Raw genomic sequence first — 72,089 nt, 5'->3', positions numbered from 1 at the left:
CCCTTTCGATCCTTTACCTCGACCTGGTTGGCGATGCGCCAAATGTCCATTCTTCTCGCCTTTTTGGATGGCATTTTCACCATTCATCCTTGTCATGCCCCGAGGCTACCCCCTTGACATAAACACGGGACCTAGGATCACGAGTGATCCCTAGATAACCCTGAGTTGTCATATCATAAGCATACAAACATTTTCTGAAATAAGAGATGTTGTACGAAAGCTAAAAAATGAGATAAACTAAAAATGTGGGGAATACCCAATACTAGTTTGAATATAAATACTGGATAAGAGTTAAAAACACTGGACTATAACTTAAAATACTAAAGTTGAATCTGTTTATATCTGAAATAAGCCTCTAACTAACTAGAGATGCTGTGACATACCCCTAGCTAACTCTAGTAAAACTGAAACTAAAATGAAAGACTGAAATATAAAACATATATATTGTCCTGGAAGTATGAGGACTCACCACTGATACTACTAAATATGAATCGGGAACGGATCTACACTTGATATGAATGTTGAGGACCTGAACTTACATCACGAAAAGATGTAGCGCAGAGTATGCGTTAGAACTTGGAAGGTACTGAGCATGTAGGATAGGATAAAGCTGAACAAATATATAACTGAACAAAGCATACTGAGATATAATATAACCTGAACATGATAAAGATACTGAGACATACTGAAAATGAACTAAACTGAATGCAATGACCAAGTACATAACAAGCTGAAACTGAATACTGAAGTATATATGAAACCTGGTCAAATGCACTAGAGTCTGACCATGTGAGCTACTATTAACCGACATAAAACCATGTGAGCTAAATGTTGAGTCTGATGTATACACCCCATCGAGAGGACCCAATATACCTTGCAAGGGGTATAAAAGTATGACTGGCGTGATCACTAAAATTGTTGTCCAACAGAGGGGACTTATAAACTACGGGGGCACGTAGTTCTGGGACTTTCAGAATCTTAGCGGAAGCTCTTCCTTTGATAACTATTCTTATGTCAGCTACTACTTTGTCAGAGGCTAAGTTCCCTCTATCTTCTGGGAAGGGAGTAGAAAAAGTAGCCCTCGTGACTCGGCTGCATAAATTAGAATATCATCCGAATAGATTTACAGAGTTATGAGGGTGAATGACCCTAGTCCAACTCGGTGTTAAGCATACTCTCAACTGGAAATGTGTACAATACAACATAACTGAAATATATTGGATAGCTCAATATTCCGACATGCTAACTGAAAATGTAATATTAAGTACTGATAATGAAACATTTGAAAACAGAGGCATGAATATTTGTTTATCTGTCCTAGATAGTGTAATTCATAAACTAAATGAATCTACACCACTAGGGTTTTGAGTTTCATGCAAGAAGCTAAGCAACATTGTTACGAAAATATGATAATCTGAGTAAGAGCACTACAACATCTAAATCACAACAATTCTCTAAAGTTCAAGAAACCCTAGGTCTAACCAATATGAATGGAATCAAGAATCTGACTGAATTCTAGGGACCTAATGGCTGAAAGGAACCCACTAGTGAATTCCCACATACCTGGTGACGAATTCCACGGAGAAATCTTTCGATTTAAGGGCTGGAAATGGAGAATAATTATTGTGTTCTTGGAGAGGGCTTGGTCGATCGATTCTTCTTTTTTTGCTCTAGTTTTGGTGAATTTTGGAGAATGATCGATTAGGGTAGGTTATGTTTTAGTTACTAGGCTTAAACTCACCAAAACGACGTAGTTTAGGGGTTAAACGACGTAATTTAGGTGTCCAACGCGTAAGGGAAAAGACCAAATGACCCCTGACTTAAAAGTTGTCGAGGCCATCGATGGGCCTAACCGACGGCTTGTCTTGTTAGTCTATCATTTGGCTTCAGAGAGCTGAAAATCGGGGACCTGGACCATGGATCGTGGTCTCACCTACCGTCTGTAGGTTCTGGAGTGGTTTTGGACTTAGCTGGATTTTTTCTGGAATTCTGGGGAGGTAGTTGCAGGTGGGCAACCATGAACCCCACCTACGGTCCTCACCTGCAACTTTTGAAAATCTACGTTTTTACCTTTTTCAAATATGGGGTGTTACATTATCTCCCTCTTGGGAACATTTGTCCTCGAATGAAGTCTAAACTAGCTGAGTATGGAGGGAAAGAGCTGCAAACCCTACCACTAAGTACTGAAAACTAAAATCTGACTGAACAAAGTTCCAAGAACATGTAAATACGCTGAAAATGCAAGTATAACTGAAGGAACATATTGCTAAGACTAAATTTACGCAAGAGTAACTAAAAGACTGGAGAGGAACTATTACCTCAAGCTGGAATGGAATCGGAAGGAAAGAGATGAGGATACTTGGCCTTCACGATCAAGAATTTCTGCTGGCACCACTTCATAAGTGAGACTATCCTTCATAGCCACACTTTCTAATGATACTATAGATGCTTGATCACCCACACACTTCTTCAACAAGAAAATGTGAAAAACTGGATGGACTGCTGCTAGTTCTGCTGGAAACTCTAACTCATAAGCCACTTTACTAAACCTTTTCAAGATTATGTAAAGACCTACATATCTGGGACTGAGCTTCCCTGTCTTTCCAAATCTCATCAATCCTTTCATAGGTGACACTTTCAGGATAACCCAATCATCAATTTGGAACTCCAAGTCCCTTCTCCTTACATCTGCATAGGACTTCTGACGACTCTAGGCTATCTTAAGTCTATCTCTGATGAGCTGAACTTTTTCCATAGCATCATGAACCGAATCGGGCCCTATCAAGGCTGTTTCACCTACTTCAAACCAACCAACTGGAGATCTACATCTATGCCCATACAATGTCTCATAAGGGGCTATCTGAATACTGTAATGATAGCTATTATTGTAGGCAAACTTTATGCCCATACACACGCTCTCAACATGTCCTCTAAAGTCTGAATGGTATGCTCTTCTTGACTATCCGTCTGTGGATAAAATGTTGTGCTGAGATTTACCTGAGTACGAGGACCTTTCTGGAATGACTTCCAGAAATGAGAGGTGAACTGAGGATATCTATCTAAGATGATAGACAAAGGAACCCCATGTAACCTGACCATCTTATGAATGTACAGCTTGGCGTAGTCCTCCGTTGAATCTGTAGTATTAACAGCAAAAAAGTGAGCGGACTTAGTAACTTTGTCTACTATCACCCAAATTGAGTCATGTTATCTGCGAGTACGAGGTAAACCCACAATGAAGTCCATGTTTATCTCTTCCCACTTCCATACAAGAATGTTAATCTCTTGAGTCATACCTCATGGTTTCTGATGTTCTACCTTCACATGTTGACAATTGGGGCACTTAGCCACAAAATCTACTATATCCCTCTTCATGCCATTCCACCAAAAGACTTCCCGCAGATCATGGTACATCTTGGTGGCACCTGGGTGAATAGAATACCTGGAGTTATGGGCTTCTGTAAGAATCTGCCGTCTCAAATCACCCACCTTAGGAACACATAAACGACCCTGGTAGCGAAGCACACCATCTCCCCTTAGGAGAAAACCTCAACTTTCTGCTGATGAACTGCACCCTTCAATTGAAGCAATATAGGATCACTGTCTTGTTTTTCCTTAACCTCCGCTACCAATGAAGATTCTGACCCATTATGAACTATCACACCATCATCTGATATGTTCATAAGGCAAACTCATAAGCGAGCAAGCCGGTGAACATCTTTTGCTAATTCCTTCCTTTCTTCCTCAACATGTGTTAAACTAACCATAAATAGTCTGCTAAGAGCATCAACTACTACATTGGCCTTACCAGGATGGTAAAACACATTCATATCATAGTCCTTGAGGAATTCAAGCCATCTCCTCTGGCAAAAATTCAACTCTTTCTGGGTGAACACATACTGAAGGCTCTTATGGTTTGTAAACACATCTACGTGAACACCATACAAGTAGTGTCTCCAAATCTTTAGGTCAAATACTACGGCTGCAAGCTCGAGGTCATGAGTCAGATAGTTCTTTTCATGAACCTTAAGCTGTCTAGAAGCATAAACTATAACCTTACCTCGCTGCATCAATACACAACCTAGGGCGACTCTGGATGCATCACAAATGATCACATTACCGTCTGAACCCTCTGGTAGAGTCAAAACAAGAGCTGTAGTCAACCTAGTTTTCAGCTTAGTGAAGCTCTTCTCACACTCATCTGACCACTAAAATTTAACCTTTTTTTGAGTCACCTTAGTCAATGTAGGAGAGGTGGGTTTGGGCCATTGTTTCACTGCCTCTATTTTCTGAGAATCCACTCAAATCCTTTCGCTAGATACTATATGACCAAGGAAAGCAATTGATTGTAACCAAAACTCACATTTGCTAAACTTAGCGAATAACTGGCGATCCTTGAGAGTTTGGAGGACAACCCTCAAATAAGTCGCATGTTCTTCCTCATTCCTAGAGTAAATGAGGATATCATTAATAAAGACGATAACGAACAAGTCCAAATACTGCTTGAACACCCTGTTCATCAAATTCATGAAATCTGCAGGAGAATTGGTTAGTCCAAATAACATAACTACAAATTCATAACGACCATACCGAGTTCAAAAGGTTGTTTTGGGATGTCACTATCTCTGACTTTGATTTGATAATAACCGAATCTGAGGTCTATTTTCAAAAAATGACTAGTAACCTGAAGTTGGTCGAACAAGTCATCAATCTTGGGGATAAGTTACTTATTCTTGATTGTGACTTTGTTCAATTGCCGATAGTCAATGCACATTCTAAGAGAACAATCTTTATTTTTCACGAACATCACTGGAACACCATATAGAGAAATATTGGGTCTGATGAAGCCCATATCTAGAAGGTCTTTCAACTTTTACTTCAATTCCTTAAGCTCAGGTAAAGCCATTCTATAAGGAGGAATCGAAATAGGCTGGGTATCTGGAAGGAGATCTATTCCGAAGTCGATTTCCCTTTCAGAAAGAATTCCAGTAAGATCTTCTGGAAACACTTCTGGAAACTCATTTACTACTGAACTGACTCAAGAGTTGGGGTTTCAAAGTTTGAATCCTTAACCCGAACAAGATGATAGATGTACACCTTGGAAATCATCTTTCTGGCCTTAAGGTAGGAAATAAATTGACCTATAGGCACTGGGATACTACCCTTCCATTTTAAGACTGGTTTGCTTGGAAACTGAAAACAAACGATCTTAGTTCTACAATCGACTGAGGCAAAATATGAATGTAACCAATCCATGCATAGAATGATATCAAAATCTACCATTTCTAACTCTATAAGATCTGCTGAGGCGACTTTTTGAGAGACTGTGACATGGCAACTTTTGTATACCCATCTAGCTATAACTTGGTCACCAACTGGAGTAGAGACTAGAAGGGTTCTGAGAGAGTTTTTGGACTGACACCGAGGTTCACTGCTATATATAGAGTTACAAAGGAATGAGTAGCCCCTGGATTTAACAAAGCATAAACATCTAAATGAAAGACTCGTAACGTACCAATAACCACATTAAGAGAATCTTCCTGATCCTAGCGAGCCCGAAGACCATACAACCTGTTCTGACGCTGACCGCCACCTGTACCAGATAAAACACCCTGCTGAGTTGGGTGACCTGCTGGCGCCGCTGGAGCTGTGGACTGAGCCCTATTATTGTTACCTCATTGTCCCTGTTTTGAAGAAGGGCAGTCTCTCAACCTGTGACCAGTTTGACCACAACCAAAACATCCTTCCTTGCCTGCAAGACACTCTCTCGGATGATTTTTACCACACTTTGGACAAGTTGGATAAGTCTTGTTATATGAAACTCTCCCCTGAGACTTAGAGCCTGTTGCCTTACCTTTCTGATCATGTCGGAACCTGGGATGGAGTACTAGTTGATGAAGGTGCTGGAGCTGAAGACCTTTGCTGAAACTACGAGCGATTTCCACCACCCAATTTCTGCTGAGAGTACTCATAGTTTTATGTTCTATCCTTTTTGTTGTCATTAGCTAGTTCTCTAAGCTTATCTCTCTCAATCTGCTGAGCATGAGTCATGAGCCTAGAGATATTCATATCCTCTAAAACATAGCATTTATGCACTCTGTCTTCACCAAGTCAGATACCCAAAATAGGAACTTACTCATTTCTCCCCTGGGATCGGCACCTATATGTGGAGCATAATTGGAGAGCTGGGTGAACTTGAGTCCGTACTCCTGGACTGACATTGAACCTTCTCAAATTCATAAATTCATGTGCCTTAGCCTCCCTCAACTCTCTTGGGAAGAACCTATCTAGAAAAGCTTCGGTAAAACACTCTCAAGTCACATGAGCAACATTCTCACCCCTGTTTTCCCTCCGGTACGTGAACCAAATGTGAGCCACATCTTTAAGCTTGTAGGACGCCAACTCTACCCTATCATTTCCAGTCACTTGCATCACTCCAAAGATCTTTTTGACCTCATCAATGAAGTTCTGGGGTCTTCACCAACTTGTGACCCAGAAACTCATGTGGATTCGTCTGAACAAATCCCGAACCCTAGCTGCCACTGATCTACCACTAGTATTTGCAGGAACTGGAAGCTGTTGGTTGTTCTGGTTGGCTACGCTATGGGCCAAAAGTTGGATTACATTCAAAGACTCTGCATTTGAAACCTCATGGTCTGGGACTGGAGGAACTGCGTTAGTGTTGCGAGCATTAACATTCCTTGCGTAAGCTCTACGAGGAGTCATGATCTGAAACACATAACGTTGAATTAGAAGGGAGATCATACCCACACACGATAAGAATAACAAGAAAGTGAAGTTTTTCCTAAAAACACTTGGTAGCCTCCCCTCATAGGAACTCTACTTAGTGGGGTTTTTCAGACATCTTAGGACTCTTAAGCCTAATGCTCTGATACTAAGTTTGTCACACCCCGAGGCTACCCTCTTGACGTAAACACAAGACCTACGATCACGAGTAACCCCAAGCTAACCTTGAGCTGGCATATCATAAACATATAAATATTTTCTGAAATAAGAGATACTGTGCGGAATCTAAAACATGAGATAAACTAAAAAGGTGGGGAATACCCAATACTAGTCTGAATATAAATACTGGATAAAAGTTAATAACACTAGACTATAACTCAAAATACTAAAGTTGAATCTGTCTATGTCTGAAATAAGCCTCTAACTAACTAGAGATGCTGAGACATGCCCCCAACTAACTCTAGTAAAACTGAAACTAAAATGAAACACTGAAATAGAAAACATGTCTATTGTCCTCAAAGTACGAGGACTCACCACTAATACTATTGAATACAAATAGAGAATCAATCTACACATGATCTGAATGATGAGGACCTGAACTTACATCATTAAAAGATGTAGCGCAGAGTATGTGTTAGTACTTGGAAGGTACTGAGCATGTAGGATAGGATAAAACTGAACAAATATATAGCTGAACAAAGCATACTGAGCAATGATATAACCTAAACATGATAAAGATACTAAGATGTACGGAAAATGAACTAAACTGAATGTAATGATCAAGTACATAACATTAACATGCTGAAACTGAATACTGAAATATATCTGAAACCTGGTCAAATGCACTAGAGTTTGACTATGGGAGCTACTATTAACCGACATAAAACCATGTGAGCTAAACGTGGAGTCCGATGTATACGCCTCATCGAGAGGACCCAATATACCTTGCAAGGGGTATAAAGGCATGACTAACGTGATTACTAAAATTGATGCCCAATAAAAGGGACTTATAAACCTACGAAGGCACGTAGTTCTGGGACTACGAGGTTGACTGACCCTAGTACAACTCAGTGTTAAGCCTACTCCCAACTGGAAATGTGTACGATATAACATAATTGAAATATATTGGATAGCTTAATATTCTGACATGCTAACTGAAAATGCAACATTAAGCACCGATAATGAAACATTTGAAAACTGAGCCATGTATATCTATTTATCTGTCCTATCTAGTGTAATTCATGAACTAAATGAATCTACACCACTAGGGTTTTGAGTTTCATGCAAGAAGTTAAGCGACATTGTTACGAAAATATGATAATCTGAGTAAGAGCACTACACCAGCTAAATCACAACAATTCTCTATAGTTCAAGAAACCCTAGGTCTAAATAATATGAAGGGAATCAAGAATCTGACTGAATTCTAGGGACCTAATGGGTGAAAGGAACCCACTAGTGAAGTCCCACATACATGGTGACGAATTCCACAGAGAATTTTTTTGATTTTAGGGCTAGAACTGGAGAATACTTGTTGTGTTCTTGGAGAGGGCTTGGTCGACTGATTCTTCTCTTTTTGCTCTAGTTTTGGTGAATTTTGGAGAATGATCGATTAAGGTAAGTTCTTGTTTAGTTACTAGTCTTAAACTCACCAAAACGACGTAGTTTGGGTGTCCAACACATAGGGGAAAAGACCAAACGACCTTGACTTAAAAGCTGTTGGGGCCATCGACGGGCCTGACTGACGAACCGTGAACTGATCGACGACACGTCCTGTCAGTCCGTCGTTTGGCTGTTGAAGGATGAAGATCGGGGGTTTGAACCACGGACCTGGACCACAGACCGTGGTCCCACATACGGTCCGTAGGTCCTGGCGTAGTTCTGGACTTAACTGGATTTTTTCTGGGCTCTGGGGAGGGAGTTGCAGGTGGGTAACCACGGACCCCACCTACGGTCCGTAGGTGACCTCTCGTTGGTGGCATCTGCAACTTCTGAAAATCTGCATTTTTACTTTTTTTCAAATCTGGGGTGTTAACAATTGTGTAACTTTAGGCGGCTTGAATCTCCTTCGCCGGTCCAATCGGCGCGTCACCAACTTGTACATCTCACCACCGAGGTGCCTTTGTCCAAGGGTTGGCTTGCTGTGATTTTTGGCGAGCTGAAGAGTCACTCAGCGATTCACCGAGTGGCTTTGGCGATCATCAGTCCTTCTTTTCTTTAGCTTTTTTAGCCTCTTCGCTTCTTTTTACCTGGTAGTATCCTTGTCTTGCTCTTTTTCCTTTCTTGCTGCAATTTAGCCTTAAAACATTAGTTTAAAGCATGAAATAGGCATTGAGGACACTAAGACTCTAGATCTTAAGCCCTAAGTGAGTCAAAATCCCTGACTCATCAGTATCTTCATCCGTTAGAGTAAATATATAAAGGATTTTATAAATAAATTTGGTATTAAACAATAAGGCCTTTGAAACTCTTATGAGTCTATCGACTTGTCATGGAACTGATGCACTAAGAAATGATGTGGATGATAAAAAAACTATCATGACATAATTGAATATTTACTGTAGCAACTAAAAAATTGGTAAGTTGAATTGGAAAGAAAAAGCTGCATGTTGGCTACTAAGGCAGATTCCACGAGCCTATCTACAGGTTGTACAAGGTCCTATGGACTGTAAAAGACGGTTTTAGAAGTGGTCCGAAAAGTTGGTAAATTTTGAGTTTCTGAACTTTTCCTACGAACTAATAGGACGGTCCATAGAAGGTTATACGACCCCTATGAAGTGGTCCGTAGAAGAGGCTCTAAAACTTGATGGATTATTTTGGAAAATGGGTTCCTACGGCCCGTAGAAAGTTGTACGGACCGAAAAAGGGAATTGTGGAAGTTGATGATTTTATATCTTGTCCTACAGATGACCAGTACGACCCATAAAAATTCCTACGGACCCGTAGGTTAGTCCGTAGAGTCTTTCCTTAGTTTTTAATTAAGGGTGTTTTGGTCATTTTCTACCCTTTTTAATCCTTATACTATGTTATTTTGATCCTATAACTAAGTCCTATAACTGATTTTACCCTTCAAAATCTACTGATTCCATCTCATTCACTCAAAACCCCAAAATCCCTCAAGTTCATCTTCTCCAAATTCTCTCCCAAGGATCTTAAGAAGTTTCAAAGGTTTCATCAAGCTTTCAAGTCTCCTCTTTCAAGCTAAAGGTTAGAGTTCTTCGAATGTATGGTGGACTTCATCAATGGATTCTTTCATCCATTGAGTCCCAAGATTTCTCTATTTTTCCTCAATGATTCCAACCCCAATTTTTAGGGTTTTGCACGTTTCTTCATAGATTCAATTGTTTATGATTAATTTCATCCTATTTGATCTTATTAAGCATGATTTGATCTAAATTTCATGTTTTCAATGAATTGCCTATGAACCCATGACCTAAACCTATTTTATGATTATGAACTATGTTTGGAGATTATGCATGCATCATAAAATTGAGGAATTTATAAAGTAAGGATGCTATAGATGAAGTATCTAAGGATGCTTTAGATGAAGTATCAATATGTTTTTATGAAAAAATTTGATTCTAAATTGAAGTATTTTCAAGATGAAAGATGATCATGATTTTAATATTTTAGATAAGTGTCCTTATGAATATGTTATGAAATCATGGTTTTGAAAGTAGCTATTGTATGTTATAAAGTTATGATTGGATTGGTATACTAGATTCTTACCTTTTTCAAGTATTATGATATGATTATGCTAATATTCTATTGGGAGTTTACTTAACACCAAGAGAACTTTGAGATAGAGGCTCATCCGTTAGTAGAGGTCATGTCTTTAGCAACAATCTTCTTATCCCTTAATTACGTGCCCTTGTAGGACTAAGTCTTAACAAACTCTAGCTAGTGAATCCATCTAAACACATGAATATTATCCTTATCTTGGCAAGTAGGACAATCTCTTTTCGGTGTAGAAAAGACACCAAATTTCATATTATAGCTCACATGGTCTATTTCAGTTATTGGTAAACCTCCTACAAACTCAAAGGCTTATGTTTCAACTTATGAAAAGGGTTCTATGAAAACTTGCATTGACATTGTCTTATGACTTATGATTTTAGCTTATCATGTTTGATATCTTGTACTTGGTCATGCATTTATATGTTTTCCATATTTATCAAGTATATATATATATGTCTTTATGCATTTTTCTCATACTCGGTACATTTCATGTATTGACGTATATCAATTCTTGTGTTTATATTATATTATAATATAGGATCAGATGTTCTTCTACACACTCGAGGCTAGTGGATTGATTCAACTGAGTTGATTTGGTGAGTCCTCATTATTCGAGGGCAAGACCACATATGATATCTTTTATTTCAGTCTTTTCAATGTCAAACTTACTTTATGAGCTAAGTTTGTCACGCTCCGAGCCTACACCCTGGGCGTGACTGGCACTCGAAGACCATTGCTGGCCTCAAGCGAACCTTTGACCTGACTTACTAACTCAGCGGAAGACTATATGCATATTTATAAAGATCAATAGCACACTACTCAACTTAACTAATGAAATAACTTAGAATGTTTAATAGTCAACATTTAACTTGGCCAAAATGGCAACTCAAGTCTTAAGATATAAAATGAAAAGTAAAGACAACTGAATTCACTAATTGACTATCTGACTATCTATGAAGCCTCTAAACAATTAAGATGGATGTTGGGACAGGCCCGCGACATCCTAATGAACTAATACTAAAACTGAAAGCAATGTGAATGAGTCATCTGGAATGCAAAGAGGCTCACCAACAGACTCTGAACTGCTCACTGGATCAACGAATGTGCCGGATGCCGATCCTAGTTACCTGTGACTGTATCATAAGACGATGCAGACCAACTGACATCAGTACATTGAATGTATGCGTATGCGACTTGGAATGCTAAAACAACATAGGCTCGAAAGAGATTATGAAAGAAACACTTACCTTGGCTCTTCTCAACTCTTGAATACTTAAATAAACTCATTTTATTATAAAGCAGTTTAAAACAAGTGCAATATAAAGAAAAACTGTTGAAAACATGTTGTCAATTCATAATTATAATATCATAAAAATACAAACCATGCTCCCTCTCAAAGTCTACTTGTGCAATGTATGAATGAAGTCACATACCCCCGTTCACACTAAGCAGAACCCCTTGAGGAACCATGCTACTACTGCTGTGAGAGTTTATCTAACCGACAACCATCACTTAAGAACTATAGTTGTCACGACCCGAGAGCACCCTCTAGTCGTAACCGGCGTATTCGACCTCGAAGAGGTCAAATACAAGCCTCATGGATAATTCATTGCATACGATACAAAAAAATAATAAAAAGAATTTAAAACTTTCTTCACACACGAAGATACTTTCATTAAATAACAAGCGGAAGACTTTCTAGACTTAATCCAAGATGTCTCAAAACCATATAATACTCGAATACAACATTGGGACTAAGCCCACTCAAAATTATAACAAAACTACAAGACAAAAAGGAACATGTTGGTTATTGTCCTCGAATATATGAGGACTCACCAAGTCTTCATCTTCAAACATCTTAGAAACCTATCCATCAACCATGGAATATCAACATCTCCAAATCCCTACACTTCAGTCAAAAGGACAAAAAAAGGGTTAGCACAATTAAGTACTAAGTATGGAAACCATGCAAAAACATGCTAAAAAGGACATTTGGTTGAAAGTCATGCCTTATGCCATTTTAGTAAAACTTCATGAACATTGACAAATTATAAAACATAACCAACATATAAGACATTAACCACATTATAGACGTACTCAACATTTTCACCACGTAACTCATTTCATCATCCAAGGACCCTTATCTAAAGTTACCCTAAGACACACTTGAGTGAGACATGAAATGGCCGCCCATACAACCTCTTCACACACACCTAAGTGTTCCTCAAGGCTACTATAGACAAGAACCATCATGCTTCAAGGTAACATACCAAATAACTCACTTCATTAACATAAGCTATTCATTCAAGAAATCATTTAGACAATAAGTCAACATTCTTCTTTAAAGTCATTTAGGACACATTCATGCATTTAAGGGACTTCACACTTTAGTCATATAGAATTAGAGAACTCACTTTAGCACCTTCAAAGGCTATTCGTGTCATGTGTAGATAGCATCCCATTCTACTACCTACACGGTGTAGAACCGATCAAGTAACTAAAGTTCACATTAAGGGCATCAAGTTCTACACTTAAAGATCCAAGTGTCAAGAATGCTCATAGCACCAATTTCCAAGAGATTCAATAACAAGACTCGCCCAATATATACATCATGTCGTCACACCAAACACAAGTAAGTATCAAGAAGGGTCGATGCCCTGTATCAGGAAGGGTCAAAGCCCAATAATCAAGAGAACCAAGAACCATATTAAAAATGGCTTTCTAGTTCGTACTTAAAATGAACAACTTCCATTCATAAGACGGACTAAAAATCCAGAGTCAAGATGGCAAGTGATCCGAATCAAGAGGCATGCCAAGCGTGACAAAGTCATAGCCACAAGAAGGACAAGGTCCCAACAAGAGTGCTAGGTGATCAAACAATCCGTACAAGTGGGCGAGTTACACAAGCATCTTTAATGCCTTAAAGGATACTAACATGACAATGTCAAGTGACAAAAGTAACCAAGGTATCAAGATAACCCTTCAAATATACAAGAAAATAACAAGAGTACAAGTACAAGTTTATACACAAACCTTGGGCTTTAGCATAGAAACAGTCCGACAAAACATCAAGAATTCAAACCGTAGCCCGACCAACGTATCAAGGTTCTCAGCTTGTACACGAGTATATATAACCTTAAAAATATAATTACATAACTTATTTAACTTCTATTAGCTCATTAATGTCTACGTAAAACAGGATCATCATCGCAAGTAAGTCTAGCATGTACAAATACAACTATGCTCCCAAAACAGTGAATCTGTCCAGCCTGGTACCCCAAGTCGCAAGTTAGATTTGAACAGGAAAACGGTAAAATTAGACTTTATAACCTTCATGAAAGATGTAACTACATCTATTAAGGTTGCAAACAAACAAGAATCACCACAAAATATATTTTGTACAAAAAGATATATTCAAAACACTACAGCTGAACATGCAGGATTTCAATTTCCAAAATCTGGGCAGAACTTGCCCTATATTGCGTCCCATATTTCGTATCCATAACAGTTAAATTAGCGTTTTACATAAACATAAGAGTTGTAGGTATACGAGTTAGCTTTCCAAATCATAGTTTTTCATTGCAAAATAAGTCCTAGATCGAGAGATATGCATAAAATACCAAACACTACCCAGCTCAGAAACATATTTTGTCACTTACCAAAAAGAAGTGTGTGTCTCGAATTCCAGCCAAAAGAACCAAGTTTTCTCTTGTGATTTTGAAGAAAAATCTATTTAGATAAGTTTCTAAGGTTCTAAGGCTTAAGGAAAACGAAATTACTAAAGGAGGGGTGAAAATATATAGTCAAACAAGTGATGTTTATCCCTTGGGCATCTGTCCTTCAAAGGTGCTGCCCAAAAATTTGTGTGCTGCCCAAAATGCATACATATACACCTATATATATATCCTTCATCTCATTTTAAAGTTATACATAATTCCAATTAGAATATTACCTAAACACCTCATCACAATCCTTTGCATCACATTCACGTATATGATATTATGTCAACACTTCAATTCCTCATATAATGCCTTCAAGGCCATAATCATAATACATTCCATAAGTAGACACCTCCACCATAAGTGGATCACACATCAATCTATCACAATTCTATATCAATTCTACATTAACAATGAAGTTAGGCCAACTTACCCTTTTCCAAAGCCACAATCACCATTCCTCAACTCTCTAATAATTCACAATAGATAAGCATAGATAATAATAGAAAGCAACTATTCAACTCAATTTAAGCATAATTCTATCATCATTCAATCATAAACAATAACCCCACTTCATAAGCCAACTTTAGGAAACTTGCAAAGACATGGGTTCATGGATTTTTCTTTCTTAAAACCATCAATAAACATCAATAATAACATAAATCATCATTAAAAATCATTTAATGCAAGAACTCATGCTAGAACCGAAATTAGGACTTTGAGTTTTTTTGAACAACTTTTGAAATCTTTTGGATTGACTCTTTGATTGAAGAAGGAATCAAAGATGAAGAGTCCCCATACCTTAATCTTCAAGAACCAAACGAAATTGGAGAAGAAATCAGTAGCCACCATCCACCCTAGCTCCATCTTTCACCTTGAGCTTCCATGGGGTTCTAGAGAGAACCTTTTTGAAAGAGGGAGGGTTTCTTTTTTTCTTCCAAATTAGAGTGATTTAAATGGAAGAATTTTGGTCAAAAAGGGTTTTATAATTGCTAGGAAAGGCAAAGATTAATAGGGACTCAGCTTAGGAAAAGAATTAAGGACCCATAAAGTTAAACTTAAAAGTGTTCACTAAACCCGTCTAAACTCGTCCTTTTGGACAGTGCTTCACTATTTCGGGCATAACTTTTTACTCCAAAGTCAGAATTGGGCAAACTCGGTTGCGTTGGAAAGAGGACTCAAAGACCTTTAATTGGATAGGTAAAGGTCCACCTAATTCATTTTGAGCTAAAAGATATGACCATTTAAAGTTGACCCTTACAACTCACTAGTTTCAAATGACTAGTTTCCGGATGTCACGGTCATTTCTCATCATTTCATCAAGTTCTCAACTCCAAACTCACATGTGAGGCTCTAGTTTCACTAGTTCGTTTTTAGGGTCGTTACAATAGTGATGATACAACGCTTTACCTCACGCTGCCGAGGCCCATCCTATACCTTGCCGTGATATAGTAAGCTAACTCACTAAGTGGATCTACTAGTCTATGCGAAAAGGATTCATCTAAAAAGTATGACCCTTTTCTACCTATGATGGCTACATGGTTTATGGAGACTTGAGTTAATATGAACTCGCATCCCCATATCGGTGCTCAATACTACTCCCAAAAATATACTTAGTTCTTTATGTTTAAAAACATACTTCTTCTGTGATTTGAGATTAGTGCTCAAAAACTTAGCTCAAAGGCTATCTTGGAAATCTCAATTTCCCTTCTCGCTTCATTTAGAAAACTATTTCTCTTTTCTGAAAACTAGCCCGAAGGCTCTTTGAAAAATCATAGTTCCTTTCTTGCTCAAATGTGAAAACATTTATAAACTCCTTTGGGAATACTTAGTTCCCCAATAACTTTTGAGAAATGAACTCAACTCTTTACTCTTTGCTTAACTTGAAACTTGAGCCTTGAAACGAAGTTAAAATATTTGTTAAAGACTCTTGAAAACTTAAAGAAACTTTGCTTTGACTTGCTTCTTAACTTCTAGACTTTGACTCTTAACTTCTTTGACTTTGATCTTAACTTTCCTTGAATTGGATTTTGGATTCAAGGTTCATGAATCTCATGTTTATGGATGATTTCATGATGTTTAGATGTACCTTAGAGTATTGGAAACAACTAGAAAACATAGGTACATCGCTTAGGAACAAGTACGAAAAGGTGGGGAACGAATGGGGAGAACTGGCGTCCCTGGCGCTCTGAGAGGCGCGGGGAGCCAGCCCTCAAACTTCAGAGGACCAGCTGGGGCACGTCGCCCCAAGGGGTGAACTTCAGAGCCCCTTTTGGGGCGAGCTGACTGGCGCGACGCCCCACCCCCTTCCCCAGGTTTTTGACAATTTTTCTTCTCCATTTTTCAACTCTAAACCCTCTAAACCTCAATGGTTCTTTCCCCAAACACTTAGAATCACTTATACCTCCATTATACATAATATTCTACTCGAAAAATTCAACTAAAACATGAATCAATCTCAAGAAAACTCCAACAACTCAACCCACAAGAATTCAAACGAATATAATCAAGAACTCAAGGAATTTACTTTCAAATCAAACATATTTCGCTGAATTGAATCATGATTGGCGCGTGGGCGAAGTAACCCAATGCTATGTGATCTCACATACCTTGTAGGGATCACCCCGATGAATTCCACAAGTTAAACTTCGACGATCTTGGCGATTCTTCTTCTTTCTCCTCTTATTTTCTCTTCTATCAAAACCCTAACCCTTCTTCCAAAAGCATAAACTGATCTAATTCAGGTTAGGCCCCTAATTAATTACAAAAAAATGAATTGAAATAAAAAGGTAAGGAAAAGACCAAACTACCCTTTAAAAATCCGGATTGGACTTTCCTTATTCTAACAACCCAACTTCCAAAGGGCATAACTCACTCATACAAACTTGGATTTCCGCAAACTCGGCGGCGTTGGAAAGATCCTTCCAAGAGATTTGCAACCATATCTGGAAGTACACCTAACTCATCCTGAGCTAGGAATTATGACCGTTTGAAGTTGACCAAAACTCAACTTTTCCTTACTTGACAAATTTCCAGATTTTTAATTATTTCCAAAAATGACTATTTCCAATTATAAGCTTCTTCCTAGTTATTTCAAATTGCAAGATGTTACAAAGTTCTTGTCCTAGTCACGTACAATGATATTATAGGCTTATTGTCAGACATAGTATATTTTCCAATTATGAGTTGTACAATGTTGGTATTAAAGTGTTGATATGAGACTTATATTCTTGTTTTACTTTATTCTTAGTATATGCTTATGTCAAGTGGCTTGTTTAGAATTTCTTTGGACTCTATTCACCATGTCACGTCTAGAAGTAGCTTGGGTCGTGCCATTTGCTTTACTTGACTGCAAGTTGACCAGACATTACGTACAACATATACAAATGTGCAAGATCCAATCCACACCAAAGAAATCGCATCTCACTGCAGTCAAATGAATCATTTGTTATCTCATTAACTCATTTGAATTGATACTTTAGTACCCTCACTCATCAAATTTTGATTTAATTAATTACTCATATGCTGATATTGTAGGTGACAAAAATGATCAAATTCTAGGACAATTATTGATTTTCTAGCACAATAAAAAACAAACTTTTGTAGCTTTATCTACTACAAAATTTGAATATCTAGTTGTAAGTTATGGTATTCAACTGTTATGGATGATGCAAACTACGATTTATCTTATGAAGTTGTTTCTATTTTTTGTGATAATACTAGTGCCATTAGTTTATCTAAATATATTATACATCATTCTAGAGCAAAGCATATAGATATCAAGCATATATTTTATTAGAGATCAAGTTAAAAATGAATATTTTGTACTTGAATCAGTAGATTCTAAAAATTAATTAGTTGATATTTTTACTAAGTTTTTATTAGAAGAAAGATTTTGTTTCCTTAGAAGCATTCTTAATCTTATCACGTTTAAATCAAATTGATTTTGCGTATTTATTCTTTTTCCTTTTAATTATATTGTCTTTTTTCTTTAAATTCTTGTAATACTTGTATTTGACCCTTTAATTAAGACTCTCTTCTATTGTTTACTTTTTTGCATGACTTTTTATCTCCTATTTTTTCAATCATTCACTCTACCTTTTCTCCTTCTTTTTTCATTAATAAAACTCTTTCATAAATCCTTCATCCTTCTTCTTATTTATTTCCTCTTCTCTTTCTCCTTATTCTTCCATCTTTCGTCAATGACTAGAAAAAAATTTATGGGGTCTCTAAAAAATGTTGGTGATTGTTCCTCTGAAATTCTCGATCGGAACATTCTTTCTCTCTCCTTTGATTCTTTAAAGGACATATCCGACATTGCCTCATCTTCCTTAAGTAAGAGACCCCTCTCTATGAAGAAGTCGCGCTCTGATGTATCCAAATCTCTCTCTCCAAAAGACATGCAGAGGTTCTGGAGTGTCGAGCAAAAGAAGAGGTATGGAACCTATAAAAATCGGTCTGTTGTTCCTGGTCGAGTTACCAATCTAGGTCAGCTGAAAGACTCTCACATTTCTGTAAGTAATGTTCTCAAGACTCAAAAGTTGTTTCTATTCTTTAGCCTATGTGGAGTTAGATTTTATGAGAAACTTGTTTGTTTGTTTTATGTTAATCTCTGTATCTCTAAAGATAATGGTGTGAAAGTTGTATTATTACGAATTAATGTCTATTTGAGGATGTGTTTGATATTAAAATTTTTGATGTTGTCCCTTAATGAATGGTATCTAACATGAGGATTTTGAAGTATTCCTAGAAGCCATCAAAAAAACTGTTGCAAAATAAAGATTCGATCTTTAGATTTTGGCCCTCTATTTTTTTCTTTGAGAATCGTCTTTTGGCTCACATTATTGCCACCACTTTGGTTTCCTGAAAGGGTTCTCTAAGCAACATTTTGATTCGAAATATATTTATTCTCTACTTCCTTTTTAAGAAGTATAAGATAACTTGAACTATCTAATTTAAGGAATACATGACGAAAAGTATCGAGGATTTGAATGTGTCTATATCATTGCCCTATGATCTCTTCATCTTTTAGATTCTAGTGAACTCATTGGTCGATCTTTCTAGTTCAAACCTGTTGAAGTCTCTACAATGTATAAAATTCACATTTTCTAAATGTCTTAGTCGGTAAAAAATAGCACAAGAAGGTTTGAGTGATAGCAAAGATCGAATCCATCAAGGTGACCTAGATTTCTACTCACTTAGCTGCTCAGTTACTCAAGGACACAAAGGATATCAAGGTCTGATTGCTTGCTGCGGAAAATGAATGGAGGTGCTATAAGAAACTGTAGATAAGATTCTTCACATGCATAAGGCCAACATAGACATGGGAAAACTTTGGATTGCCATGATGAGTTAAAACTAGAAGGGGTCTCTACTGTGAACAAGCTGATTAAACAAGTAGACTCCCCCAAGACAATTTCTATATAAACTTTCTATTCCGACTTCTCAATTAACGTGAAACGTTCCTATAAGCACGCCGCCCACCTGTTGACCGGGCGAATCGAAGTTATTTTCCGGTCAACTGTCCACCCAATCAAGTGCAAAAAACACAGTAGAATCACGCAAGACACGCTGCTAGTGTGCTTCCTGCTCGCGAGGAAAGAAAGAAGAACTTCGCCATATTCTCAAGAATTAATATCATATATATATATAACATAAGTTTTGAAATTATATATTATATACATTTGAACATAGTTGAAAGAATGAGAAAATTCTCAAAAGTTGTCTCTCTCTCTATTTCTATTGCACTAATATTGTAATATTGAGACTTCTTAAATAGTTTGATTTTAGGACAAAAGCAGCAAAATAGTTAACTCCAATTCCCCGAGCAACCGGGAAAGCCTCTGAAACCCTTTCACCTTGCAAACAATTCTCTGCGATCTCCTGCAACTACCCTTGCCCCTTCACATTCTTCTTTCTTCCTTCCCCTCGGTGAATTCATAACTTTAACCCAAATTCAACACCATTTTTTCTTGTTTTTATTGAATTCGTTGTTTGTAATTTGGAATTTCTCTCGGTTTTCCTTTTTCTGTCTTTTTCAATTCAAATATGTGACATCTATCTATGCATGCATAGATGATTCACTGCGGTTGCCAATTTCCAGAAAAGCTCGGCAAATATCTACTTCAATGGGGGCCTTAACATGTAGCAGCCGAAAACGTGGTGATGATTTTTTCACCTCGAATTACAAAACCCCACTTTCAGTTTCCTCTAACGTTGACCACATATCCAAAAAACCTAGGCTTTCTCCATCTATGAATCAAATCCAAGGTGACCCTTTGTCCAGAAAATCAATAGCTGCAAGAATTTTCAAATACCCATCTAATATAACTCCCATAAAAAGAGAAATTCATGCTCCTTGTAGACGATTAAGAAGTGGGTCCAACTTAAACTCTAACAAAATGGGGAATTTTCTAACTCAACAGTATGATAGAGCTAAAAGAAGTGCATTTGAAACGCTGAGGTATGTGAAAAAAGATAAAGAAGTGATAAACATTGATGATGATGAAATTTGTGAAGAGGGTGTGTCTGAGGATTCAAGTGTTAAGGAATTGGGAACTGGGGTTGATGCAAAAAGGGGTCTTGCTAGTGGGTCGGGTCAGAGATGGAAGGAGAGTAATGGGGTTGTTGAAATCATGGATAATCCTGATGGTGTTAAGGATGTGGATAGGAACTTTCAGGTTTTGAGTCCTTCAGTTGTAACAGTGTCGGATGGTGTGAATTTGAAGGTGGAGAATGCAGAAAAGATGCTGGATACATTATCTTTGAGTAGCAATTTTGATTCTGCTTATTCTTCATCTTCAGTTCCTCCATATAAGAAATTGCTGGGTTTAGCTGAGAAAAGAAACGGTAATTTAAAGAGACTGCAGTTTGATATAGGGTATACTGAGAAGGTTCTTGAGACACAACATTTGTTAAGGCCTCAGAAGAATGAAGAGTATGTTAAGGAGGTAATAATATTGCTGGAGCCTTTATTATAATGTCTTTTGCATGCATTTATAGGCCTCGTTTAATTTGCAATTATATGAAAAAAAAAATCAAGCCGGGTATAAAAGCATTAGCTTATGTGTTATTTGTGGTTTATTAACTTGCAGGATGTGATTACAGAACCCTTTGTGCTTCTTGATGAGGAGGAAGAGGCTGAAGTTTCTCGTGCTTTATCTAAATCTTGCAGGTATAATTTATTTAAACTTCCATTTGTTTTCAGACTTATCCAATTATCAATTTTGCACTTTCTTTGTATGTTTTTAACGGACTTATTTCGCAGGAGGAAGGTTTTGGCGAAACATGAAAACTCCAATATAGATATTACTGGAGAGATATTGCAGTGTTTGAGTCCTGGGGCATGGTTGAACGATGAGGTAATACTTTATGTCAGTTACTGAGCTTGTAGTGGTTATAGAAAATGCTGGAATGGTGTAAGGGAATGAGGAAGTTTTCTTCTTTTGCAGGTCATTAATGTGTATCTTGAGTTACTAAAAGAGAGAGAAAGAAGGGAGCCCAAAAAGTTCTTGAAATGTCATTTCTTTAACACATTCTTTTACAAGGTCAGTTCTATGCCTTCGAAATCAAATTTGCATTTCAAAGTTATTCAGTTACTTGCTAGGTTGCGGTATAGCTGTGTGTTCAAGGATAAAGTATATCAGCCATTCTAGGTTTATATCACTCATCTTCTGCATGAATTTTCATGAATGAGGAGTGAATTTATTTCCTTCATCTTTTTATTTTTCCTGCTCATTTCACATTTCTTTGAATTGGAGTTTGTTTGTCCAAATTGTTATAAGCATCAGACTAGCTAGCTCGACCATCACAGTTATAAAAATAAATAAATAAATTGAGTATGGATTTACACAGCACACACACTCATAAAGTTACTCACCATGCTTCCCCAGTCTGCCCGTTACTTTATACTCAAAAAAGAAAAAAAGCTCTTTTATCGCAGATACCCGATAGATTGGCATGCTTGCTCATTAATCTTTTCCTGCCTTTATGACGAAATGTTTTTCTTTTATTTGATGAAGTAAAAAGCTTCTTAGTAGCCATCAAGGAGATGCTAAAGATTACTACGTTTGAGATTATAAAAAATATTGAGTTGGGACTCCTAAATATAGGTGGCTATTCAAAGGCCAGAGAGCTAACAAAATGCAAAAATTGTCAGGGGATATATTGTTCCAGCTGCATAAATTTAAAAGACTTCTAGCTTTAGTAGACTGGTCTGGAGTTGATAAACCATCAAAGCATCTTCTGCTCCTTTCTGCCTTAAATTCTAGCAAATGCAAGGGGGAATCATCCTCCATATGCTTCTGATGCATTCCAACTTTCCAGCTACTCCAACATTCAAAAGCCTCTTTGGTGGACTGTGGCATGACCCAACTGAGTCCAAAAATGGAGAGAAGCATACTCCACATATTAGTTGAAACTGTCCCTGCAGGAAAAGCTGATTTTTGGTTTCTATGGTCTTATAACACATAAAATATCTATTCAGAATCTGGATGCTTCTTTTGCTGAGGATGTCCTGAGTTAGTTAGGCTTCATGCAGGGCAGTCCAGCTGAAACATATGATATTTAGTGGCAGTTTTGTCTTTCATATTAATTTCCAAGGTCAGCAGGTCACCATTTCATTTTGTGCTAAAAAAGAAGCATATCCATCTTTGACAGAATTGTTCCCATTCCTGGTATTACCCCATTTTAGCCTGTCTTCTGACTGGGAATGTATAGTTTAGCCCTCCGGTTTAGAGAAAAGGTTGAGGAGTTCTTCATATTCCAGTCATGTATTCTCTTGAAAGTTCGTTCCAGGTGTTTCCTTCTCTTTTTTTGGGATGAAAGAGTATGTATCTAGAGATCTGAAACAGCTTAGGAATTCATCCTGTAGCTTACATCTGCTTAGCCATTTGTCTGTCCAGAATTTGATGTGCATTCCATTGCCTAGAGCAAAGTGGGAGTTTTGTGAGAATTTCCCCCACATTTTGCATATGCACTTCCAGGGGCCAACCCCATATGGAGCTTTAGATAATTTAGTACACCAGTGATTCTGGACACCATGTTTAGCATTTAAGACTTCCTTCCAAAGGACTTACTCTTCTTGTGTGTACCTCCATAGCAGGAGAGCTTTGTTGTGCATTTCCAGATTTTTATACCCAGCCTTCCTTGAGTTGTAGTCACTGTGACTTTGGACCACTTCACTACGTGAAATTTATTCCCTTGCTGTTACCTTGTCATAGGAAAGATCTTATGATTTTGTCAATATGTTTCAGGACCTTGCTTGACATAGAAAATAGGGACATGTTATATGTATGGATGTTGTCCAGGGCATTTTTGACTAGTGTAAGTCTTCCCCTCATTGAAACAAATTGTATTTGCCAAGTTTCAAGCCTCTTCTCACAATTCTCAATCATCCCTTCAGATGTCAGTAGCTTTGTATTTAGCACCTAATGGAAGCCCTAGGTAAGTGGTAGGTAGTGAACCAGTATTGCAGCATAAGATTCCTGTCAACTCCTCCAGAATTGGCATCTCATTTACAGTATGACACTCTTTAGCATGTTGATATGTAAGCCTTGCAAGGCTTCAAATACAAGCAGTGTAAGATTGAGATATAACATTTGGGACTTAATCTCCCTTTTAAACTTTATTCCCCTGATGACCTTTGGAACATATTTAGCACCTTCTTGGTGCTGTTGTTGATACTTAGAGATGATGAAGAAGCTGCTTGGAATGTACTAAGTTTTTTATAACTGAAAATTTTATGAGGGCTAATGGTGCGAAGTTCAGAACTCGGTGGATGATGCCCCTCCCCACGTGGACCCCTCTCCACTTAGATACCAGACTTCTGTTTGAACTTGTGACGTGCAATTGGAATGTACTAACAAGTGCCTGCTCTAAAATAAAATCTCATTTGTGTATCAATAACCATGTTTCCCTTTTACCTTGGCCTCAAAGAGAAGAAACCTTTGCAGGGTTTGTCCTCTTTATGATAGATTCCTTATCTGATCTGCAAGGATCATGATTACCAATTATTTCATCACCAACTATTTCTGTTCACAATGTGTTCATCAATATCTGATAGTTGCTATGCTGATCTCTGTAGAGAACCTTGTTTCTAATGCTGATTTGAAATTCAGAGTAATGCATGATCTGATTTGAGTTTCTGAGTAAAGCATGATCTGATGGTTGACACACTGGTTTTCTCAGTCAAGTTGGTCTTAGAATTTTCTTGGTAATAGTCCCTATAAGATGCCTATAATGCGCCCCTGAATTTATCCTTTTTATACAACATCATTGCATCTTACTTATCATCCCCTAAGTGAAATCTGTGTGTATAATTCTTATATAAAGTTTCTTACAAACAGAAGGTTATACCTGCTAATTGTTCTTGTGGACATTTTCTGCAATTTCAGTTAATCAGTGGCAAGGGAGGCTATAACTATCAATCTGTGAAAAGATGGACATCCCAAAGGAAGCTGGGGTACTGCCTCTTTGAATGTGATAAAGTAAGAGTTTTCATCATTCATCTCTCTTTTTTTACTTTATTTTGTTGTCTATTGTATATTGATTGATATGTCCTAATTTACTTAGATTTTTGTCCCTATCCACAAACAAGTACATTGGTGCTTAGCTGTCATCAACAAGAAGGAAGAAAAGTTCCAATATCTTGATTCACTTGGAGGAAGAGATCAGCAAGTACTGAAAGTGCTGGTATGTTTTGCATCTGCTTACCAGGAATTAGTTTTTCAAGAGAATGCATATGTGACATTTTGTTTTCAGTTCTTATCCCATTTACTTCCTTTCTGACTGTACCGTGTCAATAATTCATAATAGGTTCTATGCAGTCTGCTACGTAGTATCATTACTTAAATTGAAGCTTGAGTAGGCAGAAAAAACATTACCACCTGCATTAAGCCTTTTAATATGTTAGTAGTGATGATGATGGAATTTGCTGGTTAATAGTGGATGGAAATAGATGAGATGTTTTAATCTTGTTTATGTTGCCTCCTAAGCATATGGGGTTGCTCTGCGTTGAATTGTTGTTCATCTCCATTGGTGTCACATGATCCAATTGGTTAGGATTTTTACAAGACTGGTTTAGTATAGATAGGGTATCCTCTTCCTTTGTCACTATTTACTTTAATTTGTTCTTTTTGTTCTACTGTTCCAATTTGTTGTATTTTCCTTCCTGTCTTAATTCTTCCCAGCTTGGATGTAGTATACTGTCAGTTGTACTTGGATGTGAGCTTATACCTAATTCCTGTTGGATTTTGGTAGTGTCTAAAGAGTTTCTTGAAAAGAAAATGAGAGATAGTGCAAAAAGGTTGAGGGGTGGGCCCCGTTCTTCCGGGTTTCAAACTGTGCAGTGTGCAGCATCAATGCATCATCTCTCGGGGATTTCTTGGTTTCAGCTGTATTATACATATATATATATATATATATATATATATATATATATATATATATATAGGCTATTGTTCACTCCAGAATACACATTTAGTCCCTAGTTGAGACTTACCATAGTCTAGTGGACTAAAATGCCGGAAGATAATGTGATTTTCTTACTATGATACCATGGCGTTATGTCCTGCTTAATCTGGTAGCGACACTACTTGCAGAAAACTAAATGAATGAAACAGAAGATATAGAAAGCAAAATTCAAGAGCTCTTTTTAACACTGGTTGATGCAATTAGTGTTTGAAAAAAACGAATCTCATGTTTATTGAGTTTTCTTTTAGATTGAAGGATGTCATGATCTGGGAAAATTGGAAAATACATGTGCAGGCTAGGTACTTCATTGACGAGGTGAAGGACAAGAATGGGAAAGATATTGATATTAACTCATGGAAGCTAGAGTTTGTTGAGGACCTCCCAGAGCAAGAGAATGGGTACGTAGTACGTGAATATCTTTTTCTTAATTGATAAAGACGTAATACTTCAATCTTGTTGGTCTAACAAGTTCTACTGACATGCTGGAGGCTAGTTAAGTCCTAATTGTACGTGCTTTGCACGTGTGTATCGTGTTGATTAATATTAAATGTATATAAAAAAGAACAAATTGTTGTGTACGTTATATTATTAAAGTGTACTTAAAGAGAAACATGATGTATATATACTAATAAAGATGCACAAACAAAGATATGTATACTAATAGACCTTTGAGATCAAAACCAAAAACCTCTTAACCTTTCTTTGCCTTAACATGAAGTAATACCATTTGTGGCTTGAATCATTGTGTCATGAATCAACAAATCTAGGGAAAAATAAGAAAATAATTAGATCATTAATTGCACATCAATCAATTATATGTAACTGATAAATTAGGTCTTAGGCCTAACTCACACCCCAAAAGCTAGCTCTAAGGGAGGAGGATTGCCCAAGCCTTATAAGGAGTCCACCCATCTCATTAACCACCGATGTGAGACTTTTGTCATTCTTTAACACCCCACCTCACGCCTAGTGCTTAACATCTGGTGTGTGGGCAATTTTTGATTTTGGGGGCCCCAACATCGGGTGAGACGGGCCCTGCTCTGATACCATGTCATTATAATAAGTAGTGACTTCATTCTCACCCTGCTTAGCTTGCCATAGTTTAATTTTTAACTCAAAAATTTGAGAGGCATTTTCTACATTTGAATATGTCTCCCTAATGGCTTCCCACACTTCCTTAGCAGTGGGCAAAAAGAGATAAGATTTACCTATGACTGGTTCCATGGAATTTATTAACCAAGCAATCACGAGTGAATTCTCTGATCTCCAGGAGTTCATCTTTGGGTCTCCAACTCCCGGCTTTTTTGTCTCTCCAGTCAGATGTCCTAGCTTTCCACGGCCATCGATTGCAAGCTTTACGGACTGAGCCCATTCCAGATAGTTCTTCCCATTTAATCGATGAGAAGTTAACTGGAAGGGCATATGAGAAGCATTGCCTCCTTGTGTCATCAGATTTTCTGCAGGAGCTTCCAGAGAAGAACTTTTGTCTTCTGTTGATGTTTCAGAAAGATGCTCTCCGTGAAAGGCTGTTTTACCCATATGATATTAGGGGAAAAAGTCCCGCTTTGATACCATGAAAGTTTAGATACTGCAAAAGTATATTTTATTCATAGTGTTTGTACAGTATTTATAAGAGAACAAGTAAAGACCAATTAAACTAATCAATCCCTAATTCTTAGGAAATCCTTGAATCAAGGGATTTCCTCTAAACTATTTTCCTAGAATAATATATTCTAATCCGATATTCACAGGAGCAAATTCTAATCAAATCTGCCAGCTTTATTTGTGGAGCTGATTATAATCAAATCTGCCAGCTCAATGGTGGAGCAGATTATGACTAAATCTGCCTACTCATTCAACACTCCCCTTCAAGTTGGCATATAAATATCAAACATGCCTAACTTGCTCACAAAGGACTCAAAAGTAGTTCTGAAAAGACCTTTTGTGAAAATATCTGCAACTTATTTTGTTGTTGGCACAAAAGGAATGCACACACTTCCATCTTCAATCTTCTCTTTTAATGAAGTGTCTGTCCACTTCAACATGCTTTGTTCTATCATGTTGAACTGGATTATGAGCAATGCTTATGGCAGCCTTATTGTCACAATACAACTTCATTGGAAAACTCACAGGTCTTCTTAGTTCTTCCAAAAATCTCGAGCCACAATATTTCACAAATTCCGTGTGCCATGGATCGATACTCAGCCTCAGCACTACTTCGGGCCACCACATTTTGCTTCTTACTTCTCCATGTCACCAAATTTCCCCAAACAAATGTACAATATCCAGATGTAGACCTCCTATCAATAGATGAACCAGCATCCGTATAAGCCTCAACACTTCTTTGCTTGTTCTTCTTGAAGAACAACCCTTTCCCAGGTGAACTCTTTAGATACCTTAGGATTCGATACACAGCTTCTTGGTGTTCTTCTCGTGGAGAATGCATGAACTGACTGACTAGGCTCACATCAAAGGAAATATCAGTTCTAGTATGTGACAAGTAAATCAACTTGCCTACCAATCTCTGATATTGGCCCTTATCAATCAATTTTCCTTCCTTTACAAACTTCAAATTTGGATCAATTGGAGTTTCAATTGGTCTACAACCACTCATTCCTGTTTCTTTTAACAGATCAAGAACATACTTCCTTGGTGACACTATAATTCCTTTCTTCGATCGTGCAACCTCCATGCCAAGAAAGTACTTTAGCGGGCCTAAGTCCTTTATCTCAAATTCTGAGGCAAGACGTTCCTTTAGATTTTTTATCTCAACCACATCATCTCCTGTGAGGATAATATCGTCAACATACACTATAAGAATGGTTGTTTTTCCTTCCAGTCAATGTCGAGTAAACATTGTGTGATCTACTTGTCCCTGCACATACCCTTGCTTTTTCACAAATTGAGTAAACCTTTCAAACCAAGCCCTTGGAGATTGTTTTAGACCATAAGGAGATCTTCTAAGCATGCATATCTTTGACTTGTACTTCCTTTCAAAACCTGGTGGGGGATCCATATAGACTTCTTCCTCTAACTGCCCATTCAAGAAAGCATTCTTCACATCCAACTGCTGAAGAGACCAGTCGAGATTTACTGCGATTGTCAACAGAACTCTAATTGAGTTTAGCTTAGCTACTGGAGCAAACGTCTCGAGATATTCAATGCCATATGTCTGCGTGAATCCCTTAGCTACTAGGCGGGCCTTATACCTTTCCAAGGATCCGTCTGATTTGAATTTGGTGGTGAACACCTATTTACAACCCACTGGTTTCTTTCCCTCGGGTAAATACACTAACTCCCATGTCTCATTTTTTTCAAGAGCTCGCAATTCCTCCAAAATAGCCTCCTTCCACTCGGGAACTTGTAGAGCATCCTGCACATTTGTTGGAATCTCCACACTAGAGAGTTGTGAAGTAAAGGCTGAATAACTAGGAGACAACTTTTTGTAGGACACAAACATAGACATAGGATATTTAGAAGAAAATCTAACACCTTTGCGTTTCGCAATAGGTAGATCTAGATCTAAGGAATTAGAACTAGAATTAGTTGAAAGAGTACCTTGAATTACAGTAAGGTCTTGTGGGACTGATTTTTGATAGTGTTGAGAATCTTCGGTCTTTTTTTCTTGAGTTCGGTTCCTTCTCGAATACACCTGCATTTCTGTTTTTTGTTCTCTATTCCCATTTTTATTTTTGTCATTTGAAGGCGCTACAGGTTCAAGTTCAATTTCTGAGTTTTTATCATTTAAGTCATTTTGGTCCTTATCATCTCTTGGATCACACTTATTTATATCTTCTCATACATCTGTCACATCAGCATTTATTGTAATATCAGGCTCTTCATTTTCTTGATATCTAGTTTCCTCAATATCACAAAAAAAGAATCTTCACCTACATGATACTCCCCTTGAAGATGAGTAGTAAAATAGAGTTGCGACTCAAAGAAAGTTAGGTCCATTGTGACAATTATCTTCCTAGCATGTGGATCATAACACTTATATCCCTTTTGGCTTGGGGGCATATCCTACAAAAATACACTTCTTAGCCCGCGGTTCAAGTTTACTACGATTATGGACATGAACAAATGTTGTACAACCAAAAACCCTCAGAGGCAGATCTATAGTTAACCTAGAACTAGGAAAACTTTCTTTGAAAACTTTAAAAGGTGTCTTAAATTCAAGAGGGCGAGATGGCATCCTATTAATAAGGTAAGTGGCAGTCAAGAGAGCCTCTCCCCAAAGGTGTTGTGGAACTTTACTAGTAAACATTAAAGCTCTCGTTACCTCTAAAAGGTGTCTATTCTTTCTTTCGGCGATACCATTTTGTTGAGGTGTATCTGGGCAAGAGCTTTGGTGTACTACCCCAGTTTTTCTAAAAAAACTTCCTAATTGTTCATTAAAAAATTCACGGCCATTGTCACTCCGAAAAATCTTGATTTTCTCATTGAACTGTGTTTCCACCATGACATAGAAAGTCTCAAACACATTTTTAACCTCAGATTTGTCCTTCAATAAAAAAACCCAACTCAATCTAGTATGATCGTCAATAAAAGTTACAAACCACTGTTTCCCAAACATTGTTGAGATTCTAAACGGACCCCAAACATCACTATGAATCATTGTAAAAGGTTTTGAAGCCTAATATCTTTGAGAAGGAAAAGAAGATCGGTGATGCTTAGCCATTTCACAAAATTCACATTGGAATAAGGATGGATTTTTATTTCTAAATAACTGAGGTAACAAATGTCTTAAATAATAAAAACTTGGATGTCCAAGCCTATAGTGCCAAAGCATGACTTTATTCAAAACAAAAGTAGAGTTCAAACAAATAGGAGTCAGTTGTAGTGAGTTGTTCCCGTTGTCAAGAAAATAAAGACCTCCTGATTCTCTAGCACTGCCAATCATCTTCCCCGAGACCTTTTCCTGAAATTCACACAAATCGAAATCAAAAATAGCACGACAATTAAGAGAACGGGTTAATTTATTGACAAAAACTAGATTCAAGAGAGCTTTGGAACATGAAGAGTATCATGAAGTATAAGAGATGGTGATAGCTTAATAGTTCCTTTTCCAGCAATTGCAGAGAAGGAACCATCAACTATCTTGATTTTACTGTTCCCTGCACAAGGAGTGTAAGTAGAGAAAAAACGGGAACTTCCAGTCATTGGTCACTAGCTCTGATACCATGTTAAATTATGTCTTAGGCCTAACTCACACCCCAAAAGCTAGCTCTAAGGGAGGAGGATTGCCCAAACCTTATAAGGAGTCCACCCATCTCATTAACCACCGATGTGGGACTTTTGTCATTCTTTAACACCCCACCTCACGCTCAGTGCTTAGCATCTAGTGCGTGGGCAATTTTGATTTTTTGGGGGCCCCAACATCGGGTGAGACGGGCCCTGCTCTGATACCATGTTAAATTAGGTCTTATGCCTAACTCACACCCCAAAAGCTAGCTCTAAGGGAGGAGGATTGCTCAAGCCTTGTAAGGAGTCCACCCATCTCATTAACCACCGATGTGGGACTTTTGTCATTCTTTAACAGTAACCTTAACATATTTAAATTCTAACAGATTATATGATCTAAAAAGAACAGAATTTGAAAAGAGAAAAGTACTATCGAGTATAGTGTCTTAAGGAGATTTTATTTAAAACTCATCAGTGCGATTATTTTATAGACAACTACATTTCTTAAATCTAATATGATTTTATTTGCCTGCAAATTAGAAGATAGTATTTAATATTAACTCTATTTCTTAAAAAATGAATAAAAGGAAATAATTAGATATTTATGATTTTTCCCGTTAGTAGTGTTGTTTATGTATGACGCTAGCTTCACTTTATATTCTATTATACATACTTAAGAAAATTGCCAATCAAGTTATAGGAATATAAGCCCTAACTTGGATAGAAAGTAACTGAAAGCCTATTTATTTTTTTGTAGCTCTAAATGATTGAAATTCTATTGCAAGTATGATGGCAAATTGTGACTTCAAAAGCTTGTTTATTAGGTTTAGAACATATTAGCTTGAATAGCGTGCATTTTTTAAGTTGAAGTACTATTATTTTAGATTAAAACATTCAATTCTTTTAACTGACCTCTTTCTTTAATATTTTAATTCTTTTGTTTAACATAATTTAAGTAAGATTTATGTAAGACAAAAATATTGATTTTAAAGTTTTAAATGTTAGGACTTTTAATACAAGTTCAAATATGGAATGATTGAAGAAACTCTTATAAATTATAGTGATTCTCTATCTTTTGGAGAAAAGTTAGAAGCCCTTACTTTGGGACCAAGTCATTTTTCTCTATAAATAAAAGGGTTCTCTTCATTGTAAATCATACCTCAAGGGAAATAAGCACTACTCTCTTCTCTATTCAAACAGTAGTTGGGAGTTGTTTGATGTGAGGTATAAGGTATAATAATCTCGGAATAAAATGCAGGATCATTTTATCTTGCGTTTGGTTGGAGGTATTAGGTAATCCTTGGATTATTTATCCCACCATTTATACCATAGTGATGAGATAAGTTATACCATATACATGGTGAAATAACTTATTTCAGGATAACTTATCTCAGGATAATTAATCTCCGGATAACTTGCTTCCAACCAAACGACCCCTTAGTATTAGAATAGTACTCTACTTTTAGACAATTGTCATAAGGAACACATGGACATTATCTAATCAGAATTGCAAAAACAATTTCAACCCATGTTAAATTTGAAAAACCAAACATAAGAACACTAGATTAAACTAGTACCAATGATTTCTTCTTCTTTTTCTAGCAAGCAAAAAAACTAGTATTACTGTTTTCTTCTTCTTCTTCCTTTTTTTCTAGCAAGCAAATAAACAACAACAACATACCCAATGAAATCCGCCAGAGCTGAGTTTTCCAACTGCATTTTCTATCTATTTGAGATTCACTTTTGCCAAAGGGTATACTCATATATTTGGGCTAGAATACAAAGATTTTTTCTCTCGTGGCTAAAATAAAATGTCTGCCTTTTTCTATCTATGGCCGTCGTTCACCATTGGCCTCTTGATCAGTTGGATACTAAGAATGTTTTTCTCCACGGTAGTCTTGAGGAAGAAGTCTATGGAGTAGCCATCGGGTTTTGTTGCTCAAGAGGAGTCTAGTGGTCTTGTATGTCCATTGTGCATTTCACTCTATGGTCTGAAACAATCTTCTCAAGCTTGGTTTGGGAAGTTCAACACTTCGCTCAGGAGTTTGACATGACTCATAGTGGAGATGGTCACTTTGTGTTTTATCGATGGATTGCATCAAATTCAGTATTTTATTGGAGGACTAAACACATTGGGATTAACTGTCATGTTGTCAAAGAAAAGATACTCTCAGGAGATATTGTTACCAAATTTGTAAAGTTAAGTCGAGTGATTGCATGCACCAGTTTGAGGGAGAGTGTTAGAATAGGAGTAAGAACAAGAATAGTTTCCTACTTGGAAAAGGATTGTAATGTAGTGTGCTAGCTGAAAAAGGAGTTCTCTTTTTTTTTTTCTTTTTTTTTTTTTGAAGTAAGATGTATTAGAAAGGCATCAAGGAGATGCAAATTACATAAAAGCATGGTTAACTCATGAGAACCAAAACACCTATTTAATCAGGGAGTTAACCACAAGCAAAAGAATGATCGCTAAGCCATGTTGAGGGAACTAATGAAATCTAAGAGGGGTAATATATCATTTACAGGGGATAAGTTGCTCCAATGGAAGAGATTAATAAGGCAAAAGGATTTCAAACTGCTAATTGGAGTTGAGACACCATCAAAACATCTGAGATTCCTTTCCTTCCAAGTACACCAAAAAATACATGATGGAATCATCTGCCAGGTCTTCTTGATGGGCCTATCAACTTCTCTAAGACTCCAACTTCCAACTACTTCTTTGACACTTCGCGGGAGAATCCAGTTGATACCAGCAATTGAAATAAACATATTCCAAAGAGCTGCTGCCACTGGACAGTGCAGAAACAAATGATTCACTGATTCCAGGCTATTGAGGCACATGAAGCATCTGTTTACTAGCTGAAGTTTCCTCCTATTTAGATTGTCCAGGGTTAGGGTAGTATTCTTGAGGGTAGTCTAGGTGAAACACTTGATTTTAGGGGGTAGTCTAATCTTCCAAATCAGTTTCCATGGCCACTGGTCTATCATGTCATTGGAAGAGCACAACTTATGGTATCCTTCCTTCACTGTGTATATTCCTTTTTCAGAGTTGCCCCATTTTAAGCTATCAGGCAAGTGAGGGGTCATTGAGGCTCCTTTCGGAGTTCTAAAAAAATCAAAGAGTTCATTAAGCTCCCTTTCTTGAAAATTCCTTCTAAAGCGAGGTGCCCATATTCCACCTTCTCTGTTTTGAGCCACTGAAGAGTGTGTGCCAGAGGAGCCTCTGTAAATAGGAGCGTGGGATACATTGAGAGGTTGATTGTTAAGCCACCTGTCTTCCCACCCAAAATTAACTGAGTTACCATTTCCAATCCTGAAGGACAGCTGAAAAAGGAGTCTAATATAATGTCTATAAATAGGGTCTCAATGTAATAATGTAGATACACAATTTTCATAATATTCTTCTCCAATATTTCTCACGAGTAATAACCTAAATCGTAGCATTTTACCTGGAACAAGCATATATAAGAAATATACAGTTTGTAAATCATCAACAATAGCTTGTTTCAATCAACTTAGCAAATTCATGTATGAAAACTATATTCAAGTTGTTTAAATAATCACATCGTTAGGGTCTTTATACAACATTAGTTTTTCTTACAAGGTGCACCAGGTCTAACGATCTGACGTTAGATAATGGCGAACTGGCAAAGTTAACTTCTTGAAATAGTTTATTCATAATACCTCATATATTCATTTTCTTCTTATGTCAACTTCATATTCAACAATATATAATAACTCGGAAGTAGCATAAATTCAAGAGTAATCAGAATGTAAGCTCATGGTAAAAGCGATTTTGTACATTTTCGAATATTTGATGATACCATTGTTTGTCCGTGTGCAAGAAAAATAAATTTCTGGATAAATCATTTCAATGCAAAAGACAAATCTAAAACATGCTATAGTTGAAAATCAATCCAACCTTGCTTCCAAGGATTATGTCGCAAAAAATTTAATAATCTTAAATCACAGCATAATGTTTAGATGCTATTTATCCCAAAAACTCATGAACTCTAAATAATTCTAGACATAATACCATCTCTTCAATAGACCACCACCACTACTGCTTCAACCAAAATTTTCTATCTTAAGAAGATGATATCAACAATCTTTACAAACAGGCTATGATGTGGAACTTCAAATTAACAAGAAAGTTACTATCCCCTAGTTTTAATACCAAAATTAGCCTTTTAGGTTGTTTCCCCAAAGTTCGAACTCCTAAAAGAAATTCCAGATTTTATTTAATCTTAAATCCCAGTTATTATGATTACTTCTCCCAACCAGAGGATGAATTCACAGTGAATATATATGTCAAGAACTTGCTTGTAAAAGTCATGAATGGAGGAAAGTGATTGGGTCTCCAAAATAGTGATCGCCTCTGCAATCTTCCTCTTATCTTCCCTTCTCTCTCATGTGTATCTTATACCTCTTGTTTTTTTTCTTCTGAAAATCACTCTTGCTGGACAGCTTGGTTTAAAACCAGCAGCGCTACTTTTATTCTTTGCTGATTGAATTGGAGCACTTTGAGAGACTTCGGGTATTGTAGGAATATTAGGATTGAGGAAGTAAAGTGTGCTATAAGTGGAAGGAGCATGAGAAAAGTAACAGGACCAGATGAGATTCCGATGGAGTTTTGGAAGAGCATGGATAGAGGTGGAGTTTTTCAGACAACTAAGATGCCCGAGAAATGGAGGTGGAGTACAATGGTTTTATTGTACAAGAACAAGGGTGATATACAAAATTGCAACAACTCTAGGGGTATTAAGTTGTTAACTCACACTATGAAAGTTTGGGAGAGAGTGGTGGAGATGAGAGAGAGGAGTGCATCTATTTTCGAGAATTAGTTTGGATTCATGCCAAGGCGAGCGACAACAAAAGCTATCCAACCTATAAGGAGACTTGATGGAAAAATATCGAGAAAAGAATGACTTCTATATGGTGTGTATTGACCTTGAGAAGGCCTATGATAAAGTTTCGAGGGAAGTGGTGTATCTGTGGCCTATGAAGCGTGGGTAAAAACCGTGGGAGGAGACTCGGAGCACTTCCTATGGAGATGGGGTTACACTAGGGGTCAACCCTTGGTTAGTTTCTATTTGCCTTTGTGATGGATGTATAGACTCGAGGCATTCAAGATGTTGTGTCGTGGTGTATGTTATTTGTGGATGACATAGTATTGAATGATGAGACACGCAGTGGAGTGTATTCTAATAAGAGGTGTGGAGGCAGACTTTGAAGACTAAAGGGTTTAGGCTTAGCAAGATTTAGATAGAATATGTGGAGAGCAAATTCAATGATGCGATGCATGAGGTAGGCGTGGAAGTGAGGCTTGACACACAAGAGGGACAAACTTAAGTATCTTGGGTCTATGATCCACGGTAGTGGGGACATCGACGATGATATCACACATCGTATTGGTGTGGCGTGGATGAAGTGAAGGCTTGCCTCTAAAGTCTTGTGTGATAAAAAAGTACCTTGAGAGCTACTGCATAAGAGAGGGGGTTTTACCCTATGCACACCCAAAGGTTAGCGGTTGTGCGTTTTCCTTATCATAAGAAAGTTACCACTGAACCTCAAAGGTAAGTTTTAGAAAGTGGTAGTTAGACCGACATTGTTGTATGGGATGGAGTGTTGGCCAGTCAAGAACTCCCATGTCCAGAAGATGCATGTTGTGGAGATGAGGATGTTGAGGTGGATGTGTGGTCATACTAGGAACGATAAGATTAGAAATAAGAGTATCCAAGATAAGGTAGGTGTAGCCTCTGTGGTGGACAAGATTAGGGAAGCAATACAGAGATGGTTTGGACATGTGAATAGGAGATGCATAAACTCGCTAATGAGAAGGTGCGAGAGGTTGGTTATAGAAGGTGCGAGGAGAGACAGAGGTAGGAGTATTTATGAGAGGTGATAAGGCAGTACGTGACCCTAGATTGGAGGGTGTGTAGGACACGTATTAGGGTAGAAAGGTATTAGGGTAGAAGGGTAGTAGGAAGTGTAGTGTTGTCTTTCTTAGGGTGGCTAATTGTTTTTGATTGTCCTTAGAAGAATAATCTATCCTAGTATGTTGTTTATGGTATTTTGACTATCACATCATTATATTGTTGTTTTTGGCTACTTTTGCATTGTTCCTTGTTATTTGCTATTTTCTCTTTATTGTCTTCTTCTTTTTATACCGGGATTTGTTGCACTTGAGCTAAGGGTCTTTCGGAAACAGCCTCTCTACCTCCACGAGGTAGTGGTAAGGCATGCGTACATTATACCCTCCCCAGACCTCACTTGTGGGATTATTGTGTGATTTCACTGGGTATGTTGTTGTTGCTGTAATGAACTCAATTTGAATGTAACAATAACCAACTTCTCAACTATTATAATAAGACTAGGGTTCAATTACAAATCTAGTAACGAAATGCAAAAACTCAATTAGCAAAAGCCCAAACAGAAATATTGAACGTAAGAACTAGGGATTGATAGAGCTAGAAGGGAGATGAGAAGCTTAGACTTATAGAATGGAGATGAGAGGAATCAGACTCTTTACTCAACAATTTGCTTCAGCCTATTTTCCCTGGAATGTGCTATTTATCAACCTGGATCCCACACATAACCCCTTAATATTGTATTGGGCTGTTTTGGTATATCTGGTCTCGGCCCATTCATAACAATACCACTGACTCCAATAAGAACCCTGTCCTCAAGGTTCGAGTAAGCATGAGCATCCACTGGTACAGTTAGATTGGTAAGCAACAACGAAGCAACTTGGTTGGCAGCCTGGAGTATTATAGACATGGTTGCATCAGTCTTGCTCAGTAGCTGATTAAAATGGCAGAGATGTGTACTAATGTGAGATGTATCCAAAAGAGCAATACACCTAATGATATCGCCCAAACTTGTCGAAAGACCAATACACCTAATGATATCACCGAAACTTGTTGAAGCACTATTGGCAGCCACATTAAGGATCTTTATCATATTTTCTAGCAGCACTTCACTCAGATGGCTAATAGGAGATGTAATGCCCTTGTCATTACATTCTTCCTTAGCATTAATCCATTTTCTATCAAATGAAATATTCCCATAAGTGACCAAAATGTAGGTAGTAGTGTCAGATAACGGGATGCTGAGAATTTCATCAAGGTTACTGTTAGGATCAAAAGGAGGTCCAAGAGCACTTGAAATATGGTAAAGATGACACTTCATAACATGCTCAGACTCGTCGAATCTAGAATTATTCACCTCGAAGTACTGAGCAACAGTTGTTAAAACTCTCCTTCCACCAAATCTCTCCACTAGAACTAAGACATGATGTAATCTATGGCGTGCAGTCGACTCTACTATCTCTATGACTTCTTAAAGTGTGTAACTAGCAGAGTGCAGAACCTTCACCTTATATACACTCCTTAATACTTTTACCTCCCATACCTGTAACATGCCAACAATAGCAGTGATATAGTGAAGATGCAAGGCTGATGTTTGCTGGAAGTTGGCCAAGAAAACAACATGTGTAATTGCATAATATTCAGCGAAGACTAGTGAATATGCAATTAAAAGACATGTTAATGCAGTGCAGTTATTGACAACAGAGAACCCCTTGAACCAGGACTTTACACTGCCTAGTTGTCCGGGATCCCACACTCTACTCATACGATTTGAATACGCAAATAAGAGAAACGTGTCAGTACATCTCAACAATAGTAGTTCCTTCACGTTCTCTATATAACCTGTAAGAGCCATGAACCCGAAACATATGCCCGGATCCCATACACAAAGATCCACTGTAGTTAACGGAATGGTTACAATAAGCATAAGAAAATTAGCAGCAGGATCAAATGGAAATTGACTCAAAATATATTGACCATTAAATCCCCCAATAGATTTTCCATTTTCAGCGGCAGAAAGCAATCCCACAGAATGCATAGCACTTGTCGATATGGCACTCTCATTCTCCAAAAAATATTTATCAAGAAATAAATCTTCCGTACCCACTCTAAAGGTCTCTATATCAGTTTTCCATTTACGAGAGCCACTACTAAGAGAGTCAAGAAATACATACCTCGTTGGCATAGCTTGTTTGAGATGTTCATTCGCCATCATAACTTCACGACCAACAAGAGGAACTAACAGTGGTACCCCAGTCACAATTGGATATACTATGTCATTAATTCACAAACGCGTATTCGACATCATAGTTCCCTTCTTAGAAAAAAGAACCAGAGTACCAGATGCATCCCTTTGAGGAGATGTGTCAAACAAAGCTACAGTATCTGGTGAATTTTCCTCCACATTATTAGATCCTTTCGTATCATTTAACACCGAAGTAGGGACCTTGGTTTGCATATTAACATATTCGCAGAATCTATCGTTAGGTTCAGGAATGTCAGAGCTTACAATTGTGTGTAAAATTTCATCGAACACCTGACCTTTTGTAATGGAAGAAGGTTCCTGTACCAAATCTGCTCCGACTGATTTTGCATTCCCAATTTGAGGAGTTCCCATGCCTTCAAGAGTCACAATCTCAGCATTACTTCCAGTAAGCAATGCCAAGGAATCCACATTGGTATACTTCTCAGGCAATGTCTCGAGAATATGGTCTGCCTTCGTGTTCCCACTTGTGAAGGCATCTTCCAAGTCAGATGATTGTGTAACGACTTAAATCTACATCTGCAGAGGCAGAGGTTGTCGGAGGAACAAATGTAGCATAGCGCACATAGTCAAAATAGGCGCGTGAAGTATCTGCCATACTCACCGAAGCTGTGAAGGTTCGTTGGGGAAATCGAATAAGCAATTTTTCCGTAAAATGCTTCCAATCAAAGAATTGCTTGTTACGATGCAACCAAGTAAACCAAATAAGAGCTTTACCATCAAGGTAGAAGTAAGGAAGAGGTAGCCAGTCCTTCTTGGAGAAGCCAAGGCAGGCAAAATACTGCTCGGCCCGAAGAATCCAACCCACTGGGTCGTTGCCACCACTGAATCGATCTAATACCACCATTACAATTTGGAATACAAACAATGAAAGCACCAATGTAATGAACTCAATTTGAATGTAACAATAACCAACTTCTCAACTATTATAATAAGACTAGGGTTCAATTACAAATCTAGTAACGAAATGCAAAAACTCAATTAGCAAAAGCCCAAACAGAAATATAGAAATATTGAACCTAAGAACTAGGGATTGATAGAGCTAGAAGGGAGATGAGAAGCTTAGACTTATAGAATGGAGATGAGAGGAATCAGACACTTTACTCAACAATTTGCTTCAGCCTATTTTCCCTGGAATGTGCTATTTATTAACCTGGATCCCACACATAACCCCTTAATATTGTATCAGGCTGTTTTGGTATATCTGGTCTCGGCTCATTCATAACAGTTGCTGACTGGCTTTTCTCTTTTTATTTTTTATTTAAGTTGTTTCTCTTTTTTAATTTCTAAGTTTTTAGTTATTATTGTTGTTAAGGAGGTGAGTTATAACTTAGGACGTAAGTAGTTTAATGGGTTGGGTTAGGTAATTTAATTGGTTACTTGTTTTAAATGGGCGAAGCCCCAATTCTTTAAGTCATTACATTTATTTAGCTTGTTTTTTGTTAAATACACTAACATTGGAGGGCAAATGGATGGGAACTTGAATTTTTGTGCTTTTAAAGTTCTAGTGACTGCAAAGAGAAGCCGATCAAATGAAACATCAAACTATATTAAGTTTTGTTAAACGATTGGGAAGGTCTAATTAAATTGACCCTAAATTTTGTTACAATAGCGTGCCCAATCTATTTTTTAGCTTGTTAGGGTTGCAAGAAATATGAATCAACTTTGTATACTATTGGTGCTTGATTTTCTACTGACTGACTTCTGTGGATGAAGTTTGTTGACTAATCATACTGATAAAAGCTGTCACTATGTACAGGTTTGACTGTGGTATGTTCATGCTCAAGTATGCTGATTTCTACAGCAGAGATATAGGACTCTGTTTCAGTCAGGTAAAACAATGTACTGGAATACTCTTTTTGCAGCTCTGGATGAAAATTGAAAATGATGAGGCTAACGGTTCAAAACCGGGTTTTGAGTAGGAAGGGGAACACGTGTGTGTGTGTGTACATACATATATGTATTGCATATGTACAAACACAACACACATGCAATATATATGCGTGCGTATATGTTTTGGGGGTGGGTGGTTGGGTTATTATACCAAAATATTTCCACTTTAGGTTTCTTGATTTTAAGAATATGACTTTTGATCTTCCTGTGCTATGTTAGAATGCCAATAACTCTCCAAGAGCTGTGTATAATTCACTGGTTCTCTTCTCTCACTCTCTCTGAAAACTCTCACTTTGTTTCCATGTTCACCAATTTCTTGGCCATGAACAACTTCCTTGTTTGCCCATTCTTTCGTACATGTTAATACTTCTTTTGGGTTATAAAGAACTCCATCTCTACCATTGAGATGAAAATGGTTGTAATTTCTTTCTTAAGCAAGTGCTAGTACCAAGCAGCTGGCTTGTCCTAACTTTTAGAAGCTTAGTTTTCCTACTGCTCACCTTGTTCTTTGTGATAGAAGTGTTTTCTTGTTTTCCCTTGTGGACAATGATTTTTGTTTTTGCTAATATGTTTTTAAGATACCTAGGGACCTGGGTGGTGGTAGCTGGTGTAGTCCTTGTGACTGATTTTTTGCAAGAAACATGCTTATTGAAACTATAGATAATGTTGCCCTTTCCTTGTAGGAGCACATGCCATATTTCAGGTCTAGGACTGTCAAGGAGATCTTAAGGTTGAAAGCTGAGTAAAAAACCTGAACATGCTCTTTGCTGCAATTTCAAATATCCCGTGTGAGCAACAGAGTGGACTATGGAGTTTGTTGGAATGATTGATGCATTGCTAACAATTTCCTGAAGGCCTTGTCTGATTTGTATATTTGGTGGTTTGACTGTCTAATGAAGACATGATTTTGTAGGTTGAGGTTTGAAGGGCTTTAGTTTCTGTTCTTAATTGTTTCCTTTTTAGGTAGGTCTTTAGAATTCTCAGATATAGCATCCAGCTGTCTTTTGGAGAAAGCTTAGAACAATTGAGGAATTCCTTACTGACCATTTAACTTTCTCTACTCATGAAGATGGACTGGAAAGCAAGCTCAAAGTTGTAATGTATGAAATTGTTTCTTTCTTCAGTAAAGAGGAAGTTCAAGATTTCTGTTGTTTGATCTGTTTAAGTATGCATAGGCATGTGTTGCACACGTTGGGGTTACATTCTCATCACCAGGAAAGGTTTATTCAGTTTATATTTCGTGTTGTCAAGCTTGCATCTTGGTTGGGTTCAATTTGTTTCTCATTCCAAAAGTCAGAAGTAGAGAGCTCTCTTTTTTGAAATGTTTATGTTTTTTCTTTCCTTGAATCCAAGGATTTTTCAACGTTTAAGTTTGATCAGTTAATATCATCCCTTTTGCGATGAATAATTGGTCACGGACTGGGCATATTAGCAGCGAGTGGGATGAATGGAACTGATGAACTAGCTTGAATATTTGCTGAAACACAATGAAGTATCATATAGCAGTTAAAGTGAAACTGATGAGGATGCTTGATTGCTGAAACACAAGGAAAAATTCTAAATGTTTTGGATATAAGAACAACAAACAGTAAACGCTAAAGTCGGAACAGACACTAACAACAACTGTTCTATGCACAAAGTATATCAATTCCATTGTCGATTATAAGGCTTTTCTTTTCTTTTCTTTTCAGCTGCAACCACTTAAGCACTGAGCAATACAGTATTAGCTGGAATAATACATTCCTGATAAGTGATAACACAGTAACATATACAGACTACTGTCCATGGTGCCAATTTAGAACTCTGTGCCGTTCCTTCACCAGAGAATCCGGAGAGATTTCTTAAACTGTAACTGGAGCAGCATGGTACAAAAGCAATGTTAAAACAAGTTGTTTGTGCAAAAGCTCGGAAGAGGCCACCATTTTTTTCCTCTTTAAGTAAATTTGCTCAATGGAACTTCTTGATGGTTTGTGTACACATTTGGCACAAGAGGAATAAGATATTTCTTAAAATAATTACAAAAGAGAGAAGTAAAAAGAAAGTAGAAATAGGCGTCTCTCTGATTGCATCCATGTAACTTGTAGCCTAGCGTGGTCCCCTCTTTCGACTCAGTATTTCCTGCTCTTTCAATCGATGCTGGAACCTGGCAAGGCGAGCTTGGAGGCTGACCAGACTTGCTGCTTTGCGTGATAGAACAAAGCTCAGCTGTGTGACATAATTATCGATGAGACTACCAGGTTGATCGACTTCAGCCAACAAATTCATTTCCTGGTAGTGGAAGGCAAAATGTATTAATCATCTCAAGCACATCACTGACGGTCTCATTTATTTCTTCCCAACATAATTTATTTATTTTTTAATTGGTTTTGTTTATAGGAACTCGAGGGTATAATAGAAGTTCACACAATACAATGATCACTGAAAATATCATCACTAGACAAACAGAAAAAAGAAGTAAAGATGGACAAAAATTTGAAGCTGTGCTGTTTCCAGATAAATGTCACAGAATCACTGAATTTCTATTTGTGGCAAATAAGGTAAAATAAGTGATGAATTTTCCTACTGCCCTCATAGATCTGATTTAAGCTATGTTGCTCGGACTCTTCAAAAATGTCGACGGGTGCGTGTCGGATCCTCCAAAAACAGTGTATTTTTGAAGGATCCGACATGGGTGCGGCAACATTTCTGGAGAGTCCAAGCAACTTAGGATCTAAGGAACCATAGCACACAAAAACACGGGAAGATGGTAGGAAGAAAAATGGGTGAGCAAAGGTTTTAACCAAAAAAGGGTGAAGTACATTTCATGCTTTCAAGCGAGCATGAAAATCTTATAGACATGGGATCACCCATGACTTGTGTTGCTTCACAGATAAAAGCATCTAAACTCTTGGATGAATGGACATCGCATCTAAAATAAATACCAAAAAAGATTCAAGAATTTAGATGACTAGGGGAAATAACACAGTTGACAACTACTATGCATGTCACTGAAATAGAAGAAATTTCCTGGCAATGCACCAACAAATATTCCTAGGTTTTGAAAGGAGTTAAGTTTAAGAATGTTATTGGAGATTTTGCTTACTTCACGAACGATCTCCATTGTATCTTCAATTTCTTTTCTATGGGCAGCTATCAGGGCCTCTTCTTCCTTCACACAGAAGGAAAGAAAATTAGCAGATGCCAATGGGGAGTTCATGACAGTTTTTCAAGTAGAGAAACAAATACTGCCCCTCCTCAATAACCAGAAAAAAAAGAAAGAAATGAAAGCATAAAAAAACAATGCAAATGGTAATAAATGCAAAGGGTAACAAAGTGAAGGCAGAGTGTATGCTAACCTCCAGTATCTCATTGATATTGTCATCACGAGGGGGTGAATTAAGTTCATTTTGTCTTGTTCCAATACTTTTTATGTTGGAGCTATTTGTACTTTGTTGTTTGTAACTTGTAGACAATGAGTCTGCGCTTGAAACATCAATTCTTGACCCGTTTCCTGGCCTTTCTGGCTTTTCGGGTTTCTCATCTCTAGAAACACTCCTCCAAGGTGGAGACACTTTCTGCACCTTGTCTTCTGTATCAGCTGAACTTTGCATGTTTGGTGTTGGGTACATTTTCTGACCAGCTGGAACACGATAGCTATTCTTCATTTCAAACTTGTCCCTCTCCAGACCAGCAGAATTTGTCCCACTTTCTTCCCACCCAGTGAAGGTATGAGTTGAAGCAAAACTAGAGGTTTGGTTGTGCTCACTAGAGGGACTGTAAGATGTACTTTCTCTCTCCATCCTTCTACTTACTTCTGATACTTTTGACTCTTGAGGTTGCTCACTATCATCTTCTGCCTCAGTGGAAGCAACCAAAGTTGGTGCAGAAGAAGGTTCCTTCATCATCGGGAGTATTCTGCCTGCATTCTGATCCTTTTTTGTATTTCCACTTTTAGATAGACTTTTAACCCTGTTGATCAAATGTCAATAGGCTGCAATACATAATAAACGAAAACAAACATTCAACTCATACAATAAAAGCGACGGTACCTGTCTGCATATCTTAATGTGTTGAGTGTGTGTTCACATGATCCAGCATTAGGAGAGATGCAAGAAATCATAACAGTTCTTGAGTTGCCAACGAAGGAGTCACGAAGCACCTCAGTAAGTTTGCTCCCACGGAATGGAATATGGATCTGGTCATTGTCAAGAGCACGAATACACTCTTTAAGAGCCAACAAGCTCTTGTTAATTTCTGCTCCCTCAATCCTGGAAACAAATGAAAATGTAGGTTCAAAATAGTACTTTAGCTACCAGCATCAGGGCATGTAAACTGCAAGTGATTTGGCCTCTTTTTCCCTGTTTTGGAACAACTGTTAGTAGGATGGGTATTTTTGAGCTATTTGACTGGTTGGAGAGCATTTTTGTGCCAAAAAATACAATGGAGGGTACATCTGACCTATTTCGAATAGTTCAAGGGCATCTTTCACCCTTTTCCCTACAAAAATCTTTTATATATACTATGTCATGAAATTTCAAACAAAACTTTTAGGGAAAAATACTTTACTGTTTAAAGTCAATACTTGAAGCCAGGGGCGGAGCTACCCTTGCCCGAGGGGTGTCACGCGACACCCCTTCATCGGAAAATTACGTTGTATAGGTAAGTCAAATTCTGATTTTATACCTATATATATTAGAATTGACACTCCTGAACCAAGTTGAAGTGTTGGTTCAGCGGTTCAGGGGCTGCAAAGTTCCGCCTTGTCATTGATCTAGGCGTTGGGAGTTCAAACCTTGCTAAAGCCTATTTTTTTTTAAAGGCTTTCAGCGTTTTTTTTTAACTTTTTAGACAACTTGTGTGCATACTACTTTATATTTTGACACCCCTCAATCTAAATCCTGGCTCCGCCACTGCTTGAAGCATCATACTTCATGGCGTCCTTGCTTGCAGTAATAATGAAAAACCATAGGCTTGGTCTTCAGGACATCAACTTCTATTTATTCCACACTAAAAAGAACGCCGAGCATCAAGATGTGTGTCCCATGAAAACTTACCTTGTTTGTCGGTCATTATCAGTGGTGTCTGCACCTCTCTCACTTCCTGCAAGATCAATAAAGGAAATCTTCCCGATCACTTTGCCACCCTTAGAATCATTTCCATCATTATTTCGCCTGGAGTCCTTCACCTCATTGTGCTTCTTGACAACCAGCTGTAATATTGCGTGTGACCTTGATGATTCCTCATTTGCACCAGTGGAACCTGTACTCCTAGCAGCGTTTCCCCTCACGATATATTCTTTCACAATCTGCACATCTGAAACTTCAAATTCTTGGAGTCCAACAATGCAAACCTGTTGTCGGCCATCTTCCCTCATACAGAGTTTCCTGCATAAAAGTAATGGAGTTAATTTGGTAAAACTTTGATAAAAGAAAAAAAAAAAAAAAGTGAGACATGAGGCTATAAATTCATGAAACTAACTATGTGAAGATTTCACATTATCTACAAGCTGGATGGCCCAGGACAAAAAAGAATGCAATATGTGCATACACTCTGCCACACTGAGCTCTTAGTTTCTGTAATTTCATACGGTACGAAAATAAAGTAAGAGATGCCCCAATCTCATGAGTCATGACTCCATATTGTATAACAGAGACCTACTGAAAGGCTCTAGGTTAGAAAACAAGAAACACAGAAAAATTAATCCAAAGTTTTTAGATTTATATCTCAGGCATGACATCTACTCAGTAGTCTCTCTCTCTCTCTCTCTCTCACACACACACACACACACACAAAATATATATATATGTTCATATGCATGCTTTTTTGATAAGTAATAGGTTGCATATTGACGTCCCACATAGAAGGATAAGAGAAATAGATGTCCCACATAGAAGGATAAGGATACTAACTTTCTATCACTGAGAAGATCGAACAGTTTACCACCATATATTTCAAAAAAACTAAGCCACAACTTAAATTTCTGGCTACGATACACTGGCTGATGCAACAATCTCATAAGATCTTCCGCAGCTCTAAGAGGCAAAGGTTGCATAGTGTACGTCTTACCACTCCCTGACATCAAAAAAAGAAAGGAAAAGGACATAAGTGAATTTGAAGATAACCAACTACGCAGATGCTGAGAGTAACAGAAAACAAACCAATAGCAGCAAGAAGAAATACAAATTCAATAGTTACAGGCTTATAGAAACTTCCATTAATACACTCACAAAGAGAAACCAAGGTAAACATAAAAAATACAATGGCTTGGTGTCATGTGGTCCATTTCTGACCATGGAAGAAGGAAGTGGAAGCTGTAATAGTCCCATGCGTACATATTATAAGAACTTTCCCCTCTTGAAAACTGACTAATCTTGAAACAACCTGTCCTTTTCCTTTTCCCTATGCTGAGGAAGCACCAACAAATCAATCCATCGAAGTTCCTATTGACATACATAAAAAGAAGAAAAGGACTGACCGACCGCTGTTCAAGAGAGATCCCGAAGGCTCAAACTTTTTGCTAGTTTGAAACATGGGCCGAAGGAAAGAGGAAGATCAAACAAAGTCGCGGCGATTCCCCACTTTCCATTGAAGTAGGGGGGGTCCTCCTTCCCCACAATTCTGGCCTTGATGCTGAGTCCTTTCAGACCCTATTCTCTGAATGGACAAAGAGCAGGAAGTAAAGCATCCGCATCTAGGAGGGAAGTTCAGGGGTTAGAGTGTGTTTTCGAAAGGCTAGAAAGTTTGACGTATATAGATATATAGTGAGTGTGCATGCGGGGTGTAGGTATACCACTTACTATGATGCCATAAATATTAAAGAAGGGTCGCCAATGATTATTCCTTCAACTCCAGAAGGAAAAATCATTCCAAAGGATTTCCCCTCGTGCATTCAATAACTCACTGTTCTAATGAGCATCTTTTGACCAAGCAGGTCAAACAAGACCAGACCTAACTATATTTTGCACCTACCAGTTAAGAATTTAAAGGTCCATTTCATAAATTTGCACTGGTCATACAAACAAGATTAGATAAATGAGATCACGACATAACTCCAAATTGGAAAAATCTCAACATGATTTTTAAGAGCTCCTTCATCTTGGATCTCATCTGCCAAGCTTGTTTCCCTTCTGTTAAAGAATGACAAAAGTCCCACATCGGTGGTTAATGAGATGGGTGGACTCCTTATAAGGCTTGGGCAATCCTCCTCCCTTTGAGCTAGCTTTTGGGGTGTGAGTTAGGCCTAAGACCTAATTTAACATGGTATCAGAGCCTCTACGAACTTGGTAGAGAATTAAAGAGCTTCCGCTGCCAGCGGGTGGCACCCATATATGTTGCCCGTCTGGCCAATGATTATGTTAGCAAAAGTTGGGTCATCGTGCATCATTCTAGTGACTTCTTTCTTATATCTAATTTGTGTAGCACCGTGCCATCATTCCGGTGACTGCTTTTTCATATTTAATTTGTGTAGCACCGTGCCATCATTCTGGTGACTACTTTTTCATATCTAGTTTCTGTAGCACTGTGCCATCATTCCAGTGACTCCTTTTTCATATATAATTTGTGTAGCACCGTGCCATCCTTCCGGTGACTACCTTTTTTTGCATATCTGATTTGCGTAGCACTGTGCATCTCTCCGGACTACTTTTCATATTTAATTTGTGTAGTACCGTGGATTTTTCCGAACTATTTCTCATATCTGAGTAGCATAGCATCATGTGTCTTTTCAGTGACTCCTCAGATTTGATTTGCATAGTTCCATTCGTCTTTCCGGTGACTCCTTAAATCTGATTTGCATAGGGTTGTGCCATCATTCCAACCCTACCCGTATAATTTTTCTTTTTCAGTAAGGTCATGCCGTCATTCCGACCCTACCCATATTATTTTCCTTTTTCAGCAGGGTCGTGCCATCATTCCGACCCTACCCATATTATTTCTCTTTTTCAATAGGGTTGTTCCATCAATTCGAACTATCCTATATTATTTCTATTTTCTAGTTGGGTTGTGACATCATTCTGACCCTACCCATATAATTTTATTTCTTAGATTGTGACCACTTTTAGCCATCAAATCTAATACTCCGACATATGAGCATGTTCTGGCCAGTTTTTCGGTGACTTGTTTGATATCGACTCGTCTATTGATTTCAACATGATCCATATACTTTATACTAGATTTTGAGCACTTACAACGACCGCTGCATTGTGAAGAAGTCTATATGGAGCAACCACCTAATTTTGTTGCTCAGGGGGAGTTTAGTAGCCTTGTATGTTGATTACGTAAGTCACTCTATGGTCTGAAACAGTCCTTGCAAGCTTGGCTTGGGAAGTTCCAACACTGTAATTTTATCACTCAGTGTTTTATCGGCATTATGTATCAAATTTAGTATTTCATGAGAAGACCAAGCACATTGAGATTGATTGTCAATTTTGTGAAGTCGAGTGATCAACTTGCAGATATCTCACCAAGCCCCTCATCAGTCCTCGTGTTAATTACATTTGTAACAAGCTAGGTACATGAATTGTATGCACTAGCTTGAGGGGGAGTGTTAGAATAGGAATAGGTTTATACAATCCTATTAAAATAGGAATATGTTTATACAATCCTATTAGAATAGGAATAGGTTTATACAATCCTATTAGAATAGGAATAGTAATAGAAATAGAAATAGGAATACTAAATAGTATCCTACTTGGTAAAGGATTGTATTCTAGGGTCTATAAATAGGGTCTCAATGTAATAATGTTAACAACACAATTCAATAATATTTTTCCCATATATTTCTCACATGTACTAATGTGAGATGTATCCAAAAGAGCAATACACCTAATGTTAGAATAGGAATAGGTTTATACAATCCTATTAAAATAGGAATATGTTTATACAATCCTATTAGAATAGGAATAGGTTTATACAATCCTATTAGAATAGGAATAGTAATAGAAATAGAAATAGGAATACTAAATAGTATCCTACTTGGTAAAGGATTGTATTCTAGGGTCTATAAATAGGGTCTCAATGTAATAATGTTAACAACACAATTCAATAATATTTTTCCCATATATTTCTCACATGGTATCAGAGCAGGACCCGTCTCACCCGATGCTGGGGCCCCCAAAATTAAAATTGTCCACGCACCAGATGCTAAGCACTGGGCGTGAGGTGGGGTGTTAAAGAATGACAAAAGTCCCACATCGGTGGTTAATGAGATGGGTGGACTCCTTATAAGGCTTGGGCAATCCTCCTCCCTTTGAGCTAGCTTTTGGGGTGTGAGTTAGGCCTAAGACCTAATTTAACACCTTCTACAAATTCTCCCAAAACTTAAATACCAAACAGAGAACTATACAACAAATCTAGCAGCAATTATCTAAAGGCGAGGAGATAATTGAGCACCATATATTAACTACCAGAAAAATGAATGAGTACCTTATATTAAAAAAAAACTGAAACAAACATGTGAAGAAATACAGACACACTTGTTTGGCCATAAGCGAAACATGTTGCTTTTGTGCGCTGAAATATAATAGGAATAATTGGTTGCACAGTAACCCGATAAACCTGCAAAGTATTGCATAAGGCACAACCATGATAGAAAACTGGAACCTAACACATTAAGTTGGAAATGTTTTATATGTCAAAGAATGGAAAACACCAATCCTTGCAAAGCAAAAACTCAAGGCAGTCTAAATCATTTTTGACATGATCGCAGGACAAGCACATAAATCAATTGTCTTTGGGATTAGTATTTCCGTTTGTCTGATGAAATAATACCTCATCATTAGTAACATGTTCATCTAGGACAGCATCAAAACAGAACTCATGCTTCTCCACATAAGCTGTCAAATCCACCTTCCATAATGAAACCAAATCTCAGTTCCTCAAAGACTTAAAAGGTCAAATAAGCCACCGAAAAGCATCATCAGCCCTCCATAGCATATGATGCAAGTGTCAAAAATCTGTAACTACAAATCACAAACCTTAAGCTTGGGTTCATGAACAATGAGAGAAGCGTTGTCAGATACAGTGACAATGTCATCCTCTTTCCGAGCAATCTCCTTCTTATTTACAGGTCTTTTACGCACCTATCCATACACAATTGTCAGCTTTAGAAAATTGTGTAGTATATCAGTTTTCGAAATTTAAGGAGCGGTAAAAGAACATTTAGTAGTATTACCATATACTACCTACTTCCCAAATCTAGTCTATATCAGTTTTTTTTTCTATGACCTGGTGACTGGGCCAGCTTTTGCGCACCTCGACTTACTCCGCGGGATACATGTCACCTCCCACCGGCAATATATACTAGATAACTCTGCCCACCAAGGTTAGGACAGATGGGAAGAATAAATCCGCTGAGCTTTTGAGCCTGAGACCAGGGTTCTCAATCACTTCATTGACCACTAGGCCACACCCTTGGCTTCTATATCAGTTCGAATTGCAGAATAAAGAACACATTTTCTTATAAAGAAAGAGGGTCATGAACCGCACATTAAGTTATAGTACATGCAGAACTGACATACCACTACTTTAATCTTTGCCACGTTGTTTTCCCTTGCATTGTTTTCTTTATCAACTGGCGGAAATCCAGCTGCAGCATCAGTGTCTGGAGATGGCGTTTGCTGCTGACTAGTAGGAGCATCAAAGTCACGATCAAAGGAGTAGTTTACTGCCGGCATAAAATGTGATGGCTCAAATGGTTCAGAATTAACATGCTATAATGAAAATAAAGCAAACATTAGTACTCAACAACTCTCTTCTATACGACAGACAGCAGGGGGCAGTTTCACTTAATGACAAGAAATGAAGTCAGATATAACTATAGACCAGTGTTATCAAAGGCGCGCTTTAAGCACGCTTAAGCACTGAAACGAGGCTCAAAATGTGTTGAGCGCTTTGCCTCACTTTATGTGCGCTTTAGTGTCTTCAACAAGGTTCTAAAACAAAGTTTTCCTTGCCAATGAGCATGAAGAAGTGACACTAAACAATTAATATTTCACTTAATTATAATTTTTTGTGTAATTTCTTTTTTGTCATTCATGTTTATTTTTTTTGATAAAAGTTAAAGAGTTTGTCATTCATGTTTATAATGATTAGTCTTGGACTAAACATATATATTTGTGTTTTTTCTCCCTTTGCGCCTTTTTTCATTAAAGTCCACGCTTTATTTGCGCTTTGCGATTAAAGCCTCCACTGACCTTAGAGCCTTTTTGCGCTTTTCGCCTTTGATAACACTGCTATAGACACATCTTATGTTCTTCACTTCCCCAATAAGACCACAACGTACTTACTAGAACAAATTACAAAGTGATTCTAACTAAGAGAGTAATGGCTATAAAAGAAAGAAAACAGCTGCATCACAACCTCTTTAAATTCTGGAAAGCTTCAATCTTTAACAAGCACAATGTTGACTAAATCCATAGTGGTCTTCATTTAAAACACATTATCCAAGAAGGTAATGAAGTTTTGCTGATTGTGCAATGCATGCTCTCACAACCTTTAATAGGCAATAAATGCTTGGAAATTAACACTTATCTGATAAAAAGCATCAAAATACATATTTTCATTTGGTATTTCCTGCTTCATCCTCTCTGTATTTTTGAGCTTGACAACACATTGTCAAATGCATCCAAATGTTAATCTAATTTCATCTTTATATAATAATCCCAGTGATATCCATTACTGCTGAAATATATGATGTTAGAATAGAAATAAGTATTTCCTACTTAGAATAGAAATAAGAATAGGAATAGGAATAGGAATAAGAATAGGAATCCTAGTTGGAAAAGGATTCCAATGTAGTGTCTATAAATAGGGTCTCAATGTAACTATTTAGATACACAATTCAATAATATTTTTCGTATATATTTCTCACATGGTATCAGAGCATTGGTGAGAACAAACAAGTCACCGTATGTCTATGTCAATTTCCGGTGACTGTTGGGTCTGATTTTGTTATACTTTTTTCTTTCTGTGGGTGTTGTGCGAAAACCAACACCACCACGAGGCTCGAAAAGCCCCCGCGACCAAACCCCAGCCAAAACCACCGGAAAACACCACCCCACGCGCTCTCACGCGCCTATCGGAGGTGGCAGTTTCCGGCGAGATCTGTCTCACGCGCCGGCGCGTGAGGGCTTTTCTGATCATATTTTTTTGAGATTTTTTTGACAGTTGGGGTCGTCCAGCCAATCCGACCAGGCCCATACTGTTTTTGACCAGATCCGATCGCCGGAATTAGAGTTCCAGCTATTTCCAGGCAATTTCCGGCGACTTTTCTTCGAGATTTGAATTTTCCGAGACAAATTTAGCATAATGTCTTTTGGGTGTGATGTTTTTGGTTCCAAAAATATGGGGATTGGAAGTTCTAGCCCTATAATCACTTCAGAACTTTTATTGGGAAGTTCAAACTATTTATCTTGGGCTTCCTCGGTTGAGTTGTGGTGCAAGGGTCAAGGTGTCCAAGATCACTTAACGAACAAGGCTTATGAGGTAGATGTAAAGGCAAAGACTAGTGAGGAAGATGCAAAAGCCAAAGCACAATGGGAGAAAGTAGATGCTCAATTATGTAGTCTCCTATGGCGTTCTATTGATTTCAAGTTGATGCCCTTGTTTCGCCCATTCCAGACGTGTTATACAGTTTGGGAAAAGGCTCGTGCTTTATACACTAATGACATATCTCGATTCTATGATGTGATATCTCGATTGACCAACTTAAAGAAACAAGAATCCGATATGTCTACTTACTTAGGACAGGTACAGGCAGTCATGGAGGAATTTGACACATTAATGCCAGTTACTACGAATGTGGAAAAACAACAAGAACACAGACAAACATTGTTTCTAGTTCTTACTCTTGCTGGACTTCCTCCTGATCATGATTCTGTACGTGATCAGATTTTAGCTAGCCCTACAGTTCCTACAATCGATGAATTATTCTCTCGTCTCCTTCGTCTTGCGGCACCTCCCAGTCACAAGGTAGTTTCATCACCCACTGTTGACTCATCTATTCTTGCATCTCAAACCTTTGAAAAGCGTACATATCAATCTATGGAGAATCGGCGAGGAGGAGGGCGTTTTGGGAAACCTCGATCCAAGTGTAGTCATTGTCATAAGCCTGGACACACTCGTGATATATGTTATATTTTGCATGGTCCACCACCCAGTTATGATCCTATTGTTCTAAAGGAATATAATGAGTTCCTTCGAAATCGCGCAAGTAAACAGACATCTCCACCAGTAGCATATGGTGCTCAACCTAATCAACCATCCAATAATGCTCATATTGCTCAGACAGAATATGATGAGTTCCTTCAGTATCGTGCAAATAAGCAAACGTCTCCACAAGTAGTTTCGGTTGCACAACCTGATGTCTCTGTTGCGGGTAATTCTTTTGCTTGTGTGTCGCAATCTAGTACTCTTGGAACATGGGTCATGGACTCTGGGGCTTCTGATCATATCTCTGGTAATAAATCACTTTTATCCGATATTGTTTATTCACAATCTCTTCCAGCTATTACTTTAGCCAATGGGATCCAAACCAAACCAAAAGGGGTTGGAAAAGCCAAACCCCTATCTTCTGTCACCCTAGACTCTGTTCTTTATGTCCCTGGTTCTCCTTTTAATCTAGCATCTGTTAGTCGTTTGACGAAAGCCCTACATTGTAGCATAACTTTTTTCGATGATTTTTTTCTCATGCAGGACCGCAGTACGGGACAGATGATTGGAACAGGACATGAATCACAAGGCCTTTACTATCTTACCTCTTCAAATTCCTTAGCAGCATGCTCCGTTACAGATTCCCCAGATTTAATTCACAAACGTTTGGGACATCCGAGTCTATCCAAACTGCAAAAGATGGTGCCTAGTTTGTCTAGTTTATCCACATTAGATTGTGAGTCGTGTCAACTTGGGAAACACACTCGTGCTACGTTTTCTCGTAGTACTGAGGGTCGTTCAGAGTCTATTTTTTCATTAGTTCATTCTGATATTTGGGGTCCTAGTAGAGTCAGTTCCACCTTAGGATTTCGTTATTTTGTTAGTTTCATTGATGATTATTCAAAATGTACTTGGGTTTTCTTAATGAAAGATCGTTCTGAGTTATTTTCTATTTTCAAAAGTTTCTTTGCTGAAATACAAAATCAGTTTGGTGTTTCTATTCGTACTTTTCGTAGTGATAATGCCTTAGAATACTTATCCTCCCAATTTCGGGAGTTTATGACTCACCAAGGCATTATTCACCAGACTACTTGTCCATACACCCCTCAACAAAATGGTGTAGCTGAAAGAAAAAATCGGCATCTTATTGAGACCGCTCGTACTCTTCTCCTTGAATCCAATGTTCCATTGCGTTTTTGGGGAGATGCAGTTCTTACGTCTTGTTATTTGATAAATAGAATGCCCTCTTCTTCTATTCAGAATCAGGTTCCCCATTCCATACTGTTTCCTCAGTCACATCTCTATCCTATCCCTCCTCGTGTCTTTGGGAGCACATGCTTCGTTCATAACTTAGCCCCAGGAAAAGATAAATTAGCTCCTCGTGCCCTCAAATGTGTCTTTCTTGGTTACTCTCGAGTCCAAAAAGGGTATCGTTGTTATTCACATGATCTTCATCGATACCTTATGTCTGCTGATGTTACATTTTTTGAGTCTCAGCCTTACTATACATCTTCTGATCATCCTGATGTCTCTATGGTCTTACCCATACCTCAGGTTTTACCTGTGCCAACCTTTGTGGAATCTACGGTTACTTCTACATCTCCAGTTGTAGTGCCACCACTACTAACTTATCATCGCCGTCCACGTCCAACCCTAGTCCCAGATGATTCATGTCATGCGCCAGACCCTGCTCCTACTGCGGACTTGCCTCCTCCTAGCCAACCGCTTGCACTTCAAAAAGGTATACGATCCACTCGAAATACTAACCCACATTATACCTTCTTAAGTTATCATCGTCTATCATCACCCCATTATGCATTTGTGTCGTCTTTGTCCTCTATTTCCATTCCTAAGACTACAGGTGAAGCACTTTCTCATTCTGGATGGAGGCAGGCTATGGTTGATGAGATGTCTGCTTTACATAAGAGTGGTACTTGGGAGCTTGTCTCCCTTCCTGCAGGTAAATCTACTGTTGGTTGTCGTTGGGTTTATGCAGTCAAAATTGGTCCAGACGGTCAGGTTGATCGACTTAAGGCTCGCCTTGTTGCCAAAGGGTATACTCAGATATTTGGGCTAGATTATAGTGACACTTTCGCTCCTGTGGCTAAAATTGCATCTGTTCGTCTTTTTCTATCTATGGCTGCCGTTCGTCATTGGCCTCTTCATCAGTTGGACATTAAGAATGCTTTTCTGCATGGTGATCTTGAGGAAGAAGTCTATATGGAGCAACCACCTGGTTTTGTTGCTCAGGGGGAGTCTAGTAGCCTTGTATGTCGATTGCGCAGGTCACTCTATGGTCTAAAACAGTCTCCTCGAGCTTGGTTCGGGAAGTTCAGCACAGTAATTCAGGAGTTTGGCATGACTCGTAGTGGAGCTGATCACTCTGTGTTTTATCGGCATTCTGCACCAAGTCGATGTATCTATTTGGTTGTTTACGTTGATGATATTGTTATCACCGGTAATGATCAAGATGGTATCACCGATTTGAAGCAACATCTCTTTAAGCACTTCCAAACTAAAGACCTTGGCAGATTGAAGTATTTTCTAGGTATTGAGGTTGCTCAGTCTAGATCAGGTATTGTTATTTCTCAGCGCAAGTATGCCTTAGACATTCTTGAGGAGACAGGGATGATGGGATGTAGACCTGTTGACACTCCTATGGATCCGAATGTTAAACTTCTTCCAGGACAGGGGGAGCCACTTAGTAATCCTGAAAGGTATAGACGACTTGTTGGAAAGTTGAATTATCTCACAGTGACTAGACCTGACATCTCTTTTCCTGTGAGTGTTGTAAGTCAGTTTATGACTTCCCCTTGTGATAGTCATTGGGAAGCAGTTGTTCGTATTCTGCGATATATAAAGTCAGCTCCCGGTAAAGGACTACTCTTTGAGGATCAAGGCCATGAGCATATCATTGGATATACAGACGCTGATTGGGCAGGATCACCCTCTGACAGACGTTCGACATCCGGATATTGTGTTTTAGTAGGAGGTAATTTGGTGTCGTGGAAGAGCAAGAAACAGAATGTGGTTGCTCGATCTAGTGCAGAATCAGAATATCGAGCAATGGCGACAGCAACTTGTGAGCTAGTTTGGATCAAACAGTTGCTGGGAGAACTAAAATTTGGCAAAGTTGATAAGATGGAACTTGTGTGTGATAATCAAGCGGCTCTTCATATCGCATCAAATCCAGTGTTTCATGAAAGGACTAAGCACATTGAGATTGACTGTCACTTTGTCAGAGAAAAGATACTCTCGGGAGATATTGTTACGAAATTTGTGAAGTCAAATGATCAGCTTGCAGATATCTTCACCAAGTCCCTCACATGTCCTCGTATTAATTACATCTGTAACAAGCTAGGTACATATGATTTGTATGCACCAGCTTGAGGGGGAGTGTTAGAATAGAAATAAGTATTTCCTACTTAGAATAGAAATAAGAATAGGAATAGGAATAGGAATAAGAATAGGAATCCTAGTTGGAAAAGGATTCCAATGTAGTGTCTATAAATAGGGTCTCAATGTAACTATTTAGATACACAATTCAATAATATTTTTCGTATATATTTCTCACATATGACAACAGTAATATTTTACTGTTAAGTACAATTCCGAAAAATGGACGGAAAGGCTCTAGTGAAAGGATCAATTATTTACTTGAATGAACCCATATTCAGTAACCCTTGTCTATATCCTTCTTCCTTTTCCTCTCTTTCATTGTAATTCTCCTTTTTGGTGGGGGTTGGGGGATGGCGTGTAGGGCCAGGTAAAATGGGAATGACCGGGGAGAAAAGCCGTGGTTTATCATATCCAGCTGAACACCGCACAACTAATAGATGTCCCCAGCTTAACAATGTGCTTTTTATTATTTCATTTTGAAATGCTTAAACAATGTATACTTATAAATTATAATAGAAGTGCCGAAGTCGAATATTTTCATACCTCAGATAAGAGCTCTGTATCATCCATAGAATGCAGATCCAGAAGCCCATCCCCAAAGTCTCCTCTGAACTCAGGAGAATAGTAACCTTCGGATGCTCCAATCCCTCCAGGACTCTGTGTAGTTGGAGTATATGGCTCGGAAGCAGATTCACCATTAAAGTTGAGATTTCTCATTAATTTGAGAAGCCTCTGCTTCTCCTCCATCGATTGCGCTCCATATCCCTTTAAAAAATATTCCAAGCCTCCCCCGTTACTAACAAACTTAATGAGAAACATTTATACAAACTAAGAATGCCACGATAAGGCCACATGGTCATGTTCAAATGAAAGGGAACAAGGGGTGGCAAAGGAAAGTATAAATGCCTGTGATAAACTCCTCAATACGGTGTGACTGACAGTAACCAAACATTTCAAGTAAGGCCAATGGAGTTTACAAGGATGCAATGCTCCTCCTTTGAGTAAAAATAAAAACTGAGAAATTACCTAAACCACAGTGTCCAGGAATGTGGGAAGATAGTCTACAATTTTATCCTCACTAGTCACATTGGTAGTCAGTAGGAGGTATAAACCAACTAGAAGGACCAATGGGACCAGAGTAGAAAATAGAATAACGTCATGCCTCATATAAATCCTCAAAATCCATCTTTGCACCATTGAAGCTAGGATAAATCAAACTAAAACTACAATGAAGTGAATCACAACAAATTTTTCAGTTCCTTACTAAGCTCTAAAGTCTAGATTCAAGTAAAATGTACACATTATCAAAATTAAGATTTACCTGCATAAGCAGGTTAGGAAGGAGACGTTGATCGACACCCATAGACGCCAGGGGAGAGGCCAGATGTTGTAACCCAGCAGACTGAAGCCATCGCACCATGACAGCATCACCCGCGTCACCAGTGGGACCAGCATTGCCTGGGTGATCATACACAACAGTAGCTGCCGGATTGCTCTGCTGCGTGTGGCCACCTATGTGGCGCTGCAATCTCCTTTGAGGAGCCAATTTTAAGATCTTCTATGCAATACTTCAACAACACCACAAAGAAACCAAAACAGAAAAAAAATAATCAAAAGCTGGACTTTTTCCCAATTATTTCAATTCTAACTCCACCTAGAAACAACAACTACATCTCAATCTCAAACTAGTTGGAGTAAGTTATAAGAATCCTCTGAGTCCATTTTTCTCCATTTGGACCGTTTATTTCTAATCAAAGCAACCAAAAAAGTAGGAAAAAAAAACGGGTAGATCATTCTTCAAGAACTAATCTTTGGAAAAAAAGGACACTCACATGAAAGCAAAACGTCCAAATCAAATAAGGGTATTCACGTAACGTGCAAATTCACCAATTTCAGTATGAAACAACCCAGAAAAGCAGTAGATTTCGATCTTAATCTTGAAATGCAATTACTTCAAATCTACCTAACAATACAATGCATGAAAAAATCAACAAACCCACAAAAAATTAAGAGAAAAATAAGATTAAACACATATATAGAATCATAAACATTTATAGAACTGAAATGCAATACCTGAAAAATAAGAGCTGAATTGGATTATCCAAAAGAAGATTTGAGTAAAAATGGATTAAACCCAGAAAGGAAACAACCTAATTTCTCGGATTGGATTTAGAAATTTTCTTGGAAGGGATGATTATGTGAAGCTTCTTTTTCATTTTTTATCATAGTAGAAATAATTAATTTCTTGAAAGAGGGAGTATATCCATCTATTTTGTATATATATTGATGTATTAACTCAATTGGTTTGAAGTTTGATCATTCACATTATTAATTCGCAATTCGCAATTAATGCTTTAATGTTTTCTGAGTGGAGCCCATAGAGCTTGCATTAAACAGCTAAATTTGGTGCTGACAGAGGAAATTTGGTGGAGCTGTTGAAGTACTATAAAATTCCCTTGGATATGTAACAAAAAATAGATATATTTTCATTTAATTTTGTCATGTAAAAGTAAACTTGAAGATTACTCATTAAGGAGTTTGAAATATACTTGCTGTCTAAGTAGGGTGATTAGTGCTTTTTAATCACCTATAAAGCATCAATAGTGCTTAATAAATCTCACCAAATGTCTATATTTGCACCTATCACCTAGCATAATTCTACATATTTGTTTAAATGTATTAAGGGGAATATTTTGATATTTAAAAGAAACTATCATCATTTAATTTATACTTTCATGAATATAAGATATTTATTTTTTGAGTTTCCATCTTTAACCTACTAACTTTTGTAAATAAAAAAAATAGTGAGAATATCATATTAAACAATAGATTAAAAAGAAAATATAAATTTATTTAATTGAGAAAAACAAAATCACAAAATATTCATAGTACCATTACTTTCTCCGTTTCAATTATACATGCGATATGCATTTTTTACTTAGTCCAAGAAAATTATGTTTTTCTTATAGTACTAAATGGTAATAATTTTTTTTAATGCCATGTTATCTTTTTCCTATTATTTTCTATGTCCTCTTTTACGTCTATATTTGTTTTTTTTTTGGGAATTAACAAGACATTTTATTAATCATCAAATAATATTTATAAACTATAGCTAACGAACATTCTGGCTGCTCATTATTCTTTACTTATAGTAGCCTATGACAGCAAAAAAACAATATTTGTATGGAGAACAAACAGTTTTCTATTGCCCCTCACTTTTATGCACATATTTGTCTATATACTATACTATATATATAGTATAAAGTAAGGCTCTTTTGTTTTGGTAACACGCTAGAATACCGTGGCATCTCTCTCACACTAAACCTCATATACCAGTGCTGCAAAACAGACTTTCCGGAGAGCATTTTGTGCTACTTTTGATTTGTTGTTGTAGTACCTTTAGTTCCATTCTTGGTCCAAAGGGAGGATCTGTCATTGTCATCTCAACCATCTCAGTGCTCCTTGCCAAATATGTATTTACATTCAAAAAACAGATGATGCAAGGATTCATTGGAAACAGAATGTACATTTATGAATTTTTTACCAAAATAAGTCATTATTTAAATCAATTCACCAAAATAGTATGTTTTTTGAATTTTTTACAAAACTAGTATAAACGTACTTGACAGTAACGTATTAGGTATTATTTTATTTTTAAAAAAATGACAAAAGGACAAACATTTGACGGAGTAAACAGACTGAAAATGTTAACGTATAAAACCTTACTGTCAATAACGTTTTAAGCTTAAAAAGTAACTTATCCCCAAACTAAAACAAACGATGTCGTTCGCATCACCATGTTATGCATTTCAAAACCCTTATGCAGCCTCCCCATTAGATTCATTGACGTTTCCAACCGTTGCTGCTCTGTGCCTAATCCGCCGCCGTCGATGTTGACGGAAAAACGAGATTCAGGACAACTTTACTATCATAAATCTTTCGAAAAGTATAGAACATAGTTTTTTTTTATGCTTGAGGTATGTTTTATCTTTACATAGTAGAAGAATTGCTTGGATTACATCTTAATATTCCCACAATTTAGCTGACATACAGTTCATAATTCTGTCTATCTAGATTTGATTAGGTGAAATCTAATTTTATAAAGGGTTAGGGGTAATTATTCTCCTTTGTAAATGTCTCATCTTTATCGTTAAAAGGATGAGGTGTGTATTTTTTTTTTATGTAACTCACATATATTATCATTGTTAACTCAGTAATTTCAAAATTTCTTGTCGCTGTCAGCTGCTCTAATTTATATGGAAAAAAATATCAATCTTACCTCTAAAATATTTGATATGAGGCAATTTTGCAAGAGAGACCCTTCTGTTTTTTTTTTTTTTTGTAGCTAATGAGTCATTCAGCTTAGAAGTCTAAATTGTAAGACTTGCATTGTTGCACTATTAAGCTAAGTGTTTCATTAGCTCTATTAGTAAGACTCGACTTCCCTTTTGTAATATGAACAACACAAAACTGTATTTGCTCTCAGGTGACTAGATTGGGTGTAGTAATTTGTAACCACTGCATCAATATGATGTATGTAACCATTACATATCTGTAATTCTCAAATGTAGTCTTAGTTCACTAAAATAGTTGTGCTAAATTATTAGGAGCAGGGTAAAACCCTGTGTGCATCTAAAGGGTAGTGACTACGAGTTTTTCTTGTCATAAAAAATAAATTATGCTAAATTATACTTAGTTCACTAAAAAAGAACTTGGTCAGTGGATATGGATAAAAGGAAGGTCATAAAAAGAAAAAAACTACTCACACAAATTGAGCCCTTGTTGATTGCACTTATCCCCTAAAAGTCCAAGCAGAAATAAATAACAGAGGATACTCTGTCGATAAGCAATACCAAACCCAAAAATGAATAGGAAAATAGCCAGTATGTTTTAGAGGATGTTTGATCCTACTTACCTTGTGTTATAGGATACTGTCTATTTTAATAATTTTATTTTGATTTGCGTGTAATCTTCTCAGACTAGCAATTCAGATTTACATTTAAGTTTACTTTTATGTGTTTTTCGTTTCATAGGTATCTTTTTTATGGCTGATAATAACTCGTATCAACTGGATTTCGATCCACTAGAATTATATATGAAGAGAGGTGATGAAAATTTTGGAACCTTGTAAAGAAACATCTCATTACTCATCTTGTTATTGTTAATCCTACTCCGCGTCCTCACTATCAGTGATAGCAAGCTTAAATGGAAAATTCAACAACATATGAAGCAATGGTAAGTGATTTATATTTCTTTTGATTCAATTAAATAGTAATAGTCATATCTTTCTAAGTCATGCACACACTGTATTTAAGATATAGATACTTTCTGAGGTGCATTTTTGGTACCTTTTGTACAGTGAAGAAAATAATTTGAATACTTCAACATTGCTACAGTGAAAAAGTAATTAGAATACTTTAGCTTCTACTTTCTAAATATAGAACAAGAAAATTTTCACTTGGAGCTTCTGCTTTACTTGTAATGGTTTATCATGAATCAACAAGTCCTCTTATACAAGTGTGTGCTTGTTATTTAACTCATAGTTAAGAGTAATATTGTATTCTATTAATATAATTAATATTTTAACATTATTTCTTCACATAATTGCTCTTTTTTTTAGTTAAAATAATTGAAAATTTATCCTTACTTGCCAGGAAGTAATTATATTTTTATCAGCACGGCAAAAAGAAAAAAATAAAGGCTAAATTTTGAAGGGAAGACTTTCCGTGGAAAGGTTATTTAGAACACAACAATGACAAGAAGCTATATTTTGGAATTTTGATGAAGAAAAAACTGTTATCGAGTATATGTATACATTTGGTTATTGAATCGATTGTGTAATATATTATGTTTATTGTAAATGTTTTAAGCTATGAAAACTGATCCAAATTTCTCTGGCAACTTAATTATGAGGGTGTTGTTTTGCAATTATCAGAAGTTGTAAATGTTTTTTTAAGCTATAAACGCTAGCCGGCCTTTTCTTGCGTTTCTGAATGAAGTGCTAAGTGAAAAATAGACCAGTCAAGTAAGTCCTTGTTGATGCAAAAGCTTTTGTTATTTTTGTCAAATTTGCCACCATTTCGAAACTATGTTTGCCTTCCATGTAGCCTTCAGTTACTATTCCTCTATTTTTCATCTTGAGGATAAAGTAAGATCTTCCTCATGTGGAACAAACATTTTTATTGTAGGAGGCGGAACAATTCTAGTTAAACTTTTCTCAAATGTTCTCTCCTTAATTAGTTCCTTTAAGGACACACTCTTTAGCTTTCTACCTAACATGTTGATGCCACATCAAATTAATTAGTTTTACTTGTACCATTACTATTAATAATACTAATCTTTTTTTTGCTTTCTTATCAGTAGTCATGAGTACTAAATGAGCGAATTATAAAATGAGTTAAAGAAAATTTTCCTATCTTACACCAAACAACAAGAGTGATAACCCAATGAGTTATTTAGCACTGTGTTATTGAATATCATGATATTATAAGTGCTATATCACTTGTCTCATACTATCAAATATCAAAGACAATGCAAATCCATGAATGTATAAATGCAATAATTTTAGGCTGCTAGAGTGTAGTACATCCTTGGCAGCAATTCTTGCTTTTTCTCTAGATATATCTTCAGGCACACTAAGAAGTAAGATAAATTTTGACATAAAGGAGTACAATTTTTTAATAGAAAAGATTGAAATAACAGAGGTTAACATAAAGGGCCGGGTTACTTTTTAAGCTAAAAATGTTATTGGCATTAAAACGTTACTGTCGGTAACGTTTTAAGTCTGTTTACTCCGTCAGTTGCTTGTCCTTTTATCATTTTTTTTTAATAAAATAACACCTAATACGTTATTGTCAAGTACGTTTATACTAGTTTTGTAAAAAAATCAAAAAACATACTATTTTGGTGAATTGATTTAAATAATGACTTATTTTGATAAAAAAATTCTCCATTTATGGTCCACTATTATGCTCCATTTGAATAGAATATCTTTGGGCTTCATTATTCCCTAAAGAACATAGAGGAAGATGAATTTTTAACTCTAGAGTTCAGTTCTGTACATTCAATAATACTTGATCAAATATACAATCATAGTTATAAAGCAAGTAAACATGTTCATTCCACCTGATAAAAAAATAAGTCACAAGTGATCAAATTAAAGTTATAATAAATCACTAATATGTATTACCATCTTTCTAACATATCATAACCCATAATCCAATGAACACTTGAGAATAAAAGTGGAATATTCATTAATATGAGTATAAATATGAATCCTTCCTTAACATATAATATTCTCTATCAAATCTAGACCTTAACTAGCATATTAATTATTAATCACTGAACACATAATCACCAATCAATATAGAATCATTAACACACTTGTTAAAATACAAGCAAGGCAGTAGAATCGTGGAAATCATATCAATCTTGATCTTGCATCTGTATAATCTTTGCATCTTGCCAAAAATCACTAACATTCTCTCAAATATCACAAGTCACGCACACTCTCAACTGTACACACATTCTAAAGAGTCTTAATTTTTCTCATCTAGTTATGACTTGCAGGGGACCTAGGTGTCCAAGGTATTGTACCGTCATGGTACGCGATCCAACCACACACATAATTGTTCGTCCGTAATCTCATCGAACTTGAACCACTCATTATCAGAATAGTAAGTGTATTCTTATTGTATTCACATAACTCAATATTCTAACCTCTCTGGTTACCTCTCAAGATAACACAATAAGTATAGAATAATTACAAGTTCATAGTTCATAACATCAGTGAAATAGACAGTTCAATAATTTACATGCTTATTCATAAAGCAACACTTAATTCAAGTATAAATAAAAACTAACTATATCTTAAGACCAATCAACATGAAACACAACTCACATTACATATCAACAACTAACCAAAGTCTAACTCCAAGTAAATCGTAACCTGCCTCGATCGAAGAACTAGAAGAAAACAAGCTCAATTGTCAGAGTCTTCCATGTTCTCACCACCTCAGAATGCTCAAAATCTAAAACAAACAAAATACAATGACACTTTAATATCATATTTCCTCAAAAAGACGCCTAAAGTGTTCAAACCACTTAATTCTATTGTTTTTATAAGGTCTAATTATTTATTTAAAGGTTATTTCATCAAACTGGAGGTTTCCATGATCATACAAATCTCACTTATGGAGTTTCGACCCCATAAACCTCTCTTGAGCAATTCATATGATCAAAGAACCCCTTCCCTTTTTTTTTTTTTGGGGGGGGGGGGGGGGGGGGGGTCCCAGGTTTCCCAATATCATAGATAAATCTAGGTTCATAATTCTATGCTTAGAGATATAATTTAATGATTTAGAAACAAAATTCATGCATAGTTTTATCTCCCCATATGTTGTCCCACCAAAGTAATTAATAGCCCTAGGGTTCAACCCCGGGGCAGACCTAGGTGGACCCTAGGGGTTCACCCGAACTCCCTTGTTAAAAAATTACACTGTATATATAACGTCAAATTTGATTTTATGCGTATATATATTAAAATGAACCCCTTGAAACAAAGTACAGACTTGGCTCAGCAGATAAGAGGTTCAACAAATGCCCCTAGGTCACGGGTTCGTATCCCATGGACAACATTTTTTCCCTCCTTAAATGCTTTGGAAAATGGAACTTTTTGGGCTTAGACTTTCTTCTTCTTTTTCATTGTTCCATTTCTTCTTTTTAATTTGTTTTTCTTTAAATTTATTAGACACATTCTTTTTATTTTTATTTTTTATTCTTTTTATATATATTATTTTATTTTGTTTCAACGTAACTCTTTTTTCATATATTAACTTAAATAACTCTTTTAAAAAATTATGAATTATATTTAACTAGAAATTGATGAGATAGAAATATAATTTATTTTTAAATAAAAAGGTAAATTAGATGTAATTGAATGAAGAAACTTAAATATCGTCAACATCCTTTCAAAAATATTAATTTATAGAATTCATGAAATTTCTTTTACATTTTTAATTCTATTTTAGAGAGATGAAAACTAAACATATTTGATTTATTCGTTATTTGTCTTTTTAACAAATTATGACTAACCTAGTAAATTGAACTATATGAACTAAAAAAAATTGACGATGCTATTTATTTATCTTCTGAATATGCATTATAATATTAGTAACTCTATTCTTACACACTTTAAGAGAATCTTGACGATTTTCATAGTAATATGTGATTGAATGGATGCTAATTTAAAAAATTTTAAAAGTGAAAAAATTAAAGTAAGACATTACAAAATAAAAGTATAAAAAGCACAAGAAATTTTAAGAATGTTCGATGGAGCATGATAAAAGTAGAAAGAAATGATTAATACGGCATGATAAAGTAGTTAAATTTAGCATGATAAGGTAAATATCTTTCTTCCCTGTCTTGCTCCATTTTTCGTCATTTAATTTTCACGTGTTTTAGGAGTTAACTTATGTAATACAGTCGATCCACTAAAATTCTTATGAATGTATCTTCGTCCTCAATATTTTTGATTAGTTTAGTCTTTACTTTTATGAACCAATGAAATATTTATGGTTCTTGTACAAAGAGCATGCCGAGGGACTATTACGTTCACCGCGCACTTGCATTACCACCTGAACTTCTCCTTTATACTTTGAACCCCTGAGCAAAAATTCTAGGTCCGCCATTGGTTCAACCCATAAAGTCTTATAATCATTTTTCATCTTTTATCCTACCTTTGCATAGTAGTTCTACCCTGTACCCTACTTTTTTATAGGTCTATCATTCAAATTATGGATTTTTTATACTATGTAACGACGAAAATGACACAATCTGTCCAAACATTGTATTCATTAAAATAATATGATACGATAAAATACAACACAACACAATATAATACGATACATTATGATACAATAAGTAACAATCATCTAAAAAAAAGTGTAAATCAATTTTAATTTAAAGTGAAACTCTTTCACATAATTACATCTAAAAAAAAAAAAAGTCCTCTCCAAGCATCTCCCATGAAAATCTCAGTTCAGTTGTGAATTAAAAAAAAAGTAACTGCTAAATAACGTCCAGTTAAATTCATAGTCAAATAAAGAAGCAACTGCCAAATAATGTCCACAAAAATTAGTGGTCGTATCATTTTTAACCAACCATAGTTGAAAAAAAGTAACTATAAAATCCCCATAATATTATCACAATATTCAATCCAAACACAAAAAGCTTTTGGTCTTTCTGGCAAAATATTTGAATTGTTTGGATTCATTTCCAACAATTCAAATCTTTTGATCTTTCTTAGTAGCAATTCATAAAAATAATGGCAGCAACACAAACCATGATTTTTGCCCTTGATGACACTGACCACAGCTTTTACGCCTTAGAATGGACACTTGATCATTTTTTTGGTGCATCCAATTCTCTTTTTAAGCTCATCATTGTTCACGTTAAAACCACTCCAACTTCCGTCGTAGGTCTTGCTGGACCAGGTACGGATTCAAGATTTTAATTTCATTATTTCAAAACTTTGAGTTTAATTTTACACAATATAGTTTAAAACTCTGGGTTCAAAGTTGAGTGACTTTCTGAGAAGAGAGTCTATAATTGAGTAATCATCTAATATGTTATCTAAATTTTTCATGTTGTGTAGGAACAAGTGACGTGCTCGTAGTGGTAGAAAACGATATTAAAAAGACAGCTCAAAGAGTTTGCGAGAAGGCAAAACAATTATGCGAATCTAAAGGGATGAGTAATGGTGTAGAATTTGATGTTGCTGAAGGAGATGCTAGAAATGTGTTGTGTGATGCTGTTGACAAGCATCACGCCACTATTTTGGTCATGGGAAGTCATGGTTACGGAGCTTTCAAAAGGTAACATTATTATACCTCTTCTGCTTGATTTTGACTTTACATGTACAGAATTTAAGAAAATAAAAAGAATTTTGAATTTTGTGATCGAAATTCTTTACTTACATTTTCGACAGGGCTGTTTTGGGTAGCGTAAGTGACTACTGCTCCCATCATGCTCGTTGCTCCGTGATGATTGTGAAGAAGCCAAAGGCAAAGAATTGAAAATTTTGATTAATAAAGAAAATTTTGGAGGGAGATTAATTAGACCAAATCAGAGAAAGGGACATACATCCATTTCTCTATAGCTATACTATAAATTTGTAATCAATAGAATATATGTAGCTAGCATATAATTGGAAAAAAAAAATATCATATCTTGCTAGCTTCATGAAATTAGTCATTAGCAATTTATAGGCATACCCTCTTTTTTTCTCTCCCTGTTCTTTTTTTTTTACTTACACCACATGCATGGTGTTTTTTGTTGATCTTTTTGCAATTTTGACTCAATGGAAATGAAATTCTCCATTCAAATTGATATGGATTGATTGATTCTTCCTACATTCTTGAGAATTATGTATATGTTCAAAAACGCCCTTAACGTATTGGAAATGGTTCACAAATGTTTTCCTTCCACGTATTGAATTAAAAATGCATGTCCTTAAGATATAGAAATAGTTCAAAAATGTTTTCGTTCCATCTATTGGATAAAAAATGCCCTTGACTTATTAGAAATGACTCAGACAAGCAAGAATTTTCCAAAAAAAAAATACGTATATCAAAAGAAAACTAAATAATTGTCGAAGTACAGTTAAATTTTTTTTTATTCACATAACTAATTAGAATTAGGAAAAAATTATTGAGTTATTTCTAATATGCTTAAGGGAATCTTTTGTCTAATAGTTAGAAGGAAGAGTAAATTTGAACCATTCTAATAGGTTAAGGGTATTTTTTATCCAATATGTGGAAGTATGACATTTTTGAATTATTTCTAATCACGTTAAAGGCATTTTTTATCCAGTAGGTGGAAGAAAGGGCAAATTTGATTCAATAAGTGGAAGAAGTACATTTCTAAACTATTTCTAATACGTGAAGGGCATTTTTGGACTTTTTCCCATATATTTTTTGTTTCTTTAATTCTTCACATATTATGACTTGTTCATTCTTGAATCAAGTGGGGTATCATATTAAAATTGACGAATTAAAAGGTGACGGCAAACGAGATCGTGTATAGGGCATGGACGTTTTGTCGGTTCAAATCCATTTAGAAAATTCAATTTTTGATTTGGTAAAAATGTTAATTCAAACTAAATTGAAATAAATTTTATTTGGTTTGATATTTATAATTTCGGTTTGATTTAATTTTTTAATTTGTGAAATTGTGTTGGCTATATTGTTGTTGTTAAGCAAATTCACTTCCTCCGCATAAAGTTTCAAACGTCATACGAACAAATTCACCTCCTTCGTATGAAAATGAGATTACACTTGGACTGTTCAGTGTAGGGCTAAGCATAAAATACTGAAAATTGAATTATCAATCGAATAAATTTTTTTGGTAATTTGATATTCAAGTCAACATTGAGTTTGTCACGCCCCGAGCCTACACCCTGGACATGGCTGGCACTCGAAGACCATTGTTGGCCTCAAGCGAACCCTTGGTCTGACTTACTAACTCAGCGGAAGACTTAACTCATCACATACACATTTATGAAGTAACTAGAATGTTATAAAGAACATTCAACTGGCCTTTAAGGCAAACTCAAGTCTTTAACATATGAAATGAAAAGTAAAGACAATTGAATTAACTAACTGACTATCTGTTTGTCTATGAACTCTCTAAACAACTGAGATGGATGTCGGGACAGGCCCACGACATCCTAATGAACTAATACTAAAACTGAAAGCAATGAAAATGAGTCCTCTGGAATGCAAAGAGGCTCACCAACAGACTTTGAACTACTCACTGGATCAACGATGCGCCGGATGTCGATCCTAGTTACATGTGTCTGCATCATAATAAGATGCAAGCCAACTGACATCAGTACATTGAATGTACGAGTATGCGAGTTGGAATGCTAACAAACATAGGCTTGAAAAGGATTTCTGAAAGAAACACTTACCTTGGCTCTTCTCAACTCATGAATACTTACTGAACTCATTTCAATATAAAGCAGTTTAAAACAAGTGCAATATAAAGAAAAGTTGTTTAAAAACATGATGTCAACTCTGTGTATATACAAGGATACAACAACTCTAAAATGTATGTAAAAATACAGTAAACTGATGTAAATAAAAATACAATAACTTCTGTGGGAGTTTCTCTAACCGACAACCATCACATAAGAGCTATAGTGATGATGCAACGATCTACCTCATGCTGCCAGCGCATCCTATACCCGGCCAAAGGTAGAGGACCTGAACTACTAAGTGGATCAACTAGTCTATTGTGAAAAGGGTTCATCTAAAAAGTATGACCCTATTCTACCCATGATGGCTACATGGTTTTACAGAAACGTGAGTTATCTGAACTCGTGCTCACCCCCAATTCGGTGCTCAAATACTACTTCCAAAATATACTAGCTCTTATGTTTAAAAACATACTTCTTCTGTGATTTGAGATTAGTGCTCAAAAACTTAACTCAAAGTCTATCTTGGAAATCAAAGTTTCCCCTCTTGCTTTGTTTAGAAAGCGATTATTTTTTTTCTGAAAACTAGCCCGAAGGCTCTTTGGAAATCTCAGTTTCCGATCTTATTTAAATGTGAAAACATTTAAAATCTCTTTGGGAATACTTAGTGCCCATATACTTTTAAAGAAATTAACTTCAATCTATACTCTTTACTTTTTACTTAACTTGAACTTTAAGTCTTAAAACAAGGTTAAAAGCATTTGCAAAAGACTTCTTGAAAAGACTCTGAAAACTTCCTAGACTTGACTCTTGACTTTCCTTGAATTTGAATTTATGGATTCAAGGTTATGATTCATGTTTATGGATAATTTCTAGGTGTTCAGAAGTCATTTAGAGTAGTTAGAATCAATGGAAAATGTTAGGACACTTTAGAATAACTTAAATAGGCTAACGACGGAAAACTGGTGAAAATCGCCGATCCAGGAGCGTCCCTGGCGCACCGCACCAGGCCCCAACTTATTGGGGCTTGTTTTGGGCGCGCCGCCCCAGCCTCCTGGCGCTATGGGAGCACGATGCGCTTGGCCCTCCCCAGGTGCGTCTGACGAGTTTTTCAACTCGTTTTCTGATCCTAAATCATTACAATCTGATTCTTTTTCCTAAATTCACCTTAGATTCATGTACCCAAATCATATGCACAAAAATCTAACCCAAACAACTCAAGGAAACAACACTTAATCATCAAGAAACTCCTTAATCCCAACTTATATTCAAGAACGAAATCAATTCAAGAACAACTATCAAGAACATCAATTTCTCAATCTTTTTAGGACGAAAATACGTTGAATTAAACATGCTTGGCACGTGGGTGAACTAACCCAACGCTATGTGATCTCACATACCTTGTAGGGATCACCCCCGACGAATTCCACAAGCCAAACTTCGACGATCTTGAACGTTCTTGTTTCTTCTTCTCCTTTCTCCTTAGCCCTATTTGACCCATTTTAAACTCCTAAAAATGGATTAAAATAATAGGGCAATGAAAAGACTAAAATACCCTTAAAATTCTGGATTGGACATTTCCTTAATCCAACAGCCCAACTTCCAAAGGGCATAACTCATTCATCCGAACTCGGAATCGCGCAAACTTGGTGGCGTTGGAAAGATAATTCCAAGAGATTTTCAACCATATCTAGGACTACACCTAA

General features: G+C 36.8%; 3 protein-coding genes across 3 annotated transcripts; 2 read left to right on the top strand and 1 right to left on the bottom strand.

Annotated features, from left to right (window-relative positions):
- Positions 1-20,051: 20,051 nt before the first annotated feature.
- LOC125812212 (ubiquitin-like-specific protease ESD4) lies at positions 20,052-42,202 on the top strand. Its single transcript, XM_049491737.1, has 10 exons — positions 20,052-21,151; positions 21,296-21,375; positions 21,469-21,562; positions 21,653-21,748; positions 24,548-24,550; positions 24,596-24,688; positions 24,774-24,893; positions 25,968-26,071; positions 40,747-40,819; positions 41,564-42,202. The coding sequence occupies exons 1-10, from the start codon at positions 20,330-20,332 to the stop codon at positions 41,624-41,626; spliced, it is 1,548 nt and encodes a 515-aa protein (XP_049347694.1). The 5' UTR covers positions 20,052-20,329; the 3' UTR covers positions 41,627-42,202.
- A 600-nt stretch (positions 42,203-42,802) lies between these two features.
- Positions 42,803-60,858, bottom strand: LOC125812243 (kinesin-like protein KIN-13A). Its single transcript, XM_049491765.1, has 13 exons — positions 60,805-60,858; positions 58,729-58,965; positions 57,951-58,172; positions 51,377-51,568; positions 50,834-50,938; positions 50,628-50,705; positions 50,333-50,414; positions 46,769-46,931; positions 45,914-46,243; positions 44,909-45,127; positions 44,216-44,828; positions 43,963-44,028; positions 42,803-43,148 (listed from the first exon to the last, which is right to left on the bottom strand). The coding sequence occupies exons 1-13, from the start codon at positions 60,856-60,858 to the stop codon at positions 42,966-42,968; spliced, it is 2,544 nt and encodes an 847-aa protein (XP_049347722.1). The 3' UTR covers positions 42,803-42,965.
- A 6,765-nt stretch (positions 60,859-67,623) lies between these two features.
- On the top strand, positions 67,624-68,785 carry LOC125812201 (universal stress protein A-like protein). Its single transcript, XM_049491726.1, has 3 exons — positions 67,624-67,900; positions 68,062-68,281; positions 68,395-68,785. Exons 1-3 carry the CDS (start codon positions 67,732-67,734, stop codon positions 68,480-68,482), a joined length of 477 nt encoding a protein of 158 aa, XP_049347683.1. The 5' UTR covers positions 67,624-67,731; the 3' UTR covers positions 68,483-68,785.
- Positions 68,786-72,089: the final 3,304 nt, after the last annotated feature.

The sequence above is a fragment of the Solanum verrucosum genome, unplaced genomic scaffold (assembly GCF_900185275.1).
Source record: "Solanum verrucosum unplaced genomic scaffold, falcon-dt-bn FXZP01000115.1, whole genome shotgun sequence".
Taxonomy (NCBI): Eukaryota; Viridiplantae; Streptophyta; class Magnoliopsida; order Solanales; family Solanaceae; genus Solanum; species Solanum verrucosum.
Note: the sequence above shows the minus strand (reverse complement) of the source record. Positions and strands in the feature narration are given on the sequence as shown.

Bases quoted from the DNA above. Each gene is read 5' to 3' on its own strand.
- LOC125812212 (XM_049491737.1), top strand. From the start codon at position 20,330: ATGGGGGCCTTAACATGTAGCAGCCGAAAACGTGGTGATGATTTTTTC. The intron at 21,563-21,652 runs GTAATACTTTAT...CTTCTTTTGCAG, and splicing joins GGGCATGGTTGAACGATGAG to GTCATTAATGTGTATCTTGA. The intron at 24,894-25,967 runs GTATGTTTTGCA...ATACATGTGCAG, and splicing joins AGCAAGTACTGAAAGTGCTG to GCTAGGTACTTCATTGACGA.
- LOC125812243 (XM_049491765.1), bottom strand. From the start codon at position 60,858: ATGGTTGAGATGACAATGACAGATCCTCCCTTTGGACCAAGAATGGAA. The intron at 50,706-50,833 runs GTTTGTGATTTG...TCATTATGGAAG, and splicing joins TTCATGAACCCAAGCTTAAG to GTGGATTTGACAGCTTATGT. The intron at 46,244-46,768 runs GTTAGTATCCTT...ACTTTTATGCAG, and splicing joins GATCTTCTCAGTGATAGAAA to GAAACTCTGTATGAGGGAAG.
- LOC125812201 (XM_049491726.1), top strand. From the start codon at position 67,732: ATGGCAGCAACACAAACCATGATTTTTGCCCTTGATGACACTGACCAC. The intron at 67,901-68,061 runs GTACGGATTCAA...CATGTTGTGTAG, and splicing joins CGTAGGTCTTGCTGGACCAG to GAACAAGTGACGTGCTCGTA. The intron at 68,282-68,394 runs GTAACATTATTA...CATTTTCGACAG, and splicing joins GGTTACGGAGCTTTCAAAAG to GGCTGTTTTGGGTAGCGTAA.